Here is a 72,089-nt window from a genome sequence, read left to right on the forward strand (position 1 = left end):
TCCTCTATTTTCATTGTCCCATTTACTCTCTGTAAAGCACCAGTTCCATTGGCAGCAAAACAGGCCCAGAGCATAATACTACAACCACCATGCTTGACGGTAGGTGTGGTGTTCCTGGGATTAAAGGCCTCATCTTTTCTGCTCCAAACATATTGCTGGGTATTGTGGCCAAACAGCTCAATTTTTGTTTCATCTGACATCATATGGACAAAGATAAGACCTTCTGGAGGAAAGTTCTGTGGTCAACAAGACCAACATGTATGTGCTCCAAACACTCTATCACAAAAAATAAGAGTTGTAGAAATTATTGGAAACTCAAGACAGCCATAACATTATGTTCTTTACAAGTGTATGTAAACTTTTGGCCACGACTATATATATATATATATATATATATATATATATATATATATATATATATATATATATATATATATATATATATATATATATATATTACAAGTAAAGTGTATAATACTGTAAAATATCATGTCAGTATGACAATAAATGTAGAAATATAATTGTATCAATACGAGAGTGGTTGTAGTCTGCAGTGGTGTAAACTAGGGTTAAAGTTCAGTAGATAAGTACCACTGTATAGCACATGTGGAAAGTAACAAAATACAAGATTTAAGAGTCTTTTTTTGTCAATTCACAATGTGTCCAAAAGGCAGAGGGCATCGAAATGACGTGTTCCGCTCTCCACGATACAATTTCAATATACAGTGCACCCGGGAAAGTATTCCCAGCACTTCACTTTTTCCACATTTTAAGTTACAGCCTTAGTCCGAAATGGAATATATTCATTTGTGTCCTTAAAATTCTACACAAAATACCCCATAATGACAATGTGAAAAGTTGTTTAGTTTTTATTTATTTGCAAATGTATTAAAAATTTAAAAAATTAAAAAGTCACATGTACATTTTCACAGCCTTTGCTCAATACTTTGTTGATGCACCTTTGGCAGCAATTACAGTCTTTTTTTAATACGATGCCACAAGTTTGGCACACCTATCTTTGGGCAGTTTCGCCCATTCATCTTATGCAGCATCTCTCAAGTTCCATCAGGTTGGATGGGAAGCGTTGGTTTTCATCCAGGTTGTTTCTGTATATTGCTGAACCCATCTTCCTGTCTATCTTGACTAGTCTCCCAGTTCCTGCTACTGAAAAACATCCCCAGAGCATGATGCTGCCACCACCATGCTTCCTTGTAGGGATGGTATTGGCCTGATGATGAACGATGCCAGGTTTCTTCCAAACATGATGCCTGGCATTCACACCAAAGAATTCAAGCTTCGTCTCATCAGACCAGACAATTTTGTTTCTCGTTCTGAGAGTCTTTCAGGTGCATTTTGGCAAACTTGGCAAACAAACAAATGGCTTCCGTCTGGCCACTTTACATTACAGGCCTGATTGGTGGATTGCTGCAGAGATGGTTGTCCTTCTTGAAGGTTCTCCTTAAAAAGGAATGCTGTAACTCTTACAGAGTGATTAAAAACCAACGCTTGCCATCCAACCTGATGGAGCTTGAGAGGTGTGCCAAGCTTGTGGCATCGTATTCAAAAACACTTGAGACTGTAATTGCTGCTAAAGGTGCATCAACAAAGTTTTGAGCATAAGCTGTGAATAATTGTGGAACAAAAATAAATGTAGTCCTTTTTGGAATAAGGCTGTAACATAACAAAATGTGGAAAAAAATGAAGCGCTGGGAATGCTTTACAGGGGCACAGTATAAAATATAACATGGTGGTCGGGGGTGGGGCAGGGGCAGGGGCGTGGTTGGGGGCGTGGTTAAGAGGGGAGGAGTATATTTACAGCTAGAATTCACCAACTCGAGTATTTCATATATATTTCATATATATATACTGTATATATGTATATATATATATATATATATATATATATATATATATATATATATATATATATATATATATATATATATATATATATATATATATATATATATATATATATATATATATATATATATATATATATATATATATATATGTGTGTGTATGAAATACTTGACTTTCAGTGAATTCTTGCTATATATATATATATATATATATATATATATATATATATATTTATTTATTTTATTATATATATAAATAAAAGAAATACTTGAATTTCAGTGTTAATTTATTTACACATATACACACACATAACACTCATCTACTCATTGTTGTACTTGAAAGTACAATGCAATACAATTCCGGGGCAATGGCACCTATGAAATACACAGTACTGAAAACGCAGTTGTTCTACTAACTGTACTGTGCTTGCTGGTTACTAAAAAAAAACAAAACACTTACCTTTCACTATTTGAGTAGCCTTTGTTCTGCCATTTGCGTACTGGCGAGCGATCTCTGAATCCGGGAACATATCCTTCACGGATTTGTTGAAAACATCCGCAAATAAGAACGTGATGTTGCTTCCAGCTATCAGCATAGCCATCTTTGTCTCGGCACCATCGGGTCTCCATTTAGCGAGGTGGCCCATAATACTGGGCTGGGACCGGTGCTGCGCTGCGGACGCTTTGTGCTTCGCTGACCCTTCATGACTGAGTATATCCGTTCGGCCACCGTGTTCAATGGAGAAGTCTGTTCTACAAAATTTACAGGCAACATACCCCTTCCCCTTTGAACTGTCCTGGATGAACTGAAATTCTTGTTTACAATCATTTTGGAACTTGCAAGCGTATTTCTTCATCTTGCTCGTCGACGGCGTCGCCATGGCTGTAACTTCCTCGTTCTTCTGCTTCATCTCCTTGTGTGTGCACACTGGACTTAGGTCCGCATGGAGCTGGAGGGGGCGTGCCCTCCAACTCCGGCTGAATTCCGGGAGATTTTTGGGAGAAAATTTCTTCCGGGAGGTTTTCGGGAGAGGCGCTGAATTTCGGGAGTCTCCCGGAAAATCCGGGAGGGTTGGCAAGTATGCATTCACACACTGATGGCGGGAGCTGCCATGCAAGGCCCTAACCACGACCCATCAGGAGCAAGGGTGAAGTGTCTTGCTCAAGGACACGACGGACGTGACGAGGTTGGTAGAAGGTGGGGATTGAACCAGGAACCCTCAGATTGCTGGCATGGCCACTCTCCCAACAGCGCCACGCCGTCCCCGTATGTGAGTATCATTTCAGCAAAAGTAACTCAAATTCAACTGGAATACAGTCTTTTGTGCTCTTTATTTAGACCAGGGGTGTCAAAGTCAAGGCCCGCGGGCCAGATCCGGCCGGTGAATGATATTTGATTAGTATTAGAACCGGCCCGCAGGCCACAGCCGCATGCTGCAGTTTTCCATTAGTGTTGGTTGCTAGGAATTATCAAAATGGGGTCCCACAGAAAATTTTGGGGGTCCCACTTTTTTGTAAGTGTTTTGAAAACAAATGACAAATGTATGCATTATCCTGTTATATCTCACATTCTGTATTGTGTTTTGGAAAAAGGTTGTCATAAACGTTACTTAATTCATTAAAAAACAATAACACAAAAGAAAACTATTTTTTATGCATATGTAAATGTATTCAGTTATAAACATTCATTCACTTTCTTCTTTCCTTCATGGATCTAAACCTTACCGCTGCCGGTATTTTTTTTGTCTCTATTTTTATTGTAATATTTTCAGAATGTGTTTGTTCTATCTTTGGCCAAAGTAAAACAAAGAAATGTTTTAGTTTTAATGCCATGATTTTAATAGTCCGGCCCGCGTGTGCACAGATTTTCCTCCATGCGGCTCCTGAGCTCAAATGAGTTTTAAAACCTCTGATTTAGACTGTAGTGTTTATACACTTGTCATTGTTTTAACTTTAATGTAAAAAAAAACAACTAACAGTTTCACCTCAAATATATGGATAGGTAGACATCAACATCCATGTCTTATTCTGCTGTAAACATACAATAAAATCAACGTTTTTTGTGTTTTTTTGTTTTTTGTGTTTTGTTCTTAATTTTATTAACCTTTATTTATAAACTGCAACATTTACAAATAAAATCAACGTGTATTTGTACAAATTTTAACTTCTGACGTCATCGGGGCTCGACCAATCAGAGGGCAGTTTATTTGCGGCGCGTTGACAAGTGGGAGGAATATTTGCAGTGCAGTTTAAATAGCGACGCAGCCTTGAGCAGCAGAAAGGAAACACAAGGAATCATATCGGATATTTGACAATGTTTGGCCTGAGGATACACAGGTAACCATTTGTACGGCACAGATTCGGACGGAAAGAACCCGGAAGCAGCAGCAAAGCGTGTATTGATGTAAGTAAGACTCATATATGCATCATGTAACAACAACAGTTACTACCATGTATATTGTGCGTGTTTATGTCGCGTTATGTCTGTGGGCTGTAAGACTTGTTTTGCTCATTTCTCTCCAATGCGGTTGTTTGAATGGAGTGTGGCGGTGCCTCGCCCACATGTGTAAGATGTTTACATGGAACGCCAGCACATGACTGCCCCCTATATCATTATCATGACCTATGTTATGTTTATTTAGCCTCTAAAGCTCATATATGTTTGCTAGGCTTCGACTAAGTACATTATGAATGTTTTATATAGTAACATTTTTGGTTGCAAATATGTTGGTTTTTTTTATGCAGGAAGGGACACTGGGTGAAGATGTTCAAAATGTGGGCTTCCGCTTGTATGTTGTGGAAAACACAAGCTGTGTGTTTGTGTGTACATTCAATGACACTGAATGACCCCCATGCACTAGTTGCCTTGTGATTGGTCATTACGTAATACACACGTATTGGGATTGGCTATTGTGGAAGCAATGTCCTGGGAGAATGGGCACGCTGTGTGTGTGAGTGTTTGTGTGTGTGTGTGTGTGTGTGTGTGTGTGTGTGTGTGTGTGTGTGTGTGTGTGTGTGTGTGTGTGTGTGTGTGTGTGTGTGTGTGTGTGTGAGCGCTACCCTTCTTGAGACATCAACAAGGAAAAGTACCTTCCATATGAGGACCGGTGAACAAGTTAGGACCCAAATCATGGTCCCAGAATGGAAAACCATTGCATCTAATAGAGAGCCAAATACTAGAGTCTGTGAACATTGCTCCAAAGTCAGGATTTTTTGTTGATTTAATGTACTTACAAATGTAAACATTGACAGGTGCAAAGGCAGCAATATATGATAAAACAAGACGGCAGCTAAAGAAGGACTTCCCTATTCATCCCCGAAAAAAACCTGCGTGTGTAAAAATTTGAAGTGCTCTCCCTCTGGCCAATATATGTAATAACAAGTGTGTGTAAGAAATTTAAACGCGCCCCCTTTGGTCAAAAATTAATACAAAACTTACATAAATATGCATATAGAGACATACTGTAATAACTTGAAGTAAATAATGATTAAAAAACAATTACAAACAAAAAACTAACCAAAATATTACCTTTATATTGGCATAGTTGGTTTATATTATTAATGTTGTAAATACAAATCTTTATATATCTACAAAGGGTGGTCCTAAAGAGGTAGGCATTTTTCTCTAGTCTCAAGAAGGTAGGAAATACAAGAATGTGTGTGTGTTTGTGCGAGTGTGTTCTTGTATTTGTACCCTTATTGAGACTTCAACAAGGAAAAGTACCTTCCATATGAGGACCGGTGAACAAGTTAGGACCCAAATCATGGTCCCAGAACGGAAAACCATTGCATCTAATAGAGAGCCAAATACTAGAGTCTGTGAACATTGCTCCAAAGTCAGGATTTTTTGTTGATTTAATGTACTTACAAATGTAAACATTGACAGGTGCAAAGGCAGCAATATATGATAAAACAAGACGGCAGCTAAAGAAGGACTTCCCTATTCATCCCCGAAAAAAACCTGCGTGTGTAAAAATTTGAAGTGCTCTCCCTCTGGCCAATATATGTAATAACAAGTGTGTGTAAGAAATTTAAACGCGCCCCCTTTGGTCAAAAATCAATACAAAACTTACATAAATATGCATATAGAGACATACTGTAATAACTTGAAGTAAATAATGATTAAAAACCAATTACAAACAAAAACTAACCAAAATATTACCTTTATATTGGCATAGTTGGTTTATATTATTAATGTTGTAAATACAAATCTTTATATATCTACAAAGGGTGGTCCTAAAGAGGTAGGCATTTTTCTCTAGTCTCAAGAAGGTAGGAAATACAAGAATGTGTGTGTGTTTGTGCGAGTGTGTTCTTGTATTTTTACCCTTATTGAGACTTCAACAAGGAAAAGTACCTTCCATATGAGGACCGGTGAACAACTTAGGACCCAAATCATGGTCCCAGAACGGAAAACCATTGCATCTAATAGAGAGCCAAATACTAAAGTCTGTGAACATTGCTCCAAAGTCAGGATTTTTTTTGTTGATTTAATGTGTTTACAAATGTAAACATTGACAGGTGCAAAGGCAGCAATATATGATAAAACAAGACAGCAGCTAAAGAAGGACTTCCCTATTCATCCTCGAAAAAAATCCGCGTGTGTAAAAATTTGAAGTGCTCCCCCTCTGGCCAACATGTGTAATAACAAGTGTGTGTAAGAAATTTAAGCGCACCCCCTTTGGTCAAAAATGAATACAAAAATTAAATAAATATGCATATAGAGACATACTGTAATAACTTGAAGTAAATAATGAAGATTAAAAACCAATTACAAACAAAAAACTAACTAAAATATTACCTTTGTATTGGCATAGTTGGTTTATATTATTAATGTTGTAAATACAAATCTTTATATATGTAGAAAGGGTGGTCCTAAAGAGGTAGGCATTTTTCAGAGGTCTCAAGAAAGTAGGAAAAACAAGATTGTGTGTGTGTTTGTGCGCGTGTGTTCTTGTATTTTTACCTTCTTGAGACTTCAACAAGGAAAAGTACCTTCCATATGAGGACCGGTGAACAAGTTAGGACCCAAATCATGGTCCCAGAACGGAAAACCATTGCATCTAATAGAGAGCCAAATACTAGAGTCTGTGAACATTGCTCCAAAGTCAGGATTTTTTGTTGATTTAATGTGCTTACAAATGTAAACATTGACAGGTGCAGAGGCAGCAATATATGATAAAACAAGACGGCAGCTAAAGAAGGACTTCCCTATTCATCCCGAAAAAACCCTGCGTGTGTAAAAATTTGAAGTGCTCCCCCTCTGGCCAACATATGTAATAACAAGTGTGTGTAAGAAATGTAAACGCGCCCCCTTTGGTCAAAAATTCATACACAAATAAAATAAATATGTATATAGAGACATACTGTAATAACTTGAAGTAAATCATGAAGATTAAAAAACAATTACAAACAAAAAAATTAAAAGCTGATCTTTTTTATATTTGCATAGTATGTATGTATTATTACTGTTGTAAATACAAATCTTTATATATCTAGAAAGGGTGGTCCTAAAGAGGTAGGCATTTTTATGAGGTCTCAAGAAGGTAACAAATACAAGAATGTGTGTGTGTGTGTGTGTGTGTGTGTGTGTTTGTGTGTGTGGGTGTGTTTGTGTGTGTGTGTGTGTGCGTGTGTGTGCGTGTGTGTGTGAGTGTGTGTGTGTGTCTTAGCACATGGTCAGTGTTGACGACATCAATGTGTGGTGTTCATCATTCACAAACCGCTGTGCATGTCTGCTTTGTTAAGGTATGTGTTACAATATGATTGTTACGTTATTACGCCAGCATATTAATACATGTTGCAGGGGGGAACGTTTAGGAGAGACACTGTACAGGAAGTAAGCGGGCAAGTGTGAGTCAGCCACTTTGGATTGTAACTGCGACCGAAGTTGACAATAAAGTTGACGTGAGCAACTATACTGCTCTAACTGTCCACTCTTTATGGTTGAGAACATAACAGACTAGAGTGAAACAGTATGGTGGCAAAATTATATAAGATATAGCCTATAATATGTGTCGGGCTTGAACAACAACAATGTTGTAACCATCCCTTTAAAGATATAATACAGAAACCATATAAAGCGTTAGTTATCTACATGTACTTTGTTTGAGTAGTGTGTTAGTTATACTTTTTGGGCACTATGCCAATACAAGAGCTGTATTAAAAGCAGGGACAGACTTACCATTAGGCAAACACAGGCACTTGCCTTGGGCCCCGAGATTCCTAGGGGGACCCAAAACAACAAATTAAAAACAATTTCCTATACTTTTTAGGCCCTATGCCAATACAAGAGCTGTATTAAAAGCCGGGACTGACTTACCATTAGGCAAACACAGGCACTTGCCTTGGGCCCCGAGATTCTTAGGGGGACCCAAAACATCAAATTAAAAACAATGTTTTATACTTTTTGGGCACTATGCCAATACAAGAGCTGTATTAAAAGCCGGGACTGACTTACCATTAGGCAAACACAGGCACTTGCCTTGGGCCCCGAGATTCTAAGGGGGACCCAAGACATCAAATTAAAAACAATCTATCGTTTAAACACAGCCACCAGTCAAGAACTTTCTTTTTTCCATCAGTCACACACTTCCGGCCTTCACAATAATAGCGCTATGCATTACATTTGGTAAAGCTGTGCTCACAAAATAATGATCTTTGAAAAATGGCTTACACTTTAATAAATATTGATTAATATTCCTATCAATTCATTGCCTGGCTCGCCAAGCTTTAATATGCAATAAATGGCATGGTGCTTTCTAACAACATGCTAAATTACCTTTTTGTTATGTGAAGGGCCACCAAGGAATAGGTTTGCTTGGGACCCCATCTGAATAATAATGCTCCTGATCAAAAGTCATTACAAATTAATAATGCTCAGGTTTGATTGACACTACTCAGTGGCCTAGTGGTTAGAGCAGACCTGGGCATTCTGCGGCCCGCGGGCCGCATCCGGCCCTTTGTACGTCCCTGTCCGGCCCGCGTGAGGCCAATCATAAATTACAAAATAAATTTAAAAAAGTATCTATCTCGAGTATGCAATACAACGGTGCTGCTTTTGTTTTGAAAAGCATTATTTGTATGACTTACGTGTGGACGTATGCTCGTGCGCGCAGCGGCAATCACAAATTACAAAATAAATAAAAAAAAACATCTATGTCGTGCGTGCAATACAACTGTGCTGCTTTTATTTTGAAAAGTGTTATTTTTGGGCGGTCCGCCCGGTTATCCCCGAGACGCTAAAAAAAGAAAAGGTGATGACGAATGGCGTGTTTTCAACAAGACATGGACTGCCAAGTAAAGGTAAAGCCGTGTGCTTAATTTGTGGTACACATGTTGCTGTGTTTAAATAATATAGTGTAACGACCTGCTTAAGTTGATGTTGTGTTCTTGAGTTGCGTAAATGAGGAGTGAGGGTAGACGTGCGTGTGGAAGGAACGAGATAAGTTGAGCTGTGTTAGTATAGCTTGCTCAATAAAAGTTTAAAAAGAGAGTCAGACTTGGTGTGCACTTCTTCTGGACGCTACAATTGGTGGCAGAAGTAAAACTTTGCGCATACTGCACTGCTTAATTGTGTGCGCAGCCTGCTACGTCATCGAGAGGTACGTGCCACGTGAGGAGCTCGCCAGAGAGAGAGAGAGAGAGAGAGAGATAGAGAAAGGAAGGAGAGAGGCAGTGTCTACAGGTGCAGCTCACGCTGCTTGCCATGGGGGAATTCCGCCCTCAATGAAGACTCCCAGGTTTGATGGCAAGGCAAACTGGGAGGCATTTCATCCCACTTCTGACATCAATTGTAGAGTCCAGAAGAAGTGCACACCAAGTCTGACGCTCTTTTTAAACTTTTATTGAGCAAGCTATACTAACACAGCTCAACTTATCTCGTTCTTTCCACACGCACAGCTATCCTCACTCCTCATTTCCGCAACAGCAACGCTTCCTCCTTCTTCGCCAATCACCTTACAGGCGTGCTACGTTCACAACAAAGAGGATGCAGGATAAAGTGACAGAAATTGAAATTTTTGCATGGTATTATACATCAGGAAGTGTTGTGTAAGAAAGTGTTAAAAATAAAACCATCAAAAGCCATCTGCTTTTGTATAAAGATAAGTTAGGTTAAATGAAAATATTATTATTTTTTATCTTACGGTATATCAAAAATAATTAAAGCAAAATGTAATTGAAATATTGTCGGTGTGGCCCTCCAGCAGTGCTCGGGTTGCTCATGCGGCCCCCGGTAAAAATGAATTGCCCACCCCTGGGTTAGAGTGTCCGCCCTGAGATCAGTAGGTTGTGAGTTCAAACCGAGTCATACCAAAGACTATAAAAAATGGGACCCATTACCTCCCTGCTTGGTACTCAGTATCAAGGGTTGGAATTGGGCGGTATAGCTCGGTTGGTAGAGCGGCCGTGCCAGCAACTTGAGGGTTGCAGGTTCGATCCCCGCTTCCGCCATCCAAGTCACTGCCGTTGTGTCCTTGGGCAAGACACTTTACCCACCTGCTCCCAGTGCCACCCACACTGGTTTAAATGTAACTTAGATATTGGGTTTCACAATGTAAAGCGCTTTGAGTCTCTTGAGAAAAAGCTCTATATAAATGTAATTCACTTCACTTCACCAAAAATGATTCCCGTGCGCGGCCACTGCTGCTGCTCACTGCTCCTCTCACCTCCCAGGGGGTGATCAAGGGTGATGGGTCAAATGCAGAGAATAATCTTGCCACACCTAGTGTTTTTGTGACAATCTTTGGTACTTTAACTTTTTAACTTGAACTTTCAGGGAAGTAAAAATATGTGTACTATATTTGCAGCTCTTTTTAAACACAATAGCACAATAATAAACCTATTACAGTAATGCCTCTGCTGTATTAATTGCTGTTGCACGTCTGTGTGAATTCCAAACAATTAATTTACTGTTGTGCATTACTGTTGAGGGGACATTGTTTAACTGTTGCTATGGTGCAGTAAATTGCTCACCTCTGCCAGGATGTGCCAGTCAGTGGTGTTTGGATTAAAGAAAAAAGTCAGTAGAAGTAAAAGGTCACGGTGGATACCATATTGTACTCTTTGAAGGGGAACTGCAGTTTTGGGTTTTTTTTTGGAAAGTTGCCCATCACCCACAATCTGTATCCTAGTCAAAAGCCACGGTAATTCCTTTTTCTGTGTGTTCCAAAGAGTGAAAAACTGTAAGGACGAGGCGGTTAACAATGCATGTAATGGGAGTCATCTACTCTGGCTATAAATCCCTCTAAAAAACATCAAAAAACCACCAACAACACTATTTACATGCCGCTTCATGCATATTAGCCAAGCTATAGCGACATAGTTATTATAAGAGCTAACACAGAGGAACTACTTTTCTGCCTTGCTCACACTGCACCTTCGACTACTAGCTAGCTAGCTTTAGCTGCTAATAACGTTAGTCGCAATCCACCATAAAATAAAGAAGAAAGAGCTTGAGATTGTTCTGCTGCTGCTGTATTGCCTTTGAGTTCGTAAAAGTGAATGCTAGATTATAAATCATGCATCTCACCTGTATAGTTGAAGGTTGAGGTACCAAGACAGGAAGTTGGTCAACTTTGAAAATCCACACGCTACCAACTCAATACTATATGGCTCTCAACAAATGGAACACAGCATCGCTAGGAAGCATTTTTTATCTGAGGAGTGAGACATTTTCTTAATTTAGCATCTTAAGGAGAGCACATGTCATGTGCTGAAAGATACAACATCCAATCAGTCGGCATCCCAGTGAGCGCGGACATTGTAAGTCACTGTTCAGCACAGTGCTTCTCAATAATTATTTCATTCTTAAACGATACTTGAGCCTCAGGCTAGGTGGCAGCACTGCTCGAATTAATCAACAGGATCAACCAGGAAGTATGACCAAAGTATATTAGTTGCCCCCTGTTGGTTGTGCTAAAAATACCCTGCACACATGAAATACAGTTGTCCTTTAAAGTTGTATAATCATTAGACCAGTACTTCTTATATAGTGAGGCGGACATGACAAAGAAATACAATACACAAGCCTTCAGCTAGGTGGCATGTGCCAGCAACTCATAGTACGGATAAATAAATAATATCAGGTTCTCAATCATATTTCCATTTACAGGAGTTGATTGACTGACAAATGAAATGATGAATCACTGGTTTAACGCATAGCAACACTAGTGTTTGTTGCTATGCGCTTTGTAAAATCAATGCACCCCAGAAAGAAGTTACAGTAATTTTTAAAATACTATATCATACCCAATGACCAAAATACTGTAAATATTACATGTTAGCATGACTTTTCCAATTACTACATTACATCCATACTTACAGTATGTATATAAAATGGTGTTGGAGGTTTTTTAGAGGGCTATAGAGGCGGAATAGATTGTATGCCTATGACCTGCATTGTTACTGTAGCTGCCTCTTATGGCAGTTTTTCACTATTTAGAATGCACAGAAAAGGGAAAGGCATGTTTGTTCTTGTCTCACATTAAGATTCTGGATGATGGGCAGAGTTAAAAAAAAAAAAAAAAGTGGTGTTCAATCTTAATCATTCATCTAACTTACTAATGCACTTTGTACAAGTTTAGTCCCTGGAAAACAGTCGGGGAATCCGTTTGTGTTTTCATTGCTCAGAGCAAGGCCCATGAAGTGTGGAAGAAGCCCATGCAAAGATCCCACTGACTTTATTTATACTTGTGACACAATAAGTAGCTCATGCAAGTCGCATGTGTCATGTGACCTCATTGGAGCAGAAGGTCTTAAATCTATACTGATCATTTGAATGTTGTTAGGCTGCCAAAATGTGAAACCGTCTGTCATGAATCCTTTTTTTAACCACTTAAATACCGCGCCCTTTTTGTTGTTTGTATCTTCAGTGCTGAGATTGTTTGCTGTGTTTAAGGCCTGGTATCTAATGCAAAACAATTTCTATCGATTCATTCCTGTTCCTTCCTCATCTTTCTTGACTCAACACCGTGATGTCCCTGTCCACTCTCTCTCTGACCAAGGCCTTGTTTGGCATTGTGGGCCGAGGGCATTAATTCCTACTGTATCCGAGTGACAGGATCAGTGCAGCATCATTAGGCTCACTCAAAAAGGGGAATCTAGTTATCGTTCAGGAAGACAAACATACTTTCTGATACCACGCAGCCCAAAGCTGAGACAATCCACACATAGCAGCAAAGTACATTAGACATCTTTCTTTCTGTGTGAACAGCCTGGAATGACATGATCAATAATTCATGCTATGGAATGTGCCAGGGGCGTGCCGATTGTGCTTGAACTCATCTTCTAACACTAAAAACACAAGGTCATTTCCTCGGATAATGTTCAAGCAATTAATGAATTGGAGGCTGTAATGTTGGATAAGACATCACTGCATATCATACTAATTCCTAGATACCATGCACATATGCTCCCTTGAATCTGTGAGCAAAATATGAGCGAATTTACTTGGGCTGTGAAACTTTGGGTACCACATGATTCGATTCGATTCTTGGGGGTAACTACTCGTTTCAGAATCGATTCTCGATTAGAACCGATCCTCGATTCAAAATCAATACTTTTTGAATAACATCGGGTGCCAGTTGTATTATTACCTCCATTCTTCAATGAAATAGACAAACAGCTCTGATAAATGTCTACATTACTTAAAAGAAAACTGATTTTTGTTTAATAAAGTCAAATACAAATAAGGCAACAAGAGAAGTATCCAACACTTCTCTTTTCTAAAGTAAATCTGAACAGCAGATATGGGCATAAACCAGGGGTCGGCAACCCGCGGCTCCGGAGCCGCATGCGGCTCTTTGACCACTCTGATGCGGCTCAGCTACATACTTGCCGACCCCCCCCCGATTTTCCCAGGAGATTTATGGATCTCAGTGTCTCTCATAGATTACTCCCAGGAAAAATATAATCCTATTTACACTCTAATTACTAAATAAAGGGAGTGCCCTAATTGCACTGCAGTAATTGTCCTCTATAGCGTTTACAAACAGCGTGCCATCCCGGCCACATGTTGTATGTTTTGGGTTTTTTTGCACACATAGGAGACAGCAAAGCATACTTAGTCATCAGCCACACAGCTTACACTGACGGTAGCCGCATCAAACAACTTTAACATTGTTACGTTACAAATATGCGCCACACTGTGAACCCACACCAAAAAAGAATGAAAAACACATTTCTGGAGAACATCCCACCGTAACACAACATAAACACAACACAACCAATACCCAGAATCCCATGCAGCCCTAACTCTTCCGGTCTAGATTATACACCCCCGCTACCACCAAATCCCCCCACACATCAACCCCCCCACCCTCTCCGTGCGTTGGTTGAGCGGAAGAGTTAGGGCTGCATGGGATTCTGGGTATTGGTACCGTCAGTGTAAGATGTGTGGCTGCTGAGGTAGTACGCCTTGCTGTCACTTACGTGAGCAAGCTGAAACTGCATTCTGCATGTGGTCGAGCAGGTACGCTGTTTGGGCAGGCTGTAGAGGGCGCCAAAAGCAGTGTCATCACACCCTGATATTCGGGAGTCTCCCGGGAAAAATGAGAGGGTTGGCAAGTATGACGCTATCAAGCGCCATTTATTCACAACTCGCGGGCCGCACTAACATCAAATTTCCACATTAAAGTGCGTGCCGGTGCGTGTGTCGGAGACCCCTGGTTAACATAGCACAAAGCGTTTAAGCTTTGTATGCGGTGTTTTTCATTTAAATTTTTTTTGTGGCTCCCATTATTTTCTTTAATTTGTGAAACTTGCCAAAATGGCTCTTTGAGTGGTAAAGGTTGCCGACCCCTGGCATAAACAATATGATTTAACTGAGAGGCTTGACAGGACTGATTTAAAAAAATTAATAAATAAATCAGTTTTTGATTTGTTTGACTCGATTAAGTATCGTTACAAATAAGAATCCCGATTCATTCGAAAATCTTTTTTTTTTTACACCCGTATTATTTAGTTTGAACCCTTCTCCATGTCTGTTATTCATAATTCATTCATACCATGCGTTTAACATGTAATATGTCAAACATATACAATATTTTATTTTCTAACATGTTTAAGTGTCACCATTTCCTAATTGAAGAGAAAATAATAGAAATGTGTAGCAATGGATGAAAGAATGAAAAGAAAGAAAATGTGTCGGAAAATGATCTAACAATATACAGCTTGTGCAATGTTAAAAACAACAACAATGAAATGTTACAATAAATATAAAAAACAATATTAAGAATGTACTGTAAGACAAAATAGGATTTAAATATTTAGAAATAATGCTGTATACAACATAAGTCAAATATTTTTTAACTGATACTAGTGTTTCCCACAGTACAGCAACAGGGTTATTCTAATGTAATTAAATGTGGCGCGCCGCCGCGGCATTTATATTACCGGCATTCTTTGAAAATAAGGTTGTTTTTTAAATGTATGTATACATTTTTTGAGCTTTTTTAAAGAAAATCATATCGTCATAGAAAATTATGCCAATGTGACCACGCCCATAACCACACCCCCACCGCTACAGGTATCTTGCCAGTTTAGGGGAAACCTTGAGCAATCTTATCTAATTTGCAGAATTGGCCCTGACGCATGCGCATGCCATTTTATTTTTTTTTGACATTGAGTAAGTAAATAACATTAAAATAATTATAATAATGCCAACAATAACATAGGTCAAATAATTCACAGCACGGCACAATTGGCCTTGACACATATATATTTTCTGGATTGGCAGACCGGGGTGGTGGTTCCTCTCTTTAAGAAGGGGAACCGGAGGGTGTGTTCTAACTATCGTGGAATCACACATCTCAGCCTTCCCGGTAAGGTCTATTCAGGTGTGCTGGAGAGGAGGCTACGCCGGATAGTCGAACCTCGGATTCAGGAGGAACAGTGTGGTTTTCGTCCTGGTCATGGAACTGTGGACCAGCTCTATACTCTCGGCAGGGTCCTTGAGGATGCATGGGAGTTTGCCCAACCAGTCTACATGTGTTTTGTGGACTTGGAGAAGGCATTCGACCGTGTCCCTCGGGAGGTCCTGTGGGGAGTGCTCAGAGAGTATGGGGTATCGGACTGTCTGATTGTGGCGGTCCGCTCCCTGTATGATCAGTGCCAGAGTTTGGTCCGCATTGCCGGCAGTAAGTCGGACACGTTACCAGTGAGGGTTGGACTCCGCCAAGGCTGCCCTTTGTCACCGATTCTGTTCATAACTTTTATGAACAGAATTTCTAGGCGCAGTCAAGGCGTTGAGGGGATCTGGTTTGGTGGCTGCAGGATTACGTCTCTGCTTTTTACAGATGATGTGGTCCTGATGGCTTCATCTGGCCAGGATCTTCAGCTCTCACTGGATCGGTTCGCAGCTGAGTGTGAAGCGACTGGGATGAGAATCAGCACCTCCAAGTCCGAGTCCATGGTTCTCGCCCGGAAAAGGGTGGAGTGCCATCTCCGGGTTGCGGAGGAGACCCTGCCCCAAGTGGAGGAGTTCAAGTACCTTGGAGTCTTGTTCACGAGTGAGGGAAGAGTGGATCGTGAGATCGACAGGCGGATCGGTGCGGCGTCTTCAGTAATGCAGACGCTGTATCGATCCATTGTGGTGAAGAAGGAGCTGAGCCGGAAGGCAAAGCTCTCAATTTACCGGTCGATCTACGTTCCCATCCTCACCTATGATCATGAGCTTTGGGTTATGACCGAAAGGACAAGATCACGGGTACAAGCGGCCGAAATGAGTTTCCTCCGCCGGGTGGCGGGGCTCTCCCTTAGAGATAGGGTGAGAAGCTCTGCCATCCGGGGGGATCTCAAAGTAAAGCCGCTGCTCCTCCACATCGAGAGAAGCCAGATGAGGTGGTTCGGGCATCTGGTCAGGATGCCACCCGAACGCCTCCCTAGGGAGGTGTTTAGGGCACGTCCGACCGGTAGGAGGCCACGGGGAAGACCCAGGACACGTTGGGAAGACTATGTCTCCCGGCTGGCCTGGGAACGCCTCGGGATCCCCCAGGAAGAGCTGGACGAAGTGGCTGGGGAGAGGGAAGTCTGGGTTTCCCTGCTTAGGCTGCTGCCCCCGCGACCCGACCTCGGATAAGCGGAACAAGATGGATGGATGGATGGACATATATATATTTTTTTTTTTAAAACATCAAAAGCAAATCTGATATGATAAATCTGTAATAAAAATGTGTAACAAATATGAAATACAATATGAATCAATTATATTTCTCAAAGTGCCTTACATTGGAAAACCCATTCATTCAGGTACCTGGTGGTAAGTTACATTCATACCCGTGTAGGTGGCTGCAATGATACGTAAAACTGTAGAAGACGTGGGTAATTTGTGTTTTTACAACAAAATGTGTTCATACAGTAGCCTGCTCACAGACAAATTATATTTTCATGTGAAAACCATGTAATATTTGGTTTGCAATCTTTTACATTTAAACATGCCAGCCTTATCAAAAACGATGCGAAATACTTTGTTTGATTACTCAATTCATTATTACAACACAGGAGAGTACTTGCTGTAGCAGCCGTACGTGACACAAAGGTGGGGTCATTCCTGCTGTGCCAATGTGCCGCCACCACCGGCGGGTGCTGTCAACTTGACTGGCCAAGCTGGTGCTGCAGTCACGGCAACACATTGTGACAGCAATGGGTGGAGAAATGATCGGCTAAATAAATTATTAGATGTCCTCACAAATGTTAATACGAATATTAAGCATTAAATGCATTGGCGAAAAAGTGAATTTTGTCTCCTTGCCTCGATCTTTTTGACATTGTTGAAATCAAATTACCACCTCTGTGAGTCGAAGCTATCCACAGCCTGTAGAAATGTGAGTAAGTGAAGCATGAAGTTGGCGTGAGACACTGCACATTTCCACGTTCCAATTCAGCCTTGATACAGCACATCTTTGCTGCGAAAAAAGGAGTTTGCAGGTTTTTGTACATACACAAGCTTGTTACCATACTTGCCAACCCTCCCGAATTTTCCGGTAGACTCCCGAATTTCAGTGCCTCTCCCGAAAATCCCGGGACAACCTTTCTCCCGAATTTCTCCCGATTTCCAGCCGGACTTAAGGCACGCCCCCTCCAGGTCCGTGCGGACCTGAATGAGGACAGCCTGTCGTCACGTCCGCTTTTTCTCCATATAAACAGCCTGCCGGCCCAGTCACGTTAATAACATCTACTGCTTTTGGCGAGTGCACAACTGCACACACAACAAAAAGGAGAAGAAGCAGAAGAACGAAGAAGAGACAGTCATGGCGACGACGAGTGACAGAGAATAGAACGAGGATGGACAATTCAATCCTAAACTCACTCCTTTCCTGCAAATGAAACGTCACAGATGCTGCCTGTAATAGAGTGATCTAAGTTGTTTGTTGCCATCTCCTGGTGAATGTTGGGTATAGTGTTCTGTGGTTACTTTTTGGTTGGCCAACGGATTATGTTGTATTGCGCACCCTGACGGAAAGTGTGGGAGTCAGTTCTGAAGTATGAAGTAAAGAGACGTAACTTCATCACCTCGCCTGGTTATTGACTCCAACCCAGAATATTACATTGCCCATACCTATGCTCCTTCAAAGGCTGTGCTACTGGCTGCAAAGCATTGCACTTTCAAATACAACAATGAGTAGAGGAGTGTTATGTGTGTGTATATGTGTAAATAAATGAACACTGAAATTCAAGTATTTATTTTAATTATATGTATATATATATATATATATATATATATATATATATATATATATATATATATATATATATATATATATATATATAATAAAATCCATATATATACAGTATATATAGCTAGAATTCACTGAAAGTAAAGTATTTATTTTATATATATATATATATATATATATATATATATATATATATATATATATATATATATATATATATATATATATATATATATATATATATATATATAAGAAATACTTGAATTTCAGTGAATTCTAGCTATAAATATACTCCCCGCCCCCAAAATCTCCCGAATTCGGAGGTCTCAAGGTCGGCAAGTATGCTTGTTACATGAGAGCCCAGGTGCGTATGAGGTGTGTTAAGAAGCAGAGTTACGATGTCATCTACTGTACGAAGTTGGAACGACAAGTTACTTTCACATAGAGGCCAATTACAATGTGTTTATAAGCGAGGGCGTTAAGGTGGCTGAAAGAAATTAACGTTCAAGCAGAGTGGAAAAACCTGTTGCCTCTATATGTCATATATATCTGATTTATGACACCTAAAGACTTCCAAAGTTTGCAAGTAAATAGATATGATCAAAATAGTATCAATCTCACGGAGATCCCTGAGCCATTTTGAGATATAATGAGGAAGCCAGACGTAGAGGGAGGAACCACAGATCCCTTCCCCACCAAAAACAATGCAAATCTTGCAGACTTTGTGAGAGCAAACCACGATTACTTGGGGCAAAATTATAATCAAGAACCTTATATTGTTGATTCTGAATATAAGGGGGATGAGTTACAAATTTTAGAAGCACTGCTAAACAAATCCAGCTTTAGTGAAACACTATAGCATCATGGAACAGTATTGCTAAGTGCTAAACAAGAAATACAAACATAATAAAACAATAGCTTACTGTACGATGTCTGCTCATACTTTGATGACAACTGATAGGATGTCCATATATTCCCGTTTAGATGAACAATTAATCATGATGCACACGAAGGGTTAACAAGGAAAAGTCTCCCTGCAGGCACTGTCTACTGTTGTTTGTGTGTGTCTCCATCTCTGGGTATACATCAAATATCACAGATGAACATCTTCTAGATTCAAGGTTACATCTTCCTATTATCCTGATGAGTGGCCTGATTTATAATCTAGAATAACTTTGACGAGTTGAGGCGAGAGCAGCCGAACATCGCTGCCGGATCACAGTAAAGCAGCAGAGGGCTGCTTTACTGTTACAAACTATTTCTACTTTAAGAAATAGTTTGTTTGCGATAGCGCTTATAATAACAACATCGCTAATCTTTGGTTAATAATCAGGTCACGATATGTATAGAGTTGTTGGCGGGTTATGGATGGTTATTTAGAGGGTTTTGTGGGCAAAATAGAGAGCCCCCATTGAGTGCATTGTTTTATGTATTTATTTATTTACGACTTAAAAAACATTAAAAAAAAGAAAAAATATGTTTTCATGTTTTGTATAGAGATTGTGAATGATAGACAACACATCTCTGTATAATGTTTGCCTATTACCAGTATGACTGATTTGATACTATGGTCAGAGTGCAGAAGCGTTCTCAAATAGACGAAGGTATTCAGAGCGGAATATTCAAAATGGCTGACTGGATTTGTGGCATTTTGTAATGTTTAAACTGTGTTTTTACATACTTTGCGGATTGTAAATATGATTGGATATGGGTTAATGGATACAATGAAACACAATCAAGCATATAAAGTCAACTTGTTTTTCCACTCAACCAGTACTTTAAGAATCCAAATTTCCTGCCATCTCATGTGCTGGTATGACAATAAAAATGTAGCACCAAATGTATTTGTGGCGGGATGAATGTATGAGAAACACTGCATTATAAAATGACAGTTCACACGTCCCAAACAAGAGCCACATTAAGTTTAGGAATTTAGAAATGGCAGTACAACTTTATACACGTTTACAACAAATAACAAAGTATATGCTTCAGTCCCAGCTGCATTCCTCTAGTGATTCTCTCTGTCTTTGTGACTATTCAGATCCAGACCATGAACTATGTGGGTCAGCTGGCGGGCCAGGTGTTTGTGCAGGTCAAGGAGCTGTACAGAGGCCTCAACCCTGCCACGCTGTCCGGCTGTATCGATGTGATCGTAGTGCGGCAGCCCGATGGCTCCCTGCAGTGCTCTCCCTTTCACGTGCGCTTCGGCAAGATGGGCGTCCTGCGCTCGCGGGAGAAATTGGTGAGGTTGCAACACTGCTTCACCCTCTCTGTGTGTTTTTATTTATTCATTTATCTTGAATCAAGGTTAAGAATCGGAGTCAAAGGTCAAAATGGAGTTCCATTAAAATGTGCAATTTTTAAATTTTTTTGTCATTTGTGATTCATTCAACCAACACTGTAAACGATGTATAATTGCATCCTGTTGAGTCCTTGTTTGTTTTTCTGCAGGTGGACATTGAGATCAATGGAGAACCAGTGAGTTTGCACATGAAACTTGGGGAGAATGGAGAGGCCTTCTTTGTTAAAGAAGCTGAGAGCACATTGGTGAGTGATGACTGTAACGCAACAAGCAAACGCAGCAAACAACACAACATACTGGCATGAAGGACCCACAACCTGCATTGCATTAAGTTAAAATGACTTTGTAAATCCTCACATTCATTCATTCATTTGCTGGTGTGTGTCCTTTTCAAGGTCATGCGAGAACTGGAGCCTATCCCAGCAGACTTTGGGTGCGATGCAGGGTACACCTTGTATTGATCGCCAGTCAATCGCAAACATTGCAACAAACAGTACATAATAATCAGGAATGTATGGATACAGCTTTTTCACTTTCAATACCGATTTTGGAGTATTCGCCGACACCAATGTTGATCCGATACGATAATAGCTCGAATCATACATACTTTGATTATTTTGTTGCATGGAATTTTAGAAAATGTATTATCAAGAGAAATTAGTCAAACAGAGAACAATAGTAGGTGTGAAAAACACTAACCTATTTATAATTAACAGTCTGGTATGGACGTATGCTGTCTTTAAGTTGAAGTAAAATGGTCATTGATTTTTGGCGACACAAAAATCATAATATCATCAAAGGGGTCCTATTATGCGAAACCTATTTTTACCTATTGGCACCTGTTTTTGTGTATATGGGATCTGCATAAGTCCTGGAAATTCCAAATCAAACCCTGGAGGCATTGTAGAGATATTTATAAAACAATCTTGCCTTCCTTCATACTTCCTCTAATCGAGCCGTTTGGAATTTGCCCAATTTGTGAAATTTTTTTCAAGTGTGACGTCAGCGGATATATGATAGAGATTTAACTGAAGAGCTTTGTGCGAGTCCGCCATTGTAGTCAATAAGTTCCTTTTTTCTCTATCCTCTCGTTGTGGAGTAGACTGACTCATACAACATGCACAAGCATTCTCGGCTGTTGCTATTTCAGATTGAAAGTAGCGTAGAGTTCTAACTTATATCTGTCTGTTGACTCGCTATAGAAGTGCAAAAAACTAGAACAGGAGTGACGGGGAGTAAACACCGTCGAAGTGGAGGCACGTGAATAAGAACGCCCATAAAACGGCGCTTGTTTACTTAGCTGTTGTGTAGCTGGTAGTTTTTAGTAACCTATAGCCTACCGTTTTTACCTTTTGTAAATGACTTGACTAAAACAGAAGAAAAGACCAATCTTGTGTGATAATTGGAGGACATTTAGATGTTAACTGTCTGTCCAGCTTTGCATGAGTAAATGTGCTGCAAGACTATTTGTATCAGAGATTTCAGATGCAAGCTGATATAATGCGATAGTTGTTTTTTGCTGACATTGAACTGATTTTCAATATCGATATCAATATCGATAGGTATTGGTATTGGAACCTAAGTTTTTCATACTTTATTTAAATTACATTTGTTCAGTGTCTAATAAATTGAAATGTATTATGTTTGCAGATGATACACATGTATATTGTTCAGGAGAAGATTTGAAGGAAGTGTTGAGGATAAGAGAGGTTGAGTTGCTTCAGTTAAAAAAATGGTTTGATATTATTAATAAATTATCATTAAATGATAAGAAAACTAAATTATTGTGTTAAGTGATGCAAGGACAAATTGTGAAGCAAAATTAAAAATTAAATCAAGTGGAAATGTATAGAGTATATATCATAGAACTCACAGACCCATGTGAGAACTCTGTTGAGGAGGCCTATGAACACAAGAAACTGCGATACAGAGCTGGCAGCAGACGCAACTCAAAATGGCTGGAATGTGAAGGTTTGTCCAGTTGAAGAGGGATGCAGAGGATTTGTGGCATCTTCCACCATCAAATTGCTGAAGGAACTTGGAATTCACGGACTGGCTCTGCCGCAGATTATCAGAGCAGTTTCTGAAGCAGCTGAAAGAGGCAGCCAATGGTTGTGGATGAAATGGAAGGACCATTGCTGGGCTCTAAGAACATGACACACCCCCCACGTTTCAAACCCTCCAACCTGAGGAGGGCCTCGGAGGTATGCGGTCAGCTCTAAGCTTGGCTCAGGGAAGAGGACGGCCCTGCCTTGCATAGTCCCTTGGGATGTTAGTCATTTTATAGCTAAAATAATTCTAATGATTGGGCATGGGACACAAGCTGCAGGGTTGATCACCTGTTAGCTGGCCGCCTTTGATGAGGGTGTTTAGTGAGTAAAGGCCGAAACACCCCAGGATTTAAAGAAACACTACTGAGGATGTGTCCCAAAATTGACATCTAATCCCACTCTAAGGAATACATCTCCCATGCCACTCTTAAAGGCCTACTGAAACCCACTACTACCGACCACGCAGTCTGATAGTTTATATATCAATGATGAAATCTTAACATTGCAACACATGCCAATACGGCCGGGTTAACTTATAAAGTGCAATTTCCCGCTAAACTTCCGGTTGAAAATGTCTATGTATGATGACGTATGCGCGTGACGTCAATAGTTAAACGGAAGTATTCGGACACCATTGAATCCAATGCCCATATCTGCTGTACAGTTTTACTTTATAAAAGATAAGTATTTAAAAAAAATACTACAATGAAATGCACTACTGTCAAAGTTCATTTTAATGTCCTAAAGTGGACATAAGGCCTCTGACACAGTCCTCTAAATCAGTGGTCCCCAACCACCGGGGTCCGCGGACCGATTGGTACCGGGCCGCACAAGAAATTAAAAAAAAAAAAAAAAAAAATTTTTATTTTTATTAAATCAACATAAAAAACACAATATATACATTATATATCAATATAGATCAATACAGTCTGCAGGTATACAGTCTGTAAGCCCACATGATTGTATTCACCCCGGTCCGTGGGACAAATTTTCTAGCGTTGACCGGTCCGCAGCTACAAAAAGGTTGGGGACCACTGCTCTAAATCATACTATATCATTACTTCCTCCACTAACAGGAAGTTGTTCCGGCCTACCTGGCGACGTCACCCATCCTGTCGACCGGAGCGGAGTTAATGGAATCCCAGCTGAGCAGGAATAGTGCGCGTCACCACGGTATGCGTCTTTTAAAACCACACAACTTATGGGAGAAAAACACAGCATTTCTTTAATATTGCTTTCATCTGTTGCCACACAGACATGCTGTGCGGATCACTTCCTGTCCAGATCATTGGGCTGCAGCAGGGAGATGGAGGGATGAGTAAGAAAAGGAGGAAGAGGAGAAGAAAGGCTCGGCCAGACGAAGGGGGAGGAAGAAAGGACGGAAGCGGGGAGGAGTTTTCAGATGATGACAACATGTTTACTATTGACCTGAGTTCTGATGAGGAAAGAGAAGGAGATGCTGGCAGGTTGGTGTCTCTGTGATGGATGACAAAGTCTTCCAAGTGATACGTTTAATGCGCTTCTTTGTCTCTTGAGAGTGTGAGGACCCTTGAAAGGCAGCTCCAGTTTCTGGAGGCGCTCCAAGAATTGGTCCTATTCCCACAGTGCTCTCTGTTTCCTTGACATAATCGAGCACAGCGGTGTCCTTGCTGCTGCTGCTTTTGCCTTTTCAGTCTTTTTTAGGAAATCTTACCACATAGATGGGATTGGAACATTCCTGAGAGACACACACACACACACACACACTCAGTATTATTGCGTCAAAAAGGGAATTGGAGGAGCACGCTTGGCAACATTTTCACAACACAAATCTTACCTTATCACGTGAACAACGACACTAAGGTCCTGATTTACTAAAAGTTTGCATGTACTAAAATATGTGCAAACCTGATAGCACACGCAAAATTGATCTACTAAACCTGTGCAAAGTGGATTGTGTCTGTTAAGTGTGCAGAATAAGGTGTGCAATTCATTTTGCGTGTATGTCTTAATTGATATGCAAAACATATGCTGATCATCAAAACATCCACAATACTCGGAATGTGATTTACAGTATTTACAGTCCTCGTCACAGTTTTGCCAGCAATATATATATATATATTTTTTGCACCTTTGAGAAGGACATGAGAATCCTTCAACACGTCCTGTGTTAACATTTTGGACTGTCAGAAATTAAATTTAAAAATATTAGACATGTTGTCTATTCAGCAACAGCCTTTTATTATTTTGTAACTGCTAGAGGAGTTAGATGGCTGATTAAAACAAATTCAGTTGATGAATTTTGATGTCCTTTTGTATTTTTTTTAAATTTAATTTGTTTTTTTTCATATATTAAAATATTTTTTATATGATAACTTATTTAACTATTCATTTTTTTGCGTCTTGAGCGGTGTAAGTGCAGCCTCTCTCCAATGAGCGCACCTTCAGCAGTTTCATTGTAGATGCACTGCAGGACTGTTTTAAATGCCCATAAAAAATGGTAGATGTCTCCTGCATGTTTGATAACATAGCAAAACACCGCAGGTAGGAGCATGATCACATGAATGTGCAGCAAATGAGTGTCTCTATGGTGATGCCTCATATAGTACACGCAAAATCCTCATTTAAATAAGGCGGTCTGCACCACTTTCCAATTGCACACGCAGTCTTAGTAGATCACACGCAACACGCCCACTAATATTATACACGCTATGTTTTCGATTGCACACCATGTTTACTGTGTGGTGTTTGGATCTTAGTAAATCAGGGCCTAATGGGTTCTTTCTATAAACTGGTTAATCTGTGGATGTGTTGTCTTTTATGTGACCAGGACACTCTACAGTGATCAAGGTTCTGCACCCAACACACACACCAGTGCAGACTGGAACCGCCCAAAGAGGTACACACACACACACACAAATTGAACACTGTCAAAAATAGATGTACCAGTATGTACCTAAAGTGGTACAATGCTTGTCCCTGGGGGTGTACCTTTTTTAGAGGTATTTATCTACCATTCAGTCCAGGTCCATTTGTGTAATAGCTGATAGCACCAGGAGGATGTACACATGTGCTTGAAACCAAAATTAAAGAGAATAAAAGCTCAATACACAGCATTAAGTCAAATTTTAATATAACTTTGACAATAAAACAAGATAATTTTAAAAATGATGAAGAAACATTAATAGTATTTTTTTATTTAACCAGGAAAAAATCCCATTGAGATTAAAAAACTATTTTTCAAGGGAGTCCTGGCCAAGAGGCAGCAAAGTTACACATAAAATGACATTCACATTACACATTAAAATGACAGGATGGACATCAAGTAAAACAGTTACAGATAACTGAGGCTTCTTTTAAAAGCATTTAAAGATTAAAAATTCAGTCAGCTTCCAGTCTCTTTGTAACATGTTCCAAGCACAATGAGCTGCATAGACAAAAGCTTTTTTCCCTAGCTCAGTGCGAACAAAAGGGACAGAGAGCAACAGCTGATCGTTGGATCTCAGCGCATAAGAGTTCGTACTTCTCTGTGAAATCAATGTAAATGTAATCGGGCAATAGCCCCAGAAGAGCTTTGTAAATAAAAGTGTACCAATGACACTGTCTCCTAGTGGACAGAAAAGGCCATCCGACCCGAGAGTACAAGTCACAGTGGTGTGTCATGACTCTACAGTTTGTGATGAACCTCAAAGAAGCATGGTAAACACAGTCCACTATCTGAAGACAGTAATGAGTAGCATTCATATAAAAAAGATCACCATAATCTAGCACAGAATGTGGCAGAGACAAGGCGTTTTTTACACCAAAAGAAAAACATCTCTTATTACAGAAGAAAAAACCCAATTTAAGTTTTAGTTTCTTCACCAGTTGATCACTAAAAGGTTTAAAAGTGAGAGAGTCATCAATGAAAACACCAAGGTATTTATATTCATGCACCACTTCTATGACATTCCCTTCACGAGTGGACACTACTGGGGGAGTTTGAGGCATCTTCCTATGTTTGGAAAACAGCATAAGATTTGTCTAGTCAACATTGAGAATCTGTTTTAAGTCAATAAGTGACTAAAGCTTTCTGCAGCCTGTTCAACAGATGATCCAGAGCAAAAACAATTGTATCGTCAGCATAAAAATGCATATAAGCATCAGAGAAATATTGCTCGAGCTCATTGATGTATAAGATAAATAAGAGGGGCCCCAATACAGATCCCTGAGGCACCCCTTTATGAATAGTGAAACATTCTGAACAAAGGCTCTCGTATTAACACACTGGGTTCTGTTTTCTAAATGATTTGAAAACCATGCGACCATATGTTCTGACAGTCCAATGAGAAACAGCCTGCGTTTTAAAATAGCGTGGTCTACTGTGTCAAACACTTTGGAGAGATCAATAAAAAGTGAGGCACAGTACTGTTTTTTATCATGCACTACAATGATGTCGTTTACCGCCTTCATTGAAGCAGTGATAGTTGATATTTACAAATAATTTTATTTGAAGAGAAGAACTCTTTTAACTGATCACAAACAAGAGATTCCAGAATTTTTGATAAGACACATTTGATATTGGCCTATAATTAGAAAAAACTGCTGGATCACCTCCCTTTAATAAAGGGAAGTCAACAGCAGATTTCCAAACTGGTGGAACGTCTTTGTTTTTAACTGACAGATTAAAAATAATCGAAAGTGGTTTTGCTATAAAATCAGCTGCCAGCTTTAAAAAATAAGGCTCAATCAAGTCAGGTCCAAAGGACTTTCTGCGGTCTAATGTTTTTAGGGCTGTATACACTTCAAGACAAGTAAAAGGAGCAACATTAAAATGATCTCCAGAAAACATGGGAGAGTCTGTACAAGGATTCCCTATAGTTGTCCCTTTTGAGTCAAATAGAGAACCGGATGATAAAAAATGGTGGTTAAAACCATTCATGACTTCAGTTCGATCATAAACTAGCACTGATTCTTGAAGTACAAATGTGAGAAAAGTTGCTGTGTTTTTATTCACAGACAGAGATTTGATCACTTTCCAAAATTTCTGTGGGTTGTTGTTGAGATTCTCAGTAGTGACAGACAAAAAATAATCGGATTTGGCCTTTTTGATAAGGGAAGTGCATTGATTTCAAAGCTGTCTAAAATACAGTATGTCTAATCAGTGGCAGATTACTTTGTCTTGCCTTATTCCATGCCTTGTTCAAGAATGATATCTGCCAGTTCTGGAGAAAACCAGGGATTTTCTCATCCCTTCACTCTGTATTTCTTAAAAAGTGCATGTTTAATAATAATGTGCATAAAAATGTATTAAAAAAATGTCCAAGCTAGCTCTACATCTGGTATTAGATTTATATGTTCCCAGTCCACAATAGACAAATCATGATGAAAAGCTTGTTCATTGAAATTTTTAAGATTCCTTCTACAAACAATACGAGGTTTGCACTTCGGAATCCTAGTATTTCTACATGCAGCAATAACACAATGATCACTCAAATCATTACAGAATATACCCAAGGAAGAGAATTTATGAGGCACATTAGTTAAAATCAAATCAATCAAGGTAGATTTTTTTTTTAATTTTGGGATTAAGCCTAGTGGGAAAGTTGACCAACTGGGTGAGATTAACAGATTCACAAAACCTTTTAAATTCATCAGAAGCTTCATTTAACCAGTCCCAGTTAAATTCTCCTGACATAAGTAATTCAGTGTAATTTAACTTTTCTAAAAGCTGTTTTAATGACTCTAGCGCCTCATTTGAAGCAGATGGAGTCCTGTAACACCCAGCCACAGTAATATGTAGTGATTTTACTATTTCTACATCCAGAGCCAAAAATGCAATTTGTTTACTGATTGACTGGGAAAGAACAATCGAAGCATTAAATCTGGATTTTACATAAATTGCTACACTCCCACCTTCTTTTGGCATATCGGTGCGGTAAACATTATGCCCGTTAATGTTAATGTCTTGATTTGTAATAGACTTCGTAAGCCAAGTTTCCGAAATCAAAACAACATCTGCCCCTGTTAAATTCACCCAAATTCTGACCATGTCCATCTTTGGTAGTAAGCTCTGTACATTCAAATGAACATATTTAAGACCAGACAATGATTTAAAATCAGAGGATAAGCGGTAGAAAATGGAGCACTAAAGCTCTGGTCCAGGATTTGGTTGCACATTTTCGGACAAAAGTAGAAGTAAAGCAATCAACAGCCTCTGCTTGGCAATTTATTTACTTTTAATTCTTTGGCATGCTGAAGTCCCTCCATTTTGTGGATTGGAGAGATATTTATATAAAGCAAATAAACATTTGAGTTTTGATAGGTAGAGCTGGAGACATGTTTATATCATTTTCCAATTGTACTGGAGGTTGCCCTGGAGATAGAGAAGCTATAGGGCATGTGCCAAAACCTTTCACAATTAGGTGATTTTCATTAGAGTGTTCATAGCTCTTTAATGGGTGCAGCAAAGCCAAAAATAGGAAAATAGTTACTGAATGAATCATGCGGATTCCAATGTAGCACAAGACAGGAATATCCGAGTTTTTTTCGGTCCCTGAATTAGACGATGACGTTGCGTGACGTCACGCGTAAACAGGAACTGAGGCCCAACAAGGCAACACAGCGAACAAAATACGCCAAAAAACCAAGACCACTGTAGGCCACGGTCTCAGGCAACAGGAAAAAGGAAAAACTATTTCCGGCACCAGAAGAAAGAAGCGCAGCCACCGTGCTGCCCTTTCATCAATACCAGTATCTGCAAAATGCCTGTGTTTTCAAGACATGTGAGCAGTACATGAGGATTTTAACTTGAAAGTATTTGTACAACCTTTCACTGGACAACTCACAATATGATCTTCCGCAACATGGCTTCAACACAAACCCCTAAAACATTTAGGGTATGCTGTAAATTTAAATGTGCATTTAAGTGTACATTATGTGATCTTTTTCTCCTCGCTACCTGTTACAATTGCTCGTATTTACATGATGTCACAGCAAAATCTCTATTTTTTTATTCATCTTTGTTCTCTTTACCAGTCACATTTTATAGAGTATTATTTTAAAACATTTTTAAATGATATGCAAAAAATAAGGTAGCTAATGTCAAATATTGAATGATTATTGCTTGATTGGGTCTATATCTTCACCTCACAATGAGTATGTAATAACATAATTCGATGCCTGACTTTTCTTCTCTTTTAGCTCCTCTTTTTGTTTGTGCTCATTTACAGTGTATATATGTTTATCTTCTTATAGTCACATGGTTAAGGACACTCTCTCCATCCCTCTGTCCTGCGGTCTGTCCATCTCTTGTCCACAGCAGACCTCTCACCTCTCCTCCCACCTTAGGTATCACCTCCACTTTCACCTTCTCTGAGCACTCCAGAGGCCACACAATACACTTATTGACTCAGCAGATTTACTATCTACATACATATATTTAAATTAGGGCTGTCAAAATTACCATTTGATAATGATTATTAATCAATATTAATATGATAAAAATATTTACTCCGTTAACCCATCTGCCAATGTATTTCAGAAAAATTGTCCAAGTAGTGTTATCGCTGTGCATGTGCAAATAAGCAATTGATCCGGTAGTGACCGGCTACAGAAGCAAACAATGAAATAAGGAAGAAGCTAAAGAACACGTAAGCCCTCTCTATGGGAAAATTAAGAACCAAAAAACATAATATAGTTAGGGTGATTAATCGATTAATTTAATTAGAAAAAAGCTTTGATTCTGTTGCTTCAATTAGTGTAACTAATACAATTCCAGACCGCATGGAGTGCCCAAAACTTGAAATACGCTGACGTAGTTTGCGCACAACCCCCTGAAATAGAGCGCACATGAGAGCGGTGGTGTGTGGGTGCTGTGTGGCAGCAAACAGCGGAGAGGTTTTTTATTTATGCACACACGTTAAAAGTGCAATTTTAATGTTGATGATGTGCATTTATTAGAAATGAAGAAATGGCAAGCAGGGAAAAAAAATTCAACAATTTTTCCTAAAATACTCATTGAGGCAATAAAGTGAGTTTTATTTGATTACTCCATTACTCAAACAAAGTAATCGATAGATTACTGTAATTGCCCTTGCTATAGAGCGCACCCACTAAATTTTAGAAGAAATAAATATTTGTACATATATTAGCCGCACTGGACTATATTCTGCAAATATACAGTATACCGGTACGAGAGATTTTGTAAATATATACCTTAATTGTTTCCAAACGGTGCCTGCCACACAGCAGTAAAACGGCTGATCAAACAAAACAGAAGTCTTCGTCGTGGACCCACTAGATGCGGAAGCTATATCTCCAATCAGCTAAAGAGACTCAATAACTCATGTGATATTTTGGTGAATTTTACAAAACTGAAACAATATAAAAAGAATGCCATGGTAAATCAATAATACTAACACACACTTGTAAATGTGTTAGCATATTCGCTAACGCCAACAACGCTAGCTTGATGACATTACGATAGATGGTTTAGTAGATATGAATTGTTTTAGTTAAAACTTGCAAAATTTGCTTGGAATAATGAATGAACAATCCTTTTGAGCAGAAACGCTGTAAATGAATATACTTTTGGCACAAAACAGGAAATACATAGTCAACACGCAGCACCTGCAGTGAGCAAACTCATCAAGAAGGTGGCGCCGTAGCATAAACAATAACACACTTTTTTCAGTGTCTCTGTCAGCGTAATATGAAAACTATTTGTTGAATACAGAACATCATGGCCGTTAGCAAAGAAAAATCCATGAATTAGCCGCACTGTTTTTAAACCACAGGGTTCAAAGCGTTGGAAAAAAGTAGTGGCTTATAGTCTGGGCCTCGATTATTAAAATAATTATCTGCAGCCCGAGACGGAACAGACGACCGACTTAGAGTATTATGCACAGTCTGCAGAAAGGAGTTTTATTTTCACCGAATCGCTTCAGTCTTAAAATCCCACAATAATAACCAAAAAGTTGAAATGTGGATAAATGTTTCAAAAACAAAAAAAAGACATTGTTTGTTCAAATTTACTTAATTCTGTGTTTTATAAACACGTTAAATTCATAAACAGTACAGTATATTCCCTTCTTCTTTGACTCTCTTTGCTCATGCAAAATGAAACACAATTAATGGTGATTAATCAAAATTAAGCCACAGCAACACTGTGATTAATCTAATTAAAAATATCAATTGTTTGATCGCCCTAATTTAAATATTGTACTGACGGCGTCCAAATGGATCAACATGTGTGATTCTTTTCAGCGACGCAGACGACTCTCAGTCTTCAACGCCCAAGAGCGACTCTGAGCTCGCCAGCCGAGCTAAAGACAACCCTGAGATGCTGTGGACCTGGGGGGAACTGCCACAAGCTGCACAGGTATTCACACACACACGTACACACACACACATACACACTTTGTTTCAAAATTCCAATATTATTGAAAATATTAACATTCATTTGGAGACTGTTCAGTTCAGTTTCAGTTTATTTCAAACATACAGTACATATGATAAAGTGTGGTCCACTTATTAATGATATTACTATTATTATTAGGGACTGCCGATATTATCGGCCGATAAATGCTTTAAAATGTAATATCGGAAATTAGCGTATTTTTTTGATTATAAATCGCTCCGGAGTATATGTCGCACTGGCCGAATATGCATAATAAAGAAGGAAAAAGACATATATACGTCGCACTCGAGTATAAGTCGTATTTTTGGGGGAAATGTATTTGATAAAATCCAACACCAAGAATAGACATTTGAAAGGCAATTTAAAATAAATAAAGAATAGTGAACAACAGGCTGAATAAGTGTACGTTATATGACGCATAAATAACCAACTGAGAACGTGCCTGGTATGTTAACGTAACATATTATGGTAAGAGTCATTCAAATAACTATAACATATAGAACATGCTATACGTTTACCAAACAATCTGTCACTCCTGATCGCTAAATACGATGAAATCTTCTTCCTCGTTGTCGCTCCTGGTATGCGCCGCATCCTTTCTTTCTGCTGCTCGATCGCCGTTTTCTGCTGCATATTTCACTACGTCCAGCTTGTAATCTGCAGTATATGATTTCCTTTTCGGTGCCATTTTTGTTCAGCCCTTCTCAGTTTTTATAAGTTACCGCCAATGTTGAAATTATCCATTTTAATAGCTACGGACATAGCAGCAGTTAGCATCCCATGACCCACAATGCACTTCTGCCATGACGCACAATGCACTTTTGCCATGACCCTCCCCCACCGAATTCTTATTGGTTGACGTGTGTGTGACGATTGCTGACGTGTGTGTGACGATTGCTGACATTTGCTTCATCTCTTACGCGAATGAGATAAATAATATTATTGGATATTTTACGGTAATGTGTTAATAATTTCACACATAAGTCGCTCCGTAGTATATGTCGCACCTGCGGCCAAACTATAAAAAAAATGACGATTTATAATCCGAAAAATATGGTATCGTATCGGTTTCAAAATTATCGGTATCGGTTTCAAAAAGTAAAAGTATGACTTTTTAATACGCCGCTGTGTACACGGACGTAGAGAGAGGTACAGAGCGCCAATAAACCTTAAAGGCACTTCCTTTGCGTGCTGGCCCAGTCACATAATATCTATATCTACGGCTTTTCACACACACAAGTGAATGCAAAACATACTTGGTCAACAGCCATACAGGTCACACTGAGGGTGGCCGTATAAACAACTTTGACACTGTTACAAATATGCGCCACACTGTGAACCCACACCAAACAAGAATGAAAAACACATTTCGGGAGAACATCCGCAGCGTAACACAACACAAACACAACAGAACAAATACCCAGGACCCCTTGCAGCACTAACTCTTCAATATACACCCCCCGCTACCCCCTACCCTAAACCCCGCCCCCCATCAACCCCGCCCACCTCAACCTCCTCATGCTCTCTCAGGGAGAGCATGTCCCAAATTCCAAGCTGCTGTTTTGAGGCATGTTAAAAAAAATAATAAAATATGTAATAATAAAAATAATAAAAATATGTAATAATAAAAATAATAAAAATATGGCAGTGCCATGTTGGCATTTTTTTCCATAACTTGAGTTGATTTATTTTGGAAAACCTTGTTACATTGTTAAATGCATCCAGTGGGGCATCACAACAAAATTAGGCATAATAATGTGTTAATTCCACGACTGTATATATCGGTATCGGTTGATATCGGAATCGGTAATTAAGAGTTGGACAATATCGGAATATGGGATATCGGCAAAAATGCCATTATCGGACATATGTAATTATTATTATTATTATTATTATTATGATTGATACTTTTTGCTTTTATTAAATGTAGTTTATTTTTTTTAGTATTGTATTAAATAAGTATTTTATTTGTATGTCTTCTCAATTGCTTTGTAAATGTCTACAGTATCTTAATTATTGTAGAGGTGGAATTGGGTTGGAGTTGGAGTCGCTCTTATTTATTTTGTTAGATTGATTAACATGATTTGTGTAAATAAAATGTAAAAGGACATTTTTTAAAATATGTTGTTTTTTAGGCCAACACTACCCGTGGAAGTCGTACGTCAGCATCCAAAAGGAGCTTTACCTGTTGAAAAGGTTTTATTATCATTTAAATACAGAATAATATATTACAAGAATAGTGTTGAATCAAGAATCGATTCTGAATCGAATCATCAACCTATAAATCATAATCAAATCTAACCGTGAGGTGCCCAAAGAATCCTACCTCTAAGTATTACCGGTAGTATAAACATTTCAGCTTTTTCTCATTACGTTACATCTTTTTGCTCTATTTTAAAAAAAAAACATTTTAATGATTTTTTTAGGTTATATTTGTTGTTTATTGTCTACAATATGCTGTGGGCTAACAAAACTCAAGATGTGGACCACACTTTAGACAGCCCTGGATTAGGGAATGGCAGATCATTGCATTGCCTTTGTAGTGGACACGTAGGTCAGGTTTTTTTTTCCTCAGTTTGAATTTTAGAAATACAGTACACAAAAAACAAATGTCCACTACAGAGGACACCAATCCTCGAGAAAATAGAAAATAAGACTTATAGTAAACTACTTGATTAGCCCTGTTTTATTGACTTGGTTTTTGCACAGCGCACAGAAAACTTGAAAGCATAAAGCATGGTTTAGCAGACTAAACATGGAAACCACTCTCTTGTCTTCTTTTCACCTCTTAGCCGTCCTTCCTGACGTCCCATCAGAGGCAGGAAAGTGCAGCGTCAGTCACTATCCCAGTGTCCCCCAGCACTCACTTCAGGACCATCAGCGACACCAGACCCCCCTCGAAAAACCTCAATACCACCCAGCAAGGGGAGAGGCATGCTGACAAGCATCCTAATGATGGTAAGTCAATAAATACCCTAACAATATCATGATTATAATTCTATATTTAAAACACTTCCTTGTGGTCTACATAACATGTAATTGCCTAAATTATGTTTTACAAACCGTCTTCAAGTTGTTTTCTGTGCCATTTCATGGGCGGGCTTATGTGCCTCTACTTCGACTGCATCTCCTCCCCGTCAGCCATGCTCTAGTTTTTAGCGCTTCCATATAGTCTACTGACAGATATAGGTTTCAACTATACGCTACTTTGTATTAGAAATGGCAACAGAGGATGCATATGCATGTGCATGTATGAGCCAGTCTGCCCCACAGGGTAGAGATAAAGAAGCTTATTGACTACAGTGACGGACTACAATGGCAGACTCGCGCAAAGCACTTCGGGTAAATTTCTACCATACTGGAGATATTTGCTATTGTCACAAATTAAGCAAATTCAAAATGGCTCATTTGGCGAAAGTATGAAGGAAGGCAAGATTGTTTTATAGCTATCTCAGCCATGGTTTCATTTCTAATTTTGGGGATTTATGCAGATCCCAAATACACAAAAACAGGTACCAATCGGTAAGAAAAGTTGGTTTTGCATAATCGGTCCCCTTTAAAGAAAAGCTTGATGTGGGTCATTTGTTGTTGTTTTATACAGTAAGAGCAATCGTTTTCCCTTAAGTTGGTCGAATTTCAGATTGTGCAATCACAGGGAAGGAAGTTCTACTGTATTATTGCCAAGATGAGAGTCCATGTTCAGAGTCAGGTATAAGAGAGTATGGCCAACTCGGTTTAAGGTGATCTCCTCAATGATTGGTCAAAATGCACTCACGTGACTACAGGGCACCATGTCTGCTACCAACTTTAAGCTAATGCTATTTGTTTACAGTGCTTCCTCGTTAGTTTTTAGATGTGTGAAAAATGTGCTGTTGTGCAGCATGAGGCTGCTCCACCCTCAAGAATTGTGGAAAGCTTTCACATTGCTTTCTCACAAGAAGACAGGTATGGGAAGTGAAAGTTCGCCAACAACACTGGAGAGCCACCAATTACAGCGTCTTGTGTCAGCTAAACGTCTGCGTTTTGTTCAGGAGAGAACACACAGAAGCTAGTACATATAATAACAGAAGAAATGAACAAATTAAAGAGATGGTTTGACAAAAACAGACTATCTTTGAATCTCAGTAAAACTAAAATAATGCAATTCGCTAACGGTAGAAGGGAAAATCAAACACAAATACAAATAGACAGACATTGAAAGACTAATAGAAACCACATTTTGTGTGTTACAATAGATGAGAAAATGAACTGGAAATTTCATAAACAAAAAAATATACAACATAAAGCGGCAAGAAATATGTCAATAATGAATAAAACAAAATATATTCTGGACCAAAAATCACTTCATATTCTCTACTGCTCACCAATGTTGCCATATCTCAGTTATTGTGCAGAAATATGGGCAAATAACTACAAAAGTACACTTACTTTAGCATGTTACAAAAAAGATGAGTTATAATAAAACATAATGAGTGATGCATACAGTGACTACAAATACATTGGCGGCAGACACCACAGTTGACATACTTCACACCAAAGTCACAATTTCTCTGTGATTGTTGGTCCAAAGCTAATGAAGATTTTGGCAAAATGAGGGTAATAAGTAATTTTTTTGGATCGTTCTGTGTATTTTTTTTACGTTTATTGTGCCGTCGGGTGTGTGTTAAGTACCTGCTGGTCACTAAACCCTGCAGGAATGAAGCAGCAGAATGCGTCAAATACGGCCACAAAATTCTACTTTTACGAAATAAAAGCATGTTTTATTGTAAGTTTATGAGCTGGAGTATGTTTACAACTATATACGTATATAGACGTAGTATTTTGGTCTATTTCGTCAGAAAAACTAAGGTTAAAACGACAGCAATTGCATGCGTCCGGGCACAGCCGCCCACATCCTTGGTAGCAGCCATGGCGTCTCTCGTTAAGTTGGCCATACTCTCTTTATACTCAACTCTGTATACTGTGGTGTTCGCAACATCCTGGCGAAAAACACAAATTATGTAATTGGCTTTCCCGCAGGAAGCATAGGGGAGTGTGTGAGTGGCTCATGTGCAGAGATGGAGGGTTTAACAACATCCCCAAGCATCCTTCCTGATCATTTAGAGGAAGGCAAGAACAGAGAAAGTCCTGTCAGAACCACAGATTCACCTTCCAAGAGGAAAGGTATACTTTTTTAAAAAGCAGTGCAAGTTTGAGATGTGGGGACGCAAACTCATTGTTTGTAGTGTTACTAGAGAAAAGAAGCCAGCATCTTGGCGCTGATGGAGTCTACCTGGATGATATCACCGATCTGGAGCCTGAAGTAGCTGCTCTCTACTTCCCTAAAAGGTGCAATCTAAATACCCCTACTAGACATTTTGTTAAGTACATCTACAAAATTTCAAGTGTGTAATCCATCAAAAAGTACATGCTTTTATGAGGCAGTAATTGTCCCTCTACTACTTCCACAGTGATGGAGGCGGTAGCTCAATGAAGGTGGACTCAGAGATGATGATGATGGGCGTGAGGAGTGCTAATCAGTCGCCACAGTCAGTAAGCAGCAACGGAATGGACAGTGGTCTGGACAGTCTGTTGGACCACATGGGGGACCTCCCCCATGTGGCCATCTCGCTGTGCGGCGGCCTCAGCGACAACAAGGAAATCACTGGAGGTATGACCAGGACTCGAATGACACTGACTGTGTTGTGCCCTGCATATTCATAGCACACTGAAATAGAATCTTTTCTGGTAATAATATCGCTCAACTTACAGATAAATGCCAAATGGTTCATCACTGGTGTGAGTGACAGCACACAAATTAGTCAGAGCTTTTCTTCCTATTATTCACACACACAAGAGATGACCTACTCTGAAAAAAGGGTCTTAAAACTTTGCCTATTTGGCTAACAAATTAGTCAGATCTTTTCTTCCTGTCATTCACACACGCCAGTGATGACCCACTCTGGAAAAAAAAGTGTCTTAAAAGGGAACTGCACTTTTTTGGGAATTTTGCCTACCATTCACAATCATTATGAAAGACATGACGACGATGTATTTTTTTAAATGCATTGTAAATATTACAGGGGAGTCAATGAGAGCTCCCATATTTCGCCCATAAAATCCGATACATAACCATTCAAAAAGCACCAACAATAATCCATTTACATTTCGTGACTTGAATATTAACCAAGTATTAGTGATATTGTTAGTATAAGCGCTAACACAGACAAACTATTTATTATAGGTACTAACACAGTCCCTATGTTTACATCATCGAGAGGCCTGCTGATTTCTCGCTTCCCTGCTTCCTGCAAGTTTATTGTAGATCATAAATCATGACTCTCACCTGGAAAGTAGATGGCTGAGGATATAATCGGACAAGTTGGTACACGAAAAGACATTTGGTCCACTCCCCATCTCGTTTCGCCACAAGGATTATGAGACATTTTCCATCTAAATGGGAATATATGAACATCCGAGCAGTTGGCGTCCTGATGACAGCAGACCTTGTACATTAAGTTATGTTTTATTATGCTTGTTGAAGTTTGCAGTGAGTAATAATCAGTTATTAAAAAAAAGCAAACATTTTAATGCATTTTTTTAATTACTGCGCCGCATATGATTAAAATAATCAAAATACGTAAATATTAAATGTTATTAATGTGTCTGTTACTACATTTCATATATACTTACATCATGTATATAAAACCTTAATGGAGGTGTTTGGATGTTTTTTAGGACTTCATAGGCAGAATTGAGCAGCTCCCATAGGCTCCATTGTAAGCAGACTTTTGATCGAATTTCTTTAATATTTAGAATGCTTTAAAAAAAATGACATCCATCGTTATGTCTTTCATAAGGATTGTGAACGATAGACAAAATTCCCCCAAAAAAGTGCAGTTCCGCTTGAAAGCGTTGTCTTGTTGGCTAAAAAAATATTTTCTTCCTAACTGGACAAAAAATTAAGACACCTTTTTAATCCAAGTGGTTCATCAGTAGTGTGAGTGACAGCAAACAAATAAGTCCGAGCTTTTTTTCCTTGTCACTTACACATTTTCTGTGTACTGTGTTGTATTGCCACAGAACAGTTCCAGGAGAGGGCAGTGACCTACCAGCAGTTCTCTGAAAACCCTTCCATTATTGACGATCCCAACCTGGTAGTGAAAATTGGCAACAAGTATGCACAACCTTACTGTAGCAGGTTCATGGCCGCACAGTTCAAAATACTAACATTATGCAAGTTATTTGGTTTTAATGTTTTAATGTGTTATCTGGTAGTTTGTTTTTGTGATAGATGAGTTGCAAACCTCTCCAAAATAGTGTAAAATAAATGGTCTATTATTATTAGTATTATGGAATAAGGGTGTCCCGATCTGATATTGATATTAGATATCAACCCAATATCAGCAATAGAAACAAGTATCGGCTTGCATCTAAACTTTCCGAGGCAAAAGCAGTCCTGCAGTGTGTTTACTTGTACAAAGCTATACAGCCAGTTAACATCTAAATGTCCTCCAATAAGCACACATATATCATCTTTATTAGATTTTAGATCTTAGAAAATGTAGCCTAAAAGGTCATAAAAACTACTAAAAAACAGCCCTTAAGCACACAAGTTAGACATATGTATTAAGTGTACTTAATTGAACATAATTGCTGTATAAAACCTAACATTTGTCAATATAAACAAGCATCAAATAATTATGGTTGCATATTACTTACATATATAAAGTTTACAAAGAAGAAGGTATCCAGTAACGAACGTGTTAGCACCATTTTAAGTTGAGCCTCGCTTAATGAATTGTTGTGGCTAATACAGTAGTTGTTGCCCAAAAATCAAATACCACTCCACTTCAACTTTAAAGACAGCATAGGTCCATACAAGCCGGTTTTTGATAAAGTGTTTTTCATACTTATAATTTTTCTGTTTCTTTGTAACATGCCACACTACAAAATAATAAGAGCATGTATTGGATTTATATCAGCCTTGATTCAAGGCTCCAATATTGGTATTATATCGGAAGTGAAAAAGTTGTGTCGGGACACCCCTAAATATTCAATCAATCCATCAAGCAATCAAACTTACCGTAATTTCCGGACTATAAGCCGCTACTTTCCCCCCTCGTTCTGGTCCCTGCGGCTTATACAAGGGTGCGGCTTATTTACGCCCTGTTCTTCTCCGACACCGACGAAGAGGATTCCGGTGGTTTTAGTACGCAGGAGGAAGACGATGACACAATGATTAAAGACTGACTTTTCATATACCGGTAGGCTGGTTATTTTGATAACGTACAGGCGAGCACTTTGTAATAATTTGCACCGTTGTATTATTTGTACTCTGCACGAATGCTGTTCGCCATGTCAAAGATGTGAAAGTTTGATTGAATGATTGAAAGATTTATTGTTAATAAATGGGACGCTTTGCGTTCCCAAACAGTCATCTCTGTCCCGACAATCCCCTCCGTGGTAGCAGGAACCCCTATATACTACGGTAATTACGCATCAAAACCTGCGGCTTATAGTCGGGTGCGGCTTATATGTGGAGCAATCTGTATTTTCCCCTAAATTTAGCTGGTGCGGCTTATAGTCAGGTGCGGCTTATAGTCCGGAAATTACGGTAATTGATAAAGTGTTTTGCAGATTTAAAAGCAATGCCCGATGACCCATATCCCTCATCATCAATCATGTACACACAGCACACTCACACACGTACACACACACGCACACACACACACACACACACACACGCCAACAAATGAATGCTTGGCTGAGTACAGAGGAGCCAGGTGAAGAAACACTATCACACCAAGAGGTCATCAGACCATGGCCACCAGGAAATTTCACTCTGCATTTGTCCCATCCCCTTGGGGAGCAGTGGGCAGCAGCGGCGCCGCGCCCGGGAATCATTTTGGTGATTTAACCCCCAACTCCAACCCTTTGTTGCTGAGTGCCAAGCAGGGAGGTTATGGGTCCCATTTTTATAGTCTTTGGTATGACTCGGCTGGGATTTGAACTCCAACCTACCGATCTCAGGGCGGACACTCTAACCACTAGGCACATCTAGTGTGTGTGTGACAATCATTGGTACTTTAATCTTTAATCTTTAATCTTAATTCTGACACAAAAGCGCCCTCACAGTCATGGCCAATAATCCCAGATGCAGAGTGCTCGCTCTGAGGAATGCTGGAAAGTATAAATAATAAAACTTGTAAAATATTAAGAACGATGAGTAAGAATAAAAGATAAATGACGAGTTAAACAAAGATGAAGATAAAAAACAACTATAAACATTAAATATACAATAGATAAATAGAACTAAATAAAATCTAGCATAATGTAACTAATAAGAAATAAAAAGGAAATTATGAATGTCTATAATGAAAATAATAGATATTAGGTAAAAGCCAAAATCCAAAAAGATTAGTTTTAAGCCTGCTCTTAAAAACATGGACTGACTTGTTTTTAAAGATTAATTTGCTTGATCTGTAATTCATTGGAGAAAAAAAAGTTATTGTACACTCAGTACACTACACAAGAGCTGTATGCTAATATGCTTTAATATTTAAAAGGGCAGATTTGTTTGCATTGTCCGTAAGTTATTGACTCAGTTGTATTGTATTTCAGGTACTACAATTGGAGCACAGCAGCTCCCGTCATGTTGGCCATGCAGGTCTACCAGAAACCATTGCCACAGGTAAGACCACTTCAGTGTTTTTTGGTTTCTTCTATTTTCATACCTACATGTGAAGTTGTAGATTCCATGCTTTATCTCTAATGTGACTGTTGGTCATATGCAGTGTGCCTCTCGTTCACTAGGTGGCGAGTGTGGCCATTTCAGCTTGTTTAGCTATGTGGAATGTAAGAAGAAGAAGAGACTGCTACTGCTCCTAAGATCAAGATAGTAGCTATCAGGTTCTTGTGGTTATTATGATCCTGTTCTTCTTCGCCTGTGAAAAATTTAAGAGCGGTGTTTTGGTGACCTACGGAAATTGGCGCACAGGCACAGATAACGCACTACATGCCACAGAGAACTGGTTTCCAATTACAACACGTAGGTGTGTTATAAGGATTTTTCAAAAGCCAAACACGATCAGATCAAGGTGTTGTAAAAAGTATATTTTGAGCTGAATTATTTGAGAAGTCAGATTAATTTAGTTCATACTGAGTGATTAGGAGAAGGATAAGACACATTTTAATTTTTTTAATTTTTTTTTTTTCATTAAAAAAATACAATCATGTGTGCTTACGGACTGTATCCCTGCAGACTGTATTGATATATATTGATATACAATGTATATATTGTTTTTTATGTTGATTTAATTTAAATAATAATAATAATAATTTTTTAATTATTTTTTAATTTCTTGTGCGGCCCAGTACCAATCGGTCCGTGGACCGGTACCGGTCCGTGGCCCGGTGGTTGGGGACCACTGCTTTACGGGGCAGATGTGCCCGGGACCCACTCAAATATTAACACTGAATCTAAATTTTAATCATATTCAATAATTATATCCAACCCTACTTACAGTTTAGCAGGTTAAACCTTGTCAAAAGATATGAAAGAATATGTTAATCACCAAGATTATTATCAAGGCTTATGTCAGGCTGATTACAAAAATAATTACTAATCAAATATACTGCAAAACAAAAAAATGTTTACATGCAATTATGCTGTGCTAAGATAAATAAATTATAACAAAATTAATAATAAGTAATAATTATATATGTTTCCTAAACTTTCCATAAAATGTAAGTGCAAATGAAAATACAGCTTCTCCACTTCTCTAGGACTTTAGCTCCAGACTTCTTCTGTTTGTTTGATATTGTCATTACTGCCACAAGTGGTGGAAAAGTATATTACAAATGAGTACCGCTGCGGTCCATTTGGACCACAGCTGAGAAACAGATATTTTTTGGTGGTCCTCGAGGGGGCTCTATGGTTAAGAAACACTGCTCTTTAAATATGTTAGACATTTTTCTCGTATCTGTTTTGTCTTACAGTATTTCAATAGTTTAATAACATGAGTGTGACAAACCTCTTAGCGGCTTATTATCAGTATGTGCTGCAAAAATACTGGGTCTTCAAATCTGGTTCTTTTCTGTACCTGCAATAGTTGTTAGGTGCTTTTTTTTAGAGTTGTGCAAGCCTTTCCATCCCCTCTTCTCTGCACTAATTTATTTCACTCATTTTCACTTTGGTGTACCTGTGTACATGGTGCACAATGACAATTGTATCAAAACACACTGCCTTTACACCAGAGTGAAATCTAGCTGAATGTCCTAACACTCCAATAATGTCTTGTCTTTGTCCCCCTCTCTTTCCTTTTGTCACTTTGTATTTACTTAACTTGTGTCTCACACCTTCCATCCCATTCCAAGTTTTGGTGTTTGAGTTATTTATTTTCTGCTTTCGGCCTCTTCTCATACTGCCTCCCCGGTCTCTTTGGCTCTACAACTTCTGAGTCTGTATGATGTTTTCCTTTTTTTCTACTGCTAGCATGTTTTTTGTTTTGTCTGTCGTCCTTCCTTTTATTATTACAGGACATTGTGATTTGCTTTGCTTTCAAGCATTCACTCGGATATTTCCCAGCTCCATCCTGTTCTATGCTTGGATTTTTTGTGTCAGTTTTGATTTTTTTTCAGTGGGTTTTGCGTGGTATGTGCATGCTTTTGTCCAGGCCTCTGTGGAGAACATCATGAAGGACAAGATGCCCAAGAAAGGCGGACGCTGGTGGTTCTCCTGGAGGAGCAGGAACAGTGACTCCAAATCGGTGGGTTAAGACGAGGCATGCGAAACATGCAGCCATGGTGACATGTTGTGTCCTTCAGGAGTCAGCGACCGAAACAGCGGGAGAAATCACCATGGCGACAGCAAGCAGGTAAGTCCACACTATTTTACTGTTCTAGTGTTTTGCAGGTTTCACATCAAATTATGTTCTTATTTTTGTAAATAGGATGAAACACGAGTCGTCTTCTAGTGATGAGGACCATGTGTCTGTTACCTGCCAGTCCCAGTCTCTTGTTAGTTCTGCTAACATTTGCTACAAGAAGACTCTTAGACTGACTTCCGAGCAGCTGGTATGACGTCTTACATTTGGTCCTTATATTTAAAAAAAAAAGTATGTTTATTTAATTCCAAGACAGTTTGAACGACATACAAAAGCAGCATAAATGCAATTTCTCATGTGCACGTGGGCAAAAAGTGTAGAAAAAACAGCTGACCAGCTCAAACATCCTGGCTCAGATATGAATATATTATTAGTAGGGTTGGGTATTGTCTACATGTTATCTGACACGGGTCCCAAATTGAAATGGCGCTGGTGCCAGAACTGTGTCACGCATGTTTGCAAGGGTTGTGTTTCCCAAGATGTGGAAGGATGACAGGAAGCAGTGTGCAGGTAAGGAAAGTATTTTAATACTCACCAGGAAAAAAATTAACAAAGGCAGTGTGCCGCAGTAACGCGTGCGTGGAGCGCCAGGCGAGCACCTGCAACTAATGCTGGCTGACCAAAAAATATACAGGGGAGTGATTAACTACGGAGACAGGTGGAACTACTAATCATAAACAGAACACAGGTGTGTCCATTAAGTGACCAAGGCAACAGGAAAAGTAGGAAGGAGCACTCAGGACCAAAACAGAACACTAAACTGCAACATGACCCGGGACATGATCACGAGCTGGAGCAGGCTTGGCTTAAGTGGGAGTCAACACAAGAAGCTGATCTTCCATCTCCAACTCTATCAGAACCTTCCGGTACCACTCATCCATCCATGCCACGCTTTTGTTCTCTGCAGGGTAGATAACGGAACTGGAACAGGAAGTGGTGCTGGAGCTTGAGCCTTAGGGGGCGGAGGCTGACTGACTTTAACACTAGAAATGTTCATATTGTCCACATTCTTTGATTTTATGTCACTAAGTGGGGGCCGATTGCAAGAAGGTGCTGGGATCAGAGTCCTAATTGAGCGCGTCATGTGCGTGATCTCGTCATTTAATATTTTTTTAAATGACATTTGTTTTTTTTACATAGAATATATATTACTAACATACATCCTATATGATGAAAACTTCTTGAAGTATGCATTTTTTGCGTCTTTTGCACAGTAGTGCAGCCTCTCTCCCATGCTCTGCCAGCGGTAAAAATAAAAAAATGGTTTCAATGTAAATGCACTGGATGGCTGCTTCTAAAATGCCCATAAAAAGTGGTACATGTCTTCTGATTGCTTGAAAACATACACGCCACAGGTAGGAACATGATAACATGAATGTGCAGTAAATGAGTGTCTCTGTGGCGATGTCATTTAAATAAGGTGGTCTGCACCACTTTTCAATTGCACATGCAGTGTTAGTAGATTGCATGCAACAGGCCCAATAATAGTGCACACTAGTTTATAGATTGCACAGGCTGTTTAACGAGAAGTATTTGTATTTTAGTTAATCCGGCCCTTAGTTTTTGTGTCTGGTTACTGCCATTTATGTCAGCGCATGGTACCGTGTTTCGGTACTCATCCCTCGCTGTCTTAAAGTCTAAAATTGAACACATCAAACATCAAATCCTGTTTTTTTTGTAGGTGAGCTTGCAATTGAAGGAGGGTCCAAACGAGGTGGTGTTCAGCGTAACAACTCAGTATCAAGGCACGTGTCGCTGCAACGGCACCATCTATCTGTGGAACTGGGACGACAAGCTGGTCATCTCGGACATCGATGGAACCATCACTAGGTTTGACCTCTCCAAATGCTCCTTAGGTTGCATCTTTCTACTACTCAGAGATGAACTTTTTCTTGTGGCTGCAGGTCGGACACACTGGGCCACATCCTTCCCACTCTGGGGAAAGACTGGACCCACCAAGGCATCGCAAGCCTCTACCACAAAGTCAGCCAGTGAGTGTACATAACATGTCCTTATATTTGTAAATATTCTGTCTTGCCACTTTTAACACAAGCTGTGCTTGTTTGTGTCAGAAATGGTTATAAGTTCATGTACTGCTCGGCGAGGGCCATTGGTATGGCCGACATGACCAGAGGCTACCTACACTGGGTCAATGAGAGAGGAACTATGCTTCCTATGGGTCCGGTGCTGCTCAGTCCCAGCAGCCTTTTCTCTGCCTTGCACAGGTCAGACACACAACATTACATTGCAAACAACAGCTGCATGACAAATTGATTGACAGGCTGTGAAAGGTAGTACAGTGGAACCGTCTGTGTTTTCACCTTCTTATTACTAAAAATTGGAGCTGCCTAAGTCATCTTTGTCACACGGCACATGGTCGACCGCTTTTGTCGACAAAACATTTAAAACTTAATGATTAATTCATCATTACTAGGAACAGTCGGTTCATTAATATCCACGTGTTGCCGTATTGACGCTAAGCAATCTGAAATGATAACAGCACACAGTGACTTCCCGTTCGGTGCAAAAATAAAGGCATGGCAGAATCACTGTAACTTGGATTTTACAAAATGCATGGAATATGTCATCAATTGTCATTCAAGTGTAAACATGCAAGTAAAGGACTGCAGTGGCAATGTTAGATAAGAGTGGAGAAAAATAAAAATATGCAAATACAGGAAAACAATGTCAATATATCATCAGTGATGGGAAAGCTACTTAGAAAATACAGTACGATAAGCTACATTTACTCTCAATTAAATGGGAAGCTATCCCCAGAGAATTGTAGCAAGCTAGCAAGTTGCCAGTGTCATCTTGAATTGTGAAGATCGCTGTCCGCGGGTATGTCTGGAATATATTAAAGTACAATCACAGCGCGGACACGCTACGTCCGCTCCAGACAACTCTGTGCGTATAGCTTACGTCATCACAACTTCAGTTTCGGAAGCACTGGTTCCGGTGATTGAAGTACGTCTTTTTCCGGACAAATGTTTGGTGCATCCTTGGTCAATAGTGCGCAAATAATGAACTATATACTGTACAGCCATTCATACTGTAACTACCGTATTTTTCGGACTATAAGTCGAAGTTTTTTTCATAGTTTGGCCGGGGGTGCGACTTATACTCAGGAGCGACTTATGTGTGAAATTATTAACACATTACCGTAAAATATCAAATAATATTATTTAGCTCATTCACGTAAGAGACTAGACGTATAAGGTTTCATCGGATTTAGCGATTAGGAGTGACAGATTGTTTGGTAAACGTATAGCATGTTCTATAAGTTATAGTTATTTGAATGACTCTTACCATAATATGTTACGTTAACATACCAGGCACGTTCTCAGTTGGTTATTTATGCGTCATATAACGTACACTTATTCAGCCTGTTGTTCACTATTCTTTATCTATTTTAAATTGCCTTTCAAATGTCTATTCTTGGTGTTGGGTTTTATCAAATAAATTTCCCCCAAAAATGCAACTTATACTCCAGTGCGACTTATATATGTTTTTTTCCTTCTTTATTATGCATTTTCGGCCGGTGCGACATATACTCCGGAGCGACATATACTCAGAAAAATACAGTACCTGCTGATGTTAATGTGTATGTTAGTGTGTTATGATGGTCATTTTTCCCATGGTCTGTGAACACACCGTGTCGGCGGAGAATGAAGAAGTGTTGTGCGTCTCGGAGTGAAGCTAGGAGGCAGATGTGTGTACACGGAGGAAATACTTGTTGGAATTGGGCCCGTTGTTAGCATAAAATTGGCAATAAAAGCTAAAAAAAAATAGTGTTCAACCAGAAGCTTGCCAGAAGCTTGAGGTTGGCTACCAAAAGCGCCTTATTGCAGTGAAACTTGCCAAGGGACATGTAACCAAATATTAACATTGCTGTATGTATACGTTTGACCCAGGAGATTTGATCACATTTTCAGTAGACTCACAATAAATTCATAAAAGAACCAAACTTCATGAATGTTTTTTGTGACAAACAAGTATGTGCTCCAATCACTCTATCACAAAAAAACAAGAGTTGTAGAAATTATTCAAGACAGCCATGACATTATGTCCTTCACAAGTGTATGTAAACTTTTGACCACGACTGTATATATATATACTGTATATATATATATATATATATATATATATATATATATATATATATATATATATATATATATATATATATATATATATATATATATATATATATATATACCGTATTTTTCGGACTATAAGTCGCAGTTTTCTTCATAGTTGGTGTGACTTATACTCAGGAGCGACTTATGTGTGAAATTATTAACACATTACCGTAAAATATCAAATAATATTATTTAGCTCATTCACCTGAGAGACTAGACGTATAAGATTTCATCGGATTTAGCGATTAGGAGTGACAGGTTGTTTGGTAAAGGTATAGCATGTTCTATATGTTATAGTTATTTGAATGACTCTTACCATAATATGTTACGTTAACATACCAGGCACGTTCTCAGTTGGTTATTTATGCGTCATATAACATACACTTATTCAGCCTGTTGTTCACTATTCTTTATTTATTTAAAATTGCCTTTCAAATGTCTATTCTTGGTGTTGGGTTTTATCAAATAAATTTCCCCCAAAAATGCGACTTATACTCCAGTGCGACTTATATATGTTTTTTTCCTTCTTTATTAAGCATTTTCGGCCGGTGCGACTTATACTCAAAAAAATACGATGTGTATATATATATATATATATATATATAAATATATATATATATATATATATAAATATATATATATATATGTACTGTTTATATATGTGTGTACTGTTTATATATGTGTGTGTGTGTGTGTGTGTGTGTGTGTGTGTGTGTGTGTGTGTGTGTGTGTGTGTGTGTGTGTGTGTGTGTGTGTGTGTGTGTGTGTGTGTGTGTGTGCGTGTGTGTGTGTGTGTGTGTGTGTGTGTGTGTGTGTGTGTGTGTGTGTGTGTGTGTGTGTGTGTGTACATATGTCCCCCTGTATGACATGCATTAAGCTACAGACCCCAATTTAACAGCATTTATATCTATGGGCCCACATGTAATATAAATATCAATGTTAATGTAACTGGGACTGTACAAATGGACCCAATAACAACTACCTTTAGGGATCCCCACACCTTGTGTGTCTTTTCTTTGGCCCACCCCTATAACGTTATTCATTTTCTCTGCCTCCAGGATAAAAAAAAAAGCATCTATCTATATCTTGACAAAAAAACAATGACTTGTGTGTTGTTTGTGAACAGTTGGTAATGGTTATGTGCAGTAAAACTTTTCATGAACTCTACTCACCTTAATGTGTGTTCCTACATTTGTGTTGGGCGTATTTGATAAAGACAGCAGTTATGATTTTGGTTTACAGAGTAAACAACTAAAAACTAAGGTGTTGGGCATTGTTTTCTCTAAACATTTGTGTAAATATGGCCAAAGACATGCATTATTGTGGGTTTCCTGCACGTCATCTTTGTTACTAAAGGAAAAATCTAATTTGCGCGAGAGAATCCATCTGCCATTTTCAATTATGTTTCTTTTTTTTTGAGTGGTCAGCTTGAAGCGTTCCTTTGTCTCCGACTCCCTCGTCGTCATGTGACATGAGTGCGGGTCTGATTGGATTTTGCTTCCTGGTTTCGATGACCCGCCTTATCTTGCTTCTGATTGACCAGTCCGTAATGTTCCGCCCTACCCTTAGCCAATTGTGACTCATCATACGAACACCAACCAATCACCATGGATTTTCTCCGTATGTATGGATGTTCTCATACATCCAGGTCATTGTATTTTCTACATTTTTTTTTTTGGCCTGGATTTGCAGTCAATTTTCTCTCTTTGTAGCTTTGATATGAGCTACCTCGCTACATGGATCTAAAAGTAGCTAAGCTACAGGAATCGTTACTCGTTCAAAAAGTAATGGCTACTGGGAAATGTAGTTAAGCTACGTAGCTTTGCTACTGCCCAACACTGCCTATTACCCAAGAAAATTTGCAAGCAATAATTTGTGCCACGCTTGGGTCGCATGTTAGCAGCGAAAGTTGTGATCCCAAAAGGCAGAAAGAAGTCAGCAAGAATAATTTAAAAAATCTAAAATAATAGAACTATTGTGGTTGTTATTATTATTAAAGTTATTATAAAACCACTTGCATTTAATACTATTTAAAAATGGGTCATTCAATAATAAAATTGATAATACAGCAATAATAATGTTGATATTGATAATGCCAATAATCCTGTTCTCCCTGGATTTGTTGTTGGACAGTTTTGTAATTCAAACACACGACAAATATTATAAAACACCCCAGAAATTGCTGTCAAACTCCTCGATAATGCAGGAATTAAACTGCAATATATTTGTCTATGTAAAGAGTTATACCTTTAAAATATCCTGTAAATACCTCACAATTCAGTGAAAATGTTGACGTTGTGTTGTCCAGGGAGGTGATTGAGAAGAAACCAGAGAAGTTTAAGATTGAGTGTCTGACGGACATCAAGCACCTTTTCTACCCAAATACGGAACCTTTCTACGCTGCATTTGGCAACAGAGCCACGGTCAGACCACACACACACACACACTGTGAGACTTGTACCAATGAAATGTTCATTATTGCAGGACGTGTATTCCTACAAGGAGGTGGGTGTCCCTCTCCACAGGATCTTCACTGTCAACCCAAAGGGGGAGCTGACCCAGGAGCATGCTAAAACCAACATCTCCTCGTAAGAGCGCTCTCTCTCTCACTCTGTGTGCTTGTCCTCCAGCACTAACCTCTCTCACAACACTGTGTCTAGTTTTGGCCGTCTACGCGAGATGGTGGACCACGTCTTTCCCGTCCTCCTCCAGAAAGAAGGAGCCGACTTTAACCGTTCGGATGCTTTTGACCAATGTGATTATTGGAGCAAGCAGCATCTTGATGGCAGCATACAAGAGGAAGAGAATGACTCTCAGCTTCTTGTTGAACGAGACAAGGTGGTGAAGTAAAGACTAGTGAACCTGAATGTTATTTAACACGGTGCCATTATTAAACAGCCGCAGGAAACTCACAACACACTTCTGTAAACGAGGAAAGACATCAGAAGAACTGCAGGATTACCTCAGTAGACGCACAACATAGACACATAGTGTTTAACAAAGCAAGCACAGACTTCTGCAATGTTCTGTGTTCTTAATGCACACACACACACACACACACACACACACACACACACGCACACAAAGCTCAGCGATCCTCCGAACTCAATGGATGACTTTCAGCAATATTCACTTCATGACACCTTCATTACCTCCATGTTGCCCACAAACTAGCTAACACACAAACACACACCTGTGTAAATATATGTATGTATGAAGTCGAGGTTTCTGTGGTTTATCCGTTATACAGTGCGGAATATACGTTAGTTCAGGAAAAATACAGAGGCTATATCATCCCTACAAGCCTGTTTCGCAGGGAAACCTGTGAAACAGGCTTGTAGGGATGATATAGCCTCTGTATTTTTCCTGACCTAAAGTGTATGTATATATATATATATATATATATATATATATATATATATATATATATATATATATATATATATATATATATATATATATATATATATATATATATATATATATATATATATATATATATATATATATATACAGTATACTGTATATATATATTTATATATATATATATATATATATATATATGCATATATATAAATATATTTGTATATATATATATATATATATATATTTGTTTGTACATATATATATATATATATATGTGTATAAATTAGGGCTGTCAATGATATTGAATGAATTAATCAAAATTAATCACACCATTTGTTATGACCGCACGTAAACCCGGAAGTCTGTGCTTAGTGCAAAGGTGAGTGATGAGTGGCGGCCATTTTCACTTCAGAACAAACTTCAATGGAACTTTGGAAAAAAACTGAGGTAATTTGTTGGCATTGCAGCGACATACCTTCTTAATATCTGCACACAGCGAGTTTGAAATAGCATCTTAAAGTAAAGCACATAAAGGGTTTCCATGGGGCATCAAATATCAATAAATGAATTGTGCAAAAATTAAGGCCTTAAATGGCATTGAATTCAAAGTCCAGAGACACTAAATATGTTTATAATTGTAGCACTGCGCTGATAGATTAATCGACCGGTAAATTAAAATGAACTCAATAACTTTGCCGACGTCGATAAATTGCTGCTTCTGACTGTTTCTTTTCTTCTGCTGCGGCGTTCAAACTGCTTACAAAAGGTCTTGTACGGTTTGAAAGTGTGATAAGCGCTGCCTCTATACGGCAAGTGAAACGGCCCTGGTGTCCTGAATTTTGCCATTCTTTGGAGACTGTAGGCGTGTGGTCCTTAACTGTGACATCTTGTCATGTTCATGTTTTTTACACAACTCCCCTCAGCCGTCTGCAGTGGTGCAGTTCAACACACATGCGCTAACTTGGCAAACATTAGCAGGTCTGATGATGCACATCACGTGACCTAGAACGGACATCCATATATAAATATATATTAATTCACAATTTAATGCGATCCAACAGAAAAACTGAAACGATATTGCTTAGTTTAATTTCTTCGGTAGAAACATTATTTGTATTACTTCAAAAGCCTAATATGTTTTATTTTAAATCTAATTGAAATGGAATGTTATTTGAAATGTTCTCAATATATTTTGTGAATATAAATTATTAAAATTGTTATTATATTAAAATATAAGATATTTAGCTCAATAAAGTGGAAAATAGTAGAAAGTATGACAGTCTACAACTATTATTGGTATAAAACCAAGCATTATTATATTTGGAAAGTGATCTAATTAGATTGCAAAAGTGTACCTAATGAGTCAAGCAATCAAACCTCAAATAACAAAACAGCTGTTGTCAGACAAATCAATGTGATCACATGACCGCGATACTGTGAAAGTGACACTTAAACACACACACTGGTGTACACACTGTACTGTATGTTACTGTCCTCATTAATATCATACATATTCTTGTTTAGTATATGTAGCTACTAGCGTGCATGAAGTTCCCTCACACCTCATTGGGGGCAAAAATAACTAAATATGAACTAACTTGATTATGACACAAACCTGTAAATATGGACTAAACTTTTGGTGCTCACAAAAGCAATATAATGAAAACTTTAGTACGACTTTAAAAATGCAGTCAATTCATGCAAACTAAATGTGAATCACACACCGCCAAGCTGTGGTGATTGGATTCCTTTACTACTTAACATAATATTTTTTTAACCAAAAAAAGGTAGTAGCATGTAGAATGTGAACTAGTTTACAAATATCCTCAAGTATTGTCATCAACATTTATACAACAACTTCATCAGGAATTTACTTCCAAAGTTGTTGTTATGGTAACATAACTATGCATATCATCATCTTGGACAACAACAGCACTGACTGGTCACCTCATTTATGATTCATGAAGTAGTATTTATAAGTCATCATTTATTTGACACACAATGCAATCCACTTCTTGTGACTGTTTTTGTACTCTTATTGTCATTGAACTCTTTCTGTGAAAGATCTAATACAAATATTGACAAATCTTCCTGTGTGGTCTTTGTGTGTTCATCCTGTCTGATGATTTGCATAAAGCATTTGGTATGTGTCATTAAAAGTCTTCTATTGTGCTAATTTGACTTTCTAATGACATTCAAGTAGTTATATGTGCCCTAATGCATATTTATGATCATCATAATACAGTCCCTCCCAAGATTTCACAAGCCATTATTTTGATTGTTGCGGCCTTAAGTTCCAGAATTCATGACAGCCTTTAAAAAAAAAAATTGCAGCAAGAGTCGCAATGTTTTGAGGCTTACTTTGTTTAAATAACATTAAATCAACTTTGGATTTCATAAATTTGTTATCAATGTTTGAAATGTTCCTTGTAACCTTAACTTAAAAAAGGGCAGGATTACAACAACATTTGGAAATACTATATCGATGTTTTACTTGTTTTATACCACAAAGATGTAAAAGTCGACACTAGGTGGCAGTAAAAGCACATACTTAGCAGAGTTGTGTATAGAGAGAGTGTGGCCTACCCGGTTTTTAAAGTTGGCCTTTTTAAAATGGCGCCTTGTAGTCACGTGAGGGGCTTTTGACCAATCATTTAGGGCAGACCTGGGTATTCTACGGCCCGCGGGCCACATCCGGCCCTTTGTGCGTCCCTGTCCGGCCCGCGTGAGGCCAATCATAAATTACAAAATACATTTGAAAAACTATCTATGTCGAGTGTGCAATACAACGGTGCTGCTTTTGTTTTGAAAAGCGTTATTTGTATTACTTTCGTGTGGACGTATGTGCGTGCGTGATTGTGAGTGAATGTGAACAGCTGCAATCACACATTACAAAATAAAGTTGAAAAAACATCTATGTCGTGCGCGCAATACAACTGTGCTGCTTTTATTTTGAAAAGTGTTATTTATGGGCATATGTCCGTGTGTAACCTGTGAGTGAAGGTGCACAGCGACAAGTGATGCACGGTTTACACCCGAGACGCTAAAAAGAGAAAAGTTGATGACGAATGGCGTGTTTTCAACAAGACATGGACTGCCAAGCAACGTTCCCTCTAAGGTGCGCGCTTGCGCAATTGCGCACTGCTCAAGCGTCCTCTGCGCACAGCAAATATATGCCGCGCACCAAATCAAATCCCATCTGAATTATAAACAAAATAAACAAATGTATTATGTGTAATTTTGCAATGCAACTCTGAGTGACAGTGACAACAAGCGGCCCTAACGGTGTTCGTCAACACCGTTCAATTGAACACCGTTCAATTATTGTAACGTCTATCGAGATGCTTCGAGGCCAGGAATTATATCGATCACTTTATTGAGCAAAATTGTTTATATTTGGCCATAACCACACCAAAAACATGACTAAAAACTTCTATCTTGAAAAACTAGTCATTTTCTGCCGTACAAACCAGGCCAAGACCAACTTGTCATCTGTCACTAACACGCATACCACTAAACCACTGGTGCGTTTATGGCCACACAAAAAGTCGGACAACTCAAACACCACACAAAGTTACACTATGACTTCTCAGTCATACGTGTGCTTATTTTACTGTCATTTATTATTAATGTTAATTTATTTATATTAATCATGGAATGCTGTTACTAGAGGAAGTTACAGAAATGCACACTTCATCCTATGCTTACATTTCATTGTGCAACATGAGGATGTTTAAGGGGAACTAAATGTGATCTCTGAAAGGGGTACAAATTATTTCCAAAGCTGTGCTTTTGGTATAAAGTTAAGTTAGGTTAAAGGAAAGTATTATTATTATTATTACTTATTATTATTATTATTATTATTATTATTAATCTTACGGTATATATCAAAAATAATATTGAGCAAAATTTAATTGAAATATTGTCGATGTGGCCCTCCAACAGTGCTCGGGTTGCTCATGCGGCACTTGACTACAGGGCGCCATTTTGAGGCCAACTTTGAAACCTAGTTGGCCATACTGTCTATACACGGCTCTGATACTCGGAGCTCAGTGTCAAATTAACGTACTTTTTTTTAATGAATTATAACTACTAATAGTAATAAATAATTATAATATTAGAAAGAAACATCACTAAGACTTTCTTATTGTTTACTGTTTTACTCTGTCGTCCACAAGTTATAAAAAATATTTTATATATATATACTGTATATACTGATATTGAACAAAAATATAAACGCAACACTTGTTTTTGCTCCCATTTTCCATGAGTTGAACTCAAAGATCAAAACTTTTACTATTTACACAAAAGACATTCCTTTCAATTACTGTTCACAAATCTGTCTAAATCTGTATTAGTGAGCACTTCTTCGTTGTCAAGATAATCAATCCCACCTCACAGGCGTGGCATATCAAGATGCTTATTAAGCAGCATGATTATTGCACGAGTGTGCCTTAGGCTGCCCACAATAAAAGGCCACTCTGAAATGTCACACAGCACAATGCCACAGATGTCGCAAGTTTAGAGGGCGCGTGCAGTTGGCATGCTGACTGCAGGAATGTGCACCAGAGCTGTTGTGTGTGAATTGAATGTTCATTTCTCTACCATAAGCCGTCTCCAAAGGCGTTTCAGAGAATTTGGCAGTACATCCAACCGGCCTCACAACCGCAGATCACGTGTAACCACACCAGCCCAGGACCTCCACATCCAGCAGGTGCACCTCCATGATCGTCTGAGACCAGCCACCCGGACAGCTGCTGCAACAATTAGGTTGCCTAACCAAATAATTTCTGCACAAACTGAGAAACCATCTCAGGGAAGCTCATCTGCATGCTCGTCGTCCTCACCGGGGTCTTGACCTGACTGCAGTTCATTGTCATAACTGGCTTGAGTGGGCAAATGCTCACGTTCGATGGCGTCTGGCACGATGGAGAGGTGTTCTCTTCACGGATGAATCCTGGTTTTTACTGTTCAGGGCAGACGGCAGACAGCGTGTGTGGAAACGTGTGGGAGAACGGTTTGCTGATATCAACGTTGTGAATCGAGTGGTCCGTGGTCGGGGTGGGGTTATGGTATGGGCAGGCGTATGTTATGGACAAAGAACAAGTGCATTTTATTGATGGCATTTTGAATGCACAGAGATACTGTGAAGAGATCTGAGGCCCATTGTTGTGCCATTCACCAGAGACTATTTTTCTTTTCTTTTTTCCATTTATTTATTTCAGGCAATGACATAAAAAAGTACAAAGTTGACAACACATAATAATATAAATTAATATAGTGCAGAAGGTAATGTATAGTATGTAATGCATGATTGTCCAGTTTTGCCTGAAAGGGAGTGGGAAGAAGATAATTTATTTAATCCCACCCCCAGTTCTCCATTCAGTGATTATTCACATGAGTTTCACTCTTACTTTGTTCAAGGATTATAAAACAGATGTTGTGTCATAGTGGCATTACCACAGGTAACAATAATTATTACACTGTAACAATAATTTGTATCAACAATGTAGGAATAATGAATATACCAACAATGGTAATAGACAACATAGCAATAATGGTAATAGACAACATAGCAATAATGGTAATAGACAACATAGCAATAATGGTAAGGAAACATTGAGCACATGTTAACACTTTGAGACAGAGTACAGCAGCAGGTCAATTTAAAGACCCTCATCTCTATATTTGAACCAGACCCCATGTTTGTATAATAGTTTAAATCGATTAATAGTTTGGCATTGCTTGTGTTGTAAGTCCAGTTTGTTCCATAGTTTTACTCCACATATAGACACACAAAAACGTTTACGAGTGGTTTGAGCTCTCGGCAATAAGAAATATCCAAAGTGTTGAAGCATGACAATGCCCAGGGCTGGGCGACATGGCGGAAAATTATATCACGATAAAGGTTTTTTATATTGATAGATATCGATAATTATTGATACTTTTTAACTTATTTAAGCCAGCCAATAAATACAGTAAAATAATATCCAATTTACCAAGGGTGCTATTTATCAGTGGAGAGAGTGTCTGGTAGCCAGGGAGGATGAGCGTGGTAATAAGATATATTTTATTACTAAGGTAATAAAATCAAGTAGATTTGAATGTATTTGCAGATTTGAGACACTAGATAGCAGTAGTGTTTAAGCTTTTAAACATTACACAGTAGTTTGGGAAGGTATTGGGTTAATATATAAAAATATCATATAGTTTCTCTTTTTACTCCATGCAGAGAATCCACAGCAAGACCGAAAAACAGCGCAACCACTTTAGTGTTATGAGAGTAGTTTATGTGTGTGTGTGCGTCTTTAAGAATGGCATTGTGTCAGTGAGTGAGTGCAAGAGTGAGGAGATGGAGCGGTAGCATGCAGCAGTAGTGGCGACTGACTGATTGTGTCCTGCAGAAATAATAAAGCAACCAAATTGTCACGAATTGGCGGCCTAGTCATTCCGACCCGAAAGCAGAGCTTAGCAGACCCATTGTGGAGTAAAGTGAAAGGTGTCACCCCCGACAAATACATTGGGCCTGGAGGGAAATTGTCCCATCCCCTGCGCTCCTCGACTACGGTCCGGGACTGGGAGCCGAACAAGAAGAAAAGGTGTAGTTGATACCAGACTGTACATATCTTATATAGAGATGCTGCATCCACCGCTACTGCCTATTTATAGGTGGGTTGCGATCACGTGACCTAGAGGCACATCCGGGCACTTCTGGGTTTCAAGCGATGGTCTAGAGCCGACCTGGGCAAAATACTGCCTGCAGGCCACATGCGGCCCGTTAAGATTTTCAATCCGGCCCGTCGGACCTTCTACAGAATTTTTTTAGACCTTTGACATCAAAACAGCAGTGCTGTTTTTAAATGACCGGAAGTCTTGAACTATAGAAAGTATTTCAATGGTTGAAATCTGCGCTTTTGAGTGTTATACGAGTTATTACGGTAATGCACGTCACAGCAGGTCAGACGAGAAACAAAGCAGAGTGGGCGGGGTTTGTTTTCAGAGCAGCCAGCCCGAAACACGTGTGTCAGAAACAGATGCAGAAGCAGATTTTTACATGAAAATATATCATATTGTAGGTGTTTATTACCCTTTGCAATCATATTTTGCTGTGTGTTACATTTTTGTTGTGTGTTGCTTGATTGTAAAATATACACAACTATCAAGGAGCTGGTCTGAGAAGTAAAAAAAAGGAGCAATGTTCATATGTTGTTAATATTCAGTGTTTTATTATTCATAGTTAATATTGTAAATCCCACTTTCTTTATGTACATTTTGGGTGTCCCATTCAGTAAAAAACTGTAAAATTCCATTCCGTTTTTATGAGGTGGTCTGTTTTTAGAATTCTATCGCACATTGTGACTTTTGGTATTAGTGTTCCTGAAAAAAAGGGACGCAAACACACATACTTTACAGCAGATTTTTACAGCTAAATGTGTACACATTATTTATACACACATGCACATTGGCCCCCCCAGACACATTTTTTTCTCTCAATGTGGCCTCCGAGTTAAAATATTTTCCCAGCTCTGGTCTAGAGTCCCGTTAGGCTACTGTTTATAAACATGATTTAGGCTTATTTTGAAAGGTTTAGAACAGAGGTGTCAAACGTACGACCCGCGGGCCGAACAGGTTTTATCCGGCCCGCGGGATGAGTTTGCTAAATATAAAAATGTACCTGACATTTTTGAATGAACAAAACTGCTGTTCTAAATGTGTCCACCAGATGTTGCAATAGCAATTCTTTGTATCTTAGTAGATGATGCTACATATGTAAAAAAGAAAATAAACCACATGATGTTAGTACATCAGTCGAGGAAAATAATCAAACTACATAAATAACATCTTGTAATTTGATTTTGATATTTTTTTATCTTGATAGATTGAAAATTAACACCAATGAATTGACTGATTAATATTATCACATCATTTATTTAGAAAATGTAAATAACGACAAATAAAGATAGAATAATATTAACCGCAACATGCAAGTGTAAAAAAACAACAACAACATTATGATTTGTACATTTTCAGAATGTGCTTGTTCTATTTTCAAACAAAGAAAACAATCTGAAGTTGTCTTTATTTTGAAGTTATCATGCCGTGATTTTACCAGTCCGGCCCACTTGGGAGTAGATTTTTCTCCATGTGGCCCCCGATCTAAAATGAGTTTGACACCCCTGGTTTAGAGGCAAATATAAGAGTGATCATGAAAAAATATTTAAAATGGGATGGAGTGGATTTTTACACTCCACCGACTATAAATATTATCATGGATGGATTTGTCAATAAAACTGTAATAAGTACACCTCTGCATAACATTGTATTCCTATTTAAATGAAAGAAAACAACAAGGTCTTTCCTTATCTACCATTGTAGTCACAGTGAAGCCAAGCGCTACGTGCACTTCATCATATTCTAGTCGGGTAAAAAAAAGCATGTTCCTCGAGGTCACACTGACATCTAAGTCTTTTCAAAGTTTTTTTTATAAGAGAAGGCTCCTCAATATCCCGCTCCCTTGAAAGAGCCATAAATCCCATCTCTCATCAAATGTTTTTTATTACTGTTGTATTGTTTCATGCCCTTTTTGTCAAAGGAAACCTAATTTTTTTAATGGCAAATCACAAACTATCCAATTTTTCAGTTAGTTCAAGACAAAAGGACAGAAGTGAGTGACTTGCTAGAAGACATCTTGAGTCAATTACTCCTTCTGTGTACATTAAGTCATCCCCTTCCAAAATGTCCAACACTCCTTAGGAATAGAAAAGCTTCTCTGTACAACAAAACTATCTGATGTCCCTTCAGTTGTGGGGAAAACAAGACGAGATTGTGACCACAGAGGTCTGAGTGTGTTCCAAAAGAACAGATCGTCTACGAAGCACACAGCAGGTCAACAAGAAGGAGGAGGAGGAGGAAGAGTCACTACAAGAAGAGGAAGGCTGCAGTGTTGCTGCCCTGGAAAAAAAGGTTGGAGTCCTCTTTTCTTTTTCTCCTTTTTTAACTGCTTTTTTTTCACTGCTTTGTTGACTTTTTACTTTTTTCTACCTAAGTGTTGACGAAAGTTTGCATTGGGAGACAAACTGGCATCTTTTTGAATGTTCTAGAACAGTGGTCCCCAATCTTTTTGTACTTGCGGACCGGTCAATGCTTGAAAATCTGTCCCACGGACGGGGGGGGGGGAGGGGTAGTAAAAAAATTTTATTTTATTTTTTTTTTGTCATAAAGAAATACAATCATGTGTGCTTACGGACTGTATCCCTGCAGACTGTATTGATTTGTATTGATATATAATGTATATATTGTGTTTTTTATGTTGATTTAATACAAAAAATATATATATATACATATATATATATTTTTTTTTTTAACTTCTTGTGCGGCCGTGGCCCGGTACCAATCGGTCCACGGACCGGTACCGGGCCGCGGCCCGGTGGTTGGGGACCACTGTTCTAGAACGCGTCAAGTGCTGCTGCTGAATAGATCAATGTTGATATGCAAACTCTTGTGGTTTTAAAAGTAAACGTGTGTTTTGTGAGTGTTGAGCGTTCACAACCTAGCAAAGTCTCTAAATGAGAAACATGTGGGAAGATTTTATGACGTCATCTTTGTTGTGCACTGATTGCACAATCCTGACTCTAAACTTTCAAATATATATATTTTTTCAGTTCTGTATAAGTGGGTTACAATCACGTGACCTAGAGGCACATCCGGGCACTTCTGGGTTTCAGGCGATGGTGTAGGGCAGTGGTCCCCAACCACCGGGCCGCTGCCCGGTACCGGTCCGTGGATCGATTGGTACCGGGCCGCACAAAAATTTAAAAAAAATAATTATTTTTATTAAATCAACATAAAAAACACAAGATACACTTACAATTAGTGCACCAACCCAAAAAACCTCCCTCCCCCATTCACACTCATTCGCACAAAAGGGTTGTTTCTTTCTATATTAATATTTCTGGTTCCTACATTATATACGGTATCAATATAGATCAATACAGTCTGCAGGGATACAGTCCGTAAGCACACATGATTGTATTTTTTTATGACAAAAAATAAATAAATAAATCACTTACTGTATACAAGCAATCATGAAAAATTTATTAAAATATGATTTAAGTGGATTTTTACACTCTTAAAAATTTATATTTAAAAATGTATCATGACCAAGAAGTTACTGCTTGCTACGACCTCTCTTTATTTGACACTCATGGTATTTAGGAAAAAAAAAGATTAGAGGCACGTCATGTCTTTACATCTGAGGGGTCCACAAATTAAACATGAATCCGTGAAAGACAAAGTTGGACTTATTCGTGCATAACGTAACGTATTTGATTGACATAACGAGTGCCGTGCGGCTGTGATCGTGACGCTAATGAGAAAAAGGATAAGTTTGTTTGCAGCTGATTTCCTGCTACAAATATTAGTCTCATCTACAATTCATGTCTGCAGTTGTTTTTATGGTGTCAAGTTCATATTTTGTCTCATTATTTAGCTATTGATGTCCCTGTTGTTCAGCAATGTTTGCTAACAATATCAAGATTTAGTATATACCGTTGAGCCGACCAGAGATTTATTCAACTCGTTTATTAATACTGTTAATGATATTTTCTTGATGCTAAAAATATCACCGAAGACGTTATAATGTGGTCATTCATGTCGAATAAAGCATTTGGCTTACCTGCACAACAACTAAGCTTTTAGTTTCTGTTATAAAAATCAACAACAAAAATACGGTGGATTGGACCAACAATCACAATATTTATTACTAGGACTTAACATGACGTTAGTTTGTTTGCACAAGCAGGTCTTCGTAGTTATATTTAGGCATAGCAACCACAAAAGAACACAAACTAATGCGATCTATTGTCATTTCTTTATGTTTAGTTCTTCTCTCAAACACTAGTAGAGAATAAACTCAATTGCATCACAGAAAGTTTCTCAAACAAATCAAACGTTCAAACCAACTGTTGGTTTGAACGTTTGATTTGTTTGAGAAACTTTCTGTGTCTAGCTGTAAATATACTCTCCTCTTAACCACGCCCCTAACCACGCCCCCCACTCAACCACGCCCCCCACCCCACCCCCGACCAAGGCCCCCCCCCCCCCCCCCCACCTCCCGATATTGGAGGTCTCAAGGTTGGCAAGTATGAACCAACATTTTACAAAGTAATCGCTGCAGACACAAGCGGTCTGATTGTATTCTACAAGATGATGAAAGTGATATTTTTAAGAGCCATTTCCTTCGACACACTTTTGTTTTTTTCTGACTTTTACCTTTATGAACCACTTATTTCGGGACTCTATGAAAGCTATTTCCTATCTCTCTATTTGAACGATTGAAAGACCCAAGAACATGACATTGATAAGACACTTTCTGGCTTAAACTAGACTCACTCTCACTTGGTTTCATACTACACTCTAGCTGATTGACCACCGTGTGAATTAAGCAGCGAAGAAGAAAAACGGATGTTACGTCATGTGCAACCCTCCTATAATAAAACTAAAAATCATGTACATTAAAATAGACATCGTTTTAATTGATTTGGGGCTAGGGTCAAGGTTAGGGTTAGATTTTCAAAGTGGGTTTGGTTTGGGGTTCGGGTTAGAATTAGGATTATGGCTAGTTTTTTTGTTTTTTTTGTTTTTTGCTGGAACGATACACAAACATCCAGCTAGGTGGCAGCAGTTCTTAAATTAAGCAACAGGCTGATTCATAGACAATCTCTTTTTTTTATTTTACCAAATGATCTGTAACAATTCAGTGAGTTGAAATCGATTCAGTAACTTTTTAGCAAAAAGAATCAAGCAGTGTGACTGTGAAGTACATACTAGATACTGGACATTGCAGGTGAATTTTCTTATATACCTGTTATTTATTGCAAGGGAATTATATGAATTATGAATACAAACAATCATGTTAACAACAATTAATGTCCAATGCATTCCCACTTTATTTGAATAAAGTGCCACCAACACTTTTAGGTTGAATTAACAAGAGGAACGTCTTGCCTCTAAACATAGCTCCACTCCGTCTGAAGTCATGCAGCTCTTGCAGCGGGGGATACAAATAATTACTATTGTGACATCCAGTGGACACATTTAGAACAGCAGTTTCTTTCATTCAAAAATTTCAGCTCATTTTTATATTTAGCAAACTCCTCTCGCGGGCCGGATAAAACCTGTTCACGGGCCAAATCCACGCCGTTTGACACCCATGCTTCGGATAAATAGATGTTTAATTGTCATTGCAACATCTGACATGTACAGCAAGATTAAAAGTGTGAAAAAATGTCAAAGTGCATAAGTGGATCGCAGTAAAAACTTCCAATCAAGGGCAGATTTAAAAATAGCTCAAATCCAGACATAACAGCTCAAATAATTTCAAAACAGACCAAAAACTCCAATGCAGTCATCCATTTCACATGTGCGTGCAAGAGCATTTTGGAATTATTGAGTAGAGTTACTTACAGCTGTTGTGTATTTGTGGATTGGAGGTTTCTTGATGCAGATTGTGGTGTGAGGAGTTCTTGGAGGTAACGTCCATCAATGCCTTGGTGGGTCAACAGGCAGATTGTGTATTCCATGTGGTGGTGGATATGGGGAGCCAGTGGAGTGTCCGAAGAATAGAGGTAATGTGTTCATAGTTACGGACCCTCATCAGGATCCTGGCAGCACTGTTTTGGGTGTGTTGGAGTTTTTGAAGGCTCCTGCGAGGGATCCGCATGAGGAGTGCATTGCAGGAATGTTTTAATGCGGTTTAGCTGGAGGATGTTGTTGGACAGACAGGAGGAGAGCGCTAATGGGGGGTGTAGGGGAGGCTGGGTCCAATCTCGCAAAGAGCTGAGTCTCATCAGCAAAGCAGACAAGAATCCATGCTTTCTGATGATCTGACCCATGGGAGCATGGAGATATAGATGTTAAAGAGGGTCACACCAAGGACGGACACACACACACACAAACAGACACCAACTAAGGTTGTAGCAAAAATAAAGAGCTACTAAATCAGAAGTTACCTTCCACTCACTCAGTAATTGAGTATTTTTTTTCACTGAATATTTACTAGAGATGTCCGATAATATCGGCCTGCCGATATTATCGGCCGATAAATGCTTTAAAATGTAGTATCGGAAATTATTGGGATCGGTTTCAACCTCCCAATATTCCCGGGATCTCCCGAATTAAATCTCCCGGGGCAACCATTCTCCAGATTTCCACCCGGACAACATTATTGGGGGCGTTCCTTAAAGGCACTGCCTTTAGCGTCCTCTACAACCTGTCGTCACGTCCGCTTTTTCTCCATACAATCAGCGTTCTGGCCCAGTCACATAACATATGCGGCTTTTAACAGCCATACAGGTCACACTGAGAGTAGCGGTATAAACAACTTTAACACTGTTACAAATATGCGCCACACTGTGAACCCACACCAAACAACAATGACAAACACATTTCGGGAGAACATCCGCACCGTAACACAACATAAACACAACACAACAAATACCCAAAACCCCTCGCAGCACCAACTCTTCCGGGACGCTACAATATACACCCCCCCCCCCCCCCCCCGCTACCACCAAATAATTAAGAGTTGGACAATATCGGATATCGGCAAAAAAGCCATTATCGGACATCTCTAATATTTACTCATCTAATTATTTGGATGACTACTTTTTACTTTTATACGGTACTTTTACTTGCGCACAATTTTTGAGATACCCTATAGGGTATCTCAAAAATTGTGCGCAAGTGGGTATACCGCTCGCCTGTCTCATACAAAGAAATAAATGAATATGGTAAACATTTTTGTGTCCACTTTTAGGGGAGCATGAGAGAAAATACTTAGGAACCATTTAGTGCAGGGGTCTTCCATTATATTTGTCCAAGGGCCAAAATGTGTCTTGGCAAACGCTGTAAGGACAAGGATCATAAAAAATAGTAATGCAAATATAATAATAAAAGTACAAGTATAAATACTATAGTAATAAAAGGCATAGGCGCCGATCCCAATGCCGAGCACCCACGTGGGATTGTTGGCAACTTTCAATCTTTACAATAATTTTTTAAATATTCAGTCTTGTTGTTGTTAAAGGCCTACTGAAATGAAAATTTTTTATTTAAACGGGAATAGCAGATCCATTCTATGTGTCATAATTGATCATTTCGCGATATTGCCATATTTTTGCTGAAAGGATTTAGTTTAGAACGACAATAAAGTTTGCAACTTTTGGTCGCTGATAAAAAAAAAGCCTTGCCTATACCGGAAGTAGCGTGACGTCACAGGAGGAAGGATTCCTCACAATTCCCCGTTGTTTACAATGGAGCGAGAGAGATTCGGACCGAGAAAGCGACGATTACCCCATTAATTTCAGCGAGGATGAAAGATTTGTGGATGAGGTACGTTAGAGTGAAGGACTAGAGTGTAGTGCAGGGTGTATCTTTTTTCGCTCTGACCGTAACTTAAATCAAATCAACTTTATTTATAAAGCACATTTAAAATTTACAACAGGGGTAGCCAAAGTGCTGTACAATGGGCAGGTTAAAAGATAATACGAGAACCGAGCAAACACAACACAACACAAACAGAACACGATAAAAAATAAATAAATAAAATAAATAAAACATAAAAACAGGTTCACAGCAGGTGTATTATGGGGCGCCATTGCAGGATGGATATTACTCAGTGTTAAAAGCCATGGAATAAAAGTATTTTTTTAAGAGAGATTTAAAAACAGGAAGAGAGGAGGCTTGTCTGACACTCAGAGGTAGGTCGTTCCAGAGCTTGGGAGCAGCAGCGGCGAAAGCTCTGTCACCTCTAAGCTTCAGCCTTGTGTCTGGGACCGTCAGTAGCAGCTGATCGGCTGATCTTAGGGATCAGGTGGGGCAGTAAGGCTGAAGGAGGTCGGAGAGATATGTTGGCGCGAGGTTGTTTAGACATTTAAAAACAAATAAAAGGAGTTTAAAATTGATTCGGTAACGCACAGGGAGCCAGTGAAGGGACGCTAATATAGGGGTGATGTGCTCACGTCTGCGGGTCTGTGTTAGCAGACGAGCAGCAGAGTTCTGCACGAGCTGCAGGCGGGCGAGGGAGGCCTGGCTAACGCCTACATACAGGGCATTGCAGTAGTCAAGATGAGTCGAGATAAAGGCGTGGATTAATTTCTCGAGATCATGTCCTGATAGAAGCGGTTTCACTTTCGCTATTTGGTGTAATTGATAAAAGCTTTTTTGAACTACGCTGCTGATTTGTTTTTCGAATTTAAAATCTGAGTCGAACTTTACCCCCAGGTTTGTGACACAGTCACTGAGATACGGGGTCAGAGTGCCGAGGTCAACGTTGGTGGAGTGAGAGCGACTTGGACCGAACAACATTACTTCTGTTTTGTCTTCATTTAGGCTCAGGAAGTTAGCTGAAAGCCAGGCTTTGATGTCGTGCAGGCAGTCAATAAGACGTTGAACCGTGTTCTTTTGTGCCATGGGAAAATAAATCTGGCAATCATCGGCATAAAAATGAAATGCAATATCGTACTTCCTAAAAATTGAACCAAGGGGGAGAAGGTAAAGCGCAAATAAGATTGGGGCAAGGATTGAGCCCTGGGGAACCCCATGTGGTAAAGGAGCTGTGGAAGACATAAAACTGTCTATTTTTACACAAAAACTCCTGTCGGTTAGGTACGACCGGAACCAGTTGAGGGCGGCGCCCTTAATGCCCACACAGTTCTCAAGACGAGTGATTAAGGTGACGTGGTCGACGGTGTCGAACGCAGCAGACAGATCTAAAAGCACCAGGACAACATATTTACCAGAATCAGTTGACAGGAGGATATCGTTAAAAACTTTTAAAAGCGCTGACTCTGTGCTGTGGAGGGCTTTAAAACCGGACTGGAACAGCTCAGTGATACCATTATCCTCTAAGAAGGGCAACAACTAAATGTAGACAACCTTCTCTAATATTTTGGAAATGTATGGAAGATTAGAGATAGGTCTAAGGTTAGAGAGGAGAGAGGGGTCGAGGCTTGGTTTTTTAAGTAAAGGTCATACCACTGCATGTTTAAACTCTACTGGAACTATTCCAGAAGAGAGGCTACTATTGATAATGTTAAGGACACTTGATCCAATAGTACCTCCTTAAACAGGCGAGGTGGGAGGGCATCTGCAGGAGAACCAGAGGTCTTCATATGACTAACTGTGTCATTTAGAAAAGAAAAGGACACGGGCTCAAACTGATGGAAAACAGAAGAGAAATGCAGAGGAACAGAAGGGTCATATGAAGGCTGAGATAAACTGGCTCTAGTTGACACAATTTTGTCAGTGAAAAAACTGAGACAATTTTCACAGAATTCAAAAGAAGCATCAAAACCAACAGATTTGGGAGCATCAATGACAATGTTAATAGTTTTGAACAGAACTCTGGGGTTGTTACAGTTAGAAGATATAATCTGAGATAGATATATATTCATCTCTGCTTTTACAGTCATCTGAAAGGAAAACAGGCTTTCTTTAAAAATGGCAAAGGACACATGCAGCCTGTCTTTTTTCCATTTTCTCTCTGCCATCCTACACTTGAGCCTGGCAGCACGAGTGACGTCTTTCAACCAGGGCTGAGGCGTGGCTCTAGAGCGGCGGCACTTGAAAGGAGCGATCGTGTCCAGTGTTTGTAAACAAATAGAGTTGAACCCAGAAACCAACTCTTCAGTATTCATACATACAGAGGCTGCAGAATTATCATCACAAAGAGTCGAAAAAATTGAGGAGAACAGAGCAGGAGACGAAGAATTAAACATGCGAGAGCGTTGAGGCGGAGCGCACAATTTAACCAAGCACTGAGTGGGAATATCAAACAGGATCGGCATATGATCAGAAAACACAGCGTCGCAAATGTCCAAATTAAAAACACACAAACCATACGAGAGCACTAAATCGAGTGTATGCCCGCGTGCATGTGTGGAACCACATACAGATTTTACAAAGTTAAAAGAGTCAATTACATTCAGGAAGCTCCTGGAAAGCGACTCGTCTGGACAGCAGGTGAGAATATTAAAATCACCCACAATAAGGACACGATCATATTTGGGCAGGATTTCAGCCAGAAATTCAGAAAAGTCAGTTATAAAGTCTTTGTGGTACTTGGGTGGTCGATAGACGACGGCACACAGGACGACATCAGAAAGACCCAGTTCAAACATGCACAGTTCAAAGCTTGAAAAGGAGGATTGCAGGATCTGACGGCATTTAAAGTCATTTTTAAAAACGACTGCTAATCCTCCTCCTTTTCGACCGGACGACCGCGGAGAATTAAAGTAGGAACACTCCGGAGGCAGAAGTTCATTAAGAGGGGCGGACTCACCGGCTCTCAGCCATATGTTTCCGTCACACAGAGGAAGTCAAGTCCGCGGGAAGTGAAGAAATCCTTCAGGATAAAAGTTTTGTTTGTCAAGGATCTTGCGTTCACAAGACCGAACCTGGCGGGGGCCATCTTGTACCTAGGTACAAGCTGGCTCATTGGATTCCACACTCTCTCCTTTTTCTATTGTGGATCACGGATTTGTATTTTAAACCACCTCGGATACTATAACCTCTTGAAAATAAGAGTCGAGAACGCGAAATGGACATTCACAGTGACTTTTATCTCCATGACAATACATCGACGAAGCACTTTAGCTACGGAGCTAACGTGATAGCATCGTGCTTAAATGCAGATAGAAACAAAATTTTAAAAAAACCCTGACTGGAAGGATAGACAGAAGATCAACAATACTATTAAACCATGAACATGTAAATACACGGTTAATAATTTCCAGCTTGGCGAAGCTTAACAATTGAAGCTAACTTAGCTACGGAGCGGCGGCGGGCGTTGTAGCTTTCGACGACACCCCGGCCGCCATCAGAGTCGGCAAGAAACATATATTTCCCCAAAGTTACGTACGTGACATGCACATAGCGACATGCACATAGCGACATGCACATAGCGACACGCACATAGCGACACGCACGTACGGGCAAGCGATCAAATGTTTGGAAGCTGTAGTCACGGTAGTGCGTCTGCTATCCAGCTCAATCACAACACAACCTCCTGGTTGTGTTGCTGTATTCCGCTGCTAATACACCGATCGCACCTACAACTTTCTTCTTTGCAGTGTCCATTGTCCATTAAACAAATTGCAAAAGATTCACCAACACAGATGTCCAGAATACTGTGGAATTTTTCGATGAAAACAGAGCAGTTTGTATGGTGACACATTGGGTCCGAATACTTCCATTGCCGTCGTGACGTCACGCGCATACGTCATCGTACATAGACGTTTTCAAGCGGAAGTTTCCCGGGAAATTTAAAATTGCACTTTATAAGTTAACCCGGCCATTTTGGCTTGTGTTGCAATGTTAAGATTTCATCACCTAGAGGGGGGGGGGGGTTACCCACATATGCGGTCCTCTCCAAGGTTTCTCATAGTCATTCACATTGACGTCCCACTGGGGTGAGTTTTCCTTGCACGTATGTGGGCTCTGTACCGAGGATGTCGTTGTGGCTTGTACAGCCCTTTGAGACACTTGTGATTTAGGGCTATATAAATAAACATTGATTGATTGATTGATTGATAAACTATCAGACTGCGTGGTCGGTAGTAGTGGGTTTCAGTAGGCCTTTAATTTTGTGCCGAGTTTGGTCCTATTTACATAGTATAGTCACAAATCATATAGTTTATTATTAATAAAGTCTAACCAAGATTTCAATGTGCCCAATAAGATTTTTTTGTTAAAATAAAGCCAATAATGACATTTTTTGCGGTCTGGTTTAGAAAAGTACCTAAAAGTACCGAAATACTTTTGGTACCGGTACCGGTACCAAAATATTGGTATCGGTACAGCACTAATACACACACACCGAGCACCCACTGGCAGAAATGTAGATCGGCGCCTATGATAAAAGGTATAGTATAAAACAGTCAGCTAAACTCATCCGCTACATCACGACTTTGAAGAAACCACTCTCGTTTTACAGTTTTATTGATGCGAAAAAGGTGAAAGTGTAATACACAGTTGAAGAAATAACCACTTTCAATTCTTATTTGCTATTTATTTGTATTATTTCAAACTAAAAATGTACTTCACTTAAAATAAAAACTAACTCCCATATATACAAATGAATCCCTTCACGTTCATGGCTCACATAAACCAGAAGTATCCAATTGCAGTCATTCAGACATCAGTTTTACTGATGAAATAGACCAAAATAATAAGTGTAAATATAGTTCTAAACACACTCCACGGCTCTTGCAATAAAACAAATGCTTTTATTTCGTCAAAATATAATTTGGGGGCAATTTGATGCACTCCGCCGCTGCATTCATGCAATGTTAAGTGACCAGACGGCAGAAAATAGAGAACGACCAAACAAAATTATTACCTTCATTTTGTCAAAATCCAAATGAACTTTGGACCAACAACCACGGATAAATTGTGACTTTTGTGTGACTTTGTTTCCGAGAGCAAGCGTCATCACTCGTTGAACAATCCATCTTCCATTGAGCAGCACTTTTCTCTCAAACTGTTTGGTTTTTTGGGATGTTTGCTTATCAAGGAACCTTGGTCAAGGGTTTGGGAAACTGTAAAAAATGTTTTTGACAAATCAGACTTCATGTTCACGTCTAGATGTCTGTGGAGCTCTTCTCTGCGAGTCCTCCCGCTGGGAACAATGAGAGTCTTCAAGCCAACAGAGTGGGAGGAAGTAAACCTCTACATCGCTTCATGAAGGCACAACCTCAGAGTGTTGGAGTAAGACATCACACAACCAAACCTGATCACAATCTTTGAAACATCACCATGATGTGTTGCAGGAGGTAGGGATGGGTACCGAATCCAGTACTTTTTTGGCGGCAACCAAAACTGAGGTCCTATCGGGAACCGATTTAAGTAAAACCAACGGTGTCATGTTTCGGTAGCTGGGTTGCGCGTGACATCACACCCCATTGCTAACTCAGCTGCTAACACAGCGGGCTTTTTGCACGTCGACACTTGGCCATCACTCCAGCAGCACTACAGCGCACTCAGCCAAACTACCTCGAGGTCAGGAGGGGTTCTTAACCTTTTTGGCTTTCGGGGCCCACTCAAATATTAACACTGAATTAGTAATATTACTCCTGATTTGAATCATATTCTTACTTGATTGCAGTTAAACACGATACACTTTGTCAAATGATATGAAACCATGTTTAATCACAAAGATCAAGGTTAAGGTCAGACTGATTACAAAAATAAATACTAATCAAATACACAGCAAGAGAAGGGACTCATTAAAAATGATGAAAAATAAATGTACTTGAAATTTATGCAGTGCTAAGATGGATGAATTCTAACTGAATAAATACAATAATATACAGTACAGGCCAAAAGTTTGGACACACCTTCCCATTTCAATGTGTTTTCTTTATTTTTATGACCATTTACATTGT

General features: G+C 39.1%; 2 protein-coding genes across 4 annotated transcripts in view; both read left to right on the plus strand.

Moving 5' to 3' along the window:
* Window positions 1-4,130: 4,130 nt before the first annotated feature.
* Window positions 4,131-51,572, plus strand: lpin1a (lipin 1a). Of its 3 annotated transcripts, none has more exons than XM_062025871.1 (23): window positions 4,131-4,266; window positions 20,580-20,780; window positions 20,990-21,085; window positions 23,968-24,064; window positions 24,147-24,357; window positions 25,701-25,769; window positions 30,107-30,199; window positions 32,117-32,231; window positions 35,063-35,228; window positions 37,290-37,433; window positions 37,496-37,598; window positions 37,721-37,920; window positions 39,333-39,426; window positions 41,874-41,943; window positions 43,928-44,020; window positions 44,079-44,128; window positions 44,204-44,327; window positions 45,819-45,967; window positions 46,042-46,128; window positions 46,210-46,362; window positions 50,588-50,702; window positions 50,764-50,867; window positions 50,940-51,572. In XM_062025871.1, the coding sequence occupies exons 2-23, from the start codon at window positions 20,589-20,591 to the stop codon at window positions 51,127-51,129; spliced, it is 2,715 nt and encodes a 904-aa protein (XP_061881855.1). In that variant the 5' UTR covers window positions 4,131-4,266; window positions 20,580-20,588; the 3' UTR covers window positions 51,130-51,572. The 3 variants fall into 3 exon arrangements, with proteins under 3 accessions (XP_061881855.1, XP_061881864.1, XP_061881872.1); XM_062025880.1 differs by having other exon boundaries at window positions 37,505-37,598; XM_062025888.1 differs by lacking the exon at window positions 30,107-30,199.
* Window positions 51,573-60,515: 8,943 nt separating this feature from the next.
* The window catches only part of LOC133663108 (uncharacterized), a 19,624-nt gene continuing 8,050 nt past the window's right edge, over window positions 60,516-72,089 (plus strand). The window contains exons 1-2 of the mRNA XM_062067338.1: window positions 60,516-60,609; window positions 71,290-71,412. Coding sequence (XP_061923322.1) covers window positions 71,290-71,412 — 123 coding nt within the window. The 5' untranslated portion in view covers window positions 60,516-60,609. The remainder of the gene's footprint in view (window positions 60,610-71,289; window positions 71,413-72,089) is intronic.

Source organism: Entelurus aequoreus, linkage group LG02, assembly GCF_033978785.1.
Source record: "Entelurus aequoreus isolate RoL-2023_Sb linkage group LG02, RoL_Eaeq_v1.1, whole genome shotgun sequence".
In the NCBI taxonomy this organism is placed as follows: Eukaryota; Metazoa; Chordata; class Actinopteri; order Syngnathiformes; family Syngnathidae; genus Entelurus; species Entelurus aequoreus.

Excerpts from the sequence above, each read along its gene's own strand:
- lpin1a (XM_062025871.1), top strand. The coding sequence starts at position 20,589 with ATGAACTATGTGGGTCAGCTGGCGGGCCAGGTGTTTGTGCAGGTCAAG. Across the intron at positions 30,200-32,116 it reads CACCTCTCCTCCCACCTTAG|CGACGCAGACGACTCTCAGT; the intron begins GTATCACCTCCA and ends GATTCTTTTCAG. Across the intron at positions 44,328-45,818 it reads GACTGACTTCCGAGCAGCTG|GTGAGCTTGCAATTGAAGGA; the intron begins GTATGACGTCTT and ends TTTTTTTTGTAG.